The following is a 52,225-nucleotide window of genomic DNA, read 5'->3' as shown; positions in this document are numbered from 1 at the left end:
CAGAATGGAGAGAAAAAATATACAAGCTGGCAAAACCTTCTATGTGTCAGGCTCTGGCTTGGGCTGCTCTCTGGGCACTCTGCTGGGCACAAAGATAAAAATGACAAAGTTTCTGCCTTCCAGGAACTTAAAATATATGAGAGAAGAGAACCTCTCTAATGTATATATGTGTTTATCTGTGTGTGTGTGTGTGTGTGTGTGTGTGTGTGTGTGTGTGTGTGTTTATGGGTTTGGGTTTTTCTTACAAAAATAAATGTGAGGTGATTTGGACAGGAGAGGGCACCAGTAGCTGAGGGAACCAGGAAAAGATTGCTGTAAGGAGTGGTACCTCCACAGAATATAAGAATGCTTAAGAGATACAGGGGGGAGGCATGGGAAACGGGGCAGAGATTCAGAGATCGGGGAAGTGTTGTGTGCAAGGAACAGCAAGAACGCGGAGATGGCTGGGAGCTGTGTAGGATATTAAGTCAGAATTCTAAGAAAGGAGCAGGTTGTGAAGCCTGGTAAACAAAAATGGAAGATTGTGTATTTTATCCTCAGGATGATAGGGAGCCATTAGGAAGTTTTCTTTGTGGCTGTGACTTTTTTGAGTAAGGGTGTGCCATAGTTTTAGGAAAAGGGAGAATGGATTGGAATGGAGAGAGGTTGAAAGATCAATGAGAAGCTTAATCCGGTAATCATCATCAGAAGTCAGCAGGTAGGAGTGAGGGAGCACAGTGGACTTACCATTGACCTACCATTATATTGAGGCACACAGTCAGGGAAAGCCCCAAATGAAGAAATGTGGAAACATTCAGGGTATATAAGCAAGCAAGAGAGTCCCTCCCCTCAAAAAGCTTAATTCTAATGAAAGGCGACCAAAGTTAAAAGTAAGAGAAGGAGCAGTCTAGGAAATAACATCCTACTCCCTTTTCACCTCTAAATCTAACTCTAAATTCATGCTAATCCTGACCCTAACTCTCCTATCAAAACCCAGAAACCAAGAGTTCTTTTAGTTCGAGGTCATGATGATTAAAAGAATCTTCATTTTCACTTAGGCATAACCAGTCATCATACATTTACCCAAAAGTCACAAAACAGTTGTGGGAGCCAACATTTCCTGCTATCATTTCAGAGTACTCCTGTGGGTTCAGGAAAATTATTACTATAACCATCTTTAGACTAATTAAGTACCTTTTTCCATGAGCAGCTTTATCAGCAATCTCAGATAGGCAGGTCTTGTATTTGTTTTTATTTTTGCCTCTCTTTCAATTAGCAAAATTGTCCAAGGGAAACAGACCAAGAGGGATGATTTGACTTGCTCGATGTGGATAGAGTGTCAGGATTAGATCGAAATCTGTTCTTAAAAATTTACTAGTTGTGTGATCCTGGGCAAGTCACTTAACTCTATTTGCCTCAATTCCAAGGAAATGGCAAACCGTCATCAGTGCCAATAAAGCCCCAAATGGGTCATCTATACATATTTGTGTGTAGGTGATATTCTCTATGGAATGTTAGAACTGCAAAAGACTTTAAAGTTTTTCCAATTTTATTGATTAGGAAATGAGACTGAAAAGTGATTAAACCAAAATGTCGGAGCCAGAGCTAAGGCCCACAGTTATTGACCTTAAATCAAGCTCCTGCTCTTACCAATATGCCCTTCCACTGGTACTTTGCAGTGCCATACGATTGAGTACATAATTATAGACTCTCTTATGTTTCTTTTCAAGATTACTATCTTATCTCATTAACTTTAGTATACAATATTTGAAGGCAAGGACAAGGTCAGATGCTATATATGCCAAAAGAGCCTTGACCAAATAAAATCGTTTGCTTTGACTGTCTTGAAAATATGAGATAGAAAAAGTGGAAAATGATGAATGAACTTGAACATGAATCAAAGGTCTCTAAAACTTGGAGGAATTGGACAATATTTCATTATGTTGAGATATCTTTCTGTGAACCTAGAGACTAGCATAATAAGCCATGTGTTATCTTGTGTTTAATTAGAGGATCTTGTGGAAATATTTTTCATTGAAACCTACTCTTAAGAAATGTCTCAAATCAAAATCTTTATTTTTAGTTGCTCATTAGCTAGACCTAAGAATAAGCGGTTGTTCTCTGAAATAAGTCCAAAGAATGGGGGTTAAAAACCTGGGATGTGAACAGAGCATTGACCTAAATGTCAGGAAACCCAGTTTCTAGTCCTCTGCCATTAACTCCTTGTGAGACCTCGGGCCACATATATATCATACATACATGTTTATGTGTCTGTAATATTTACTGTAGGATGTTAGAACTGAAAAGAAATTTAGAATCTATCCCCATCCATCATTTAATAGATTTGGGAACAAGGCTGCAGAGAAAAGTGAATGATTGAAGGTAGAGCCAAAAACAGGGAATTTTTGTACCAGGTAGAGAAGAGGGTTATGGGGAGAGACAAATTTCTGGAGACAGAAACTCCTAGAATGTTTAGTACAAGGATGCGATTGGAGGTAGAACATACTTCAACTCACTATCTTAGAGCTTTCTGTTTTGACTAATGATCCTTGCTAAGGAGATGCTAAGCTCTGTTGTTTCTGTGAGCTAAAGGATTGCTTTCATAGCCCTCTGAATGTGGTACCCACTGATAGGGCCCCAGGACAAAGTCACCCTACCCAAATTGCTTTCTAGTACAAGATCATATTGCATATAGCAATCATATTGCTAGATACAGTCCTGGAACCCATATGTCTTGACTTCTAAGTCAATGATCTTTCCTCACAACACCTTTAAAGATGAAAGGAAATGTCTTGAAAACCTCCCATTTTTCTCCCTCTAAATGGAAATTTCCCTTCCTCAGAGGTAAGTTGAGTGGTTTGGAAATACCCGGACTTTTATTTCATCTCTCAATAAAGAGCATCATGGTCCCGAGATAGAAAGCCAGTTATAAAAACAGCTTCAAGTCATTCCTCTCCTACTGACTTACTACCTTCAACACATCATCTAACTTCTCAGTTGCCCCCCAGCAAACTCCCTAAGATTATAAATTAAATAGATCTGCCAGTCTGCATCGATGTGAGGAATCGTCACATTGCCTGACCCCATCCTTCATCCGCTGAGCACACTGGTAGAATTGCCCTTTCATGCTTCTTGAGCTTCCTCTTGGAAGCTTACTGGTTTGTTCAAGTCTGCTCTTATCCCTCTAACCTGATTTCATTGGGAACTAATATTACCAATAAGGAAGTGCTCCATTGGGATCCATACAATATCAAGACATCTGGAGGAAATTTCTCAACAAATTGAATGGACCCCTGATGGAGTAGTAGAGTTATGAGAGGACAAAAGGTTGGACAAAATGAAAAGACATGGATAGGATTCAATCTGCCCCACATGTGCAAGCACCTACAGAAACGAGATGATCGGATTCATTGAAGTCTTCCTGCAGAAATACCCTAAGAGAGCAGCTAGTCCCGCTCTTTGGGTTTACAAATGAAGAAACTGAAATAGAGACATAAAATTACTTATATACTTATATAGTCAGGACTAAAATCCTGGGCCCCTGACTTTCCAAGAAGGGCTTTTCATACAAGCAATTGCAATTCTGGACTCTTTTTTTTTTTTTAATCAAGGCAAAACAAAGACTATTTATTTGACCTCTAAATAGCAACTTCAACTAAGATCCCAAGACCCATAGCACTGCCTAATATATGATAGAAGGAAGGAGAAGGAGAAAAGGACTGAAAGACATAGGGATGCCAGTTTAACACAGGGAAACAAGATTATCTGGCAGGAAACCCAAAGTCAGGGATGTCCTTGGTGCTGTGGGCTTCCTGACTGCAAGTACACATCCTTGCATTCTTCAGCTATTCATAATACATTAATTCCCAAGCATCAAATTGGGAGCTATCAGATTTGGTCCATTCCCACCACATTAACCCAGCGATTTGAAAGGAGCTATAAATTCTTGGTTGGAATTGCTGCACTGGCGACTCAAGACCTTTAACTGATCCCTCTTCTCCCCACTCAACCCTCATACCAAGCATTTGCAGGCATTTGTTAACTAGTGCGTTGTCATGTTGAAGTAACAAGGTGCCATCAGATTATTCCTGTACAAGGGTCACCAAAATGAGGAAATTGCCTAGCAAAATGAGGAGGTTACCCACCAAAATAATGGGGTGCAGGTGATACCCTCAAAGTATATTACGGGATCATGCCATGATGAGTTGTCTCAAAGGAATTTGAAAATATAGATTTCCAAATCAAGGGGTAAAGATTTTATTACACTGCTAGAAATGAGCTAAATTTCAAGAGAAGTTAGCAAGGAAAATGGGGTTTTAATAATTAATAAGGGAAAAGATAAGTTACCTAGTGGAACTCACAATTAACCAGGAGAAACTTGCCAAGTAGGGGATTACAGGGCTAACCCTAAAAGGAGTTTAGGGTCCTAATAAGCATTAGCTATTGTAACACTTAACAAGCAGACTAACCCCCAAAAGGATGTGTGTGTGTGTGTGTGTGTGTGTGTGTGTGTGTGTGTAGTTAATTATAACAAGGAGCTGTAACAAATTATTGACTGAAGGACTAAATTCATAGAGAACTTAGTGAGAATCTACAGTATGAACAGTATGATCTTTTATAGGGGAAATATAAAGGACAGAGTTGACATCACAACTTGACTTTCCAATTGGATACTTACTGTATAGTGGCGTTTCCAGAGATTTCCATCAGGGGTGAGACTATAATCAAAAATCCACTTGAACAAAATGCCCATTTGAGGCTGAGATGATTCTCTCAGTCTTAACTACCAAGCCTTCCAATTCTGCTGCAGAGAGCCCAACTCTGTTGGGCTGGCCACATTTTATGAACATCAAATGGATACTAGCCAAAAAGATTATTTTATGGAGAACTCACACAAGGCAAGCGCTTACAACATAGTCAGAAAAAGTGATACGGAGACACTCTCAATGTCTTTCTTAAGAGCTTTAGAATCGATTGTATGACATGGGAGACCCTGACACAGAACCGCCCAGCATGGCGTGCCCTCCTCAGAGAAAGGGCTCTGCTCCAGGAGCAAAGCAGAATTGAATTAGCCCAAAAGAAACATGAGATGCATAAAACTAGAGAATCCATCCTAAATGTTCACAGGGACTATTTGGGTCCAACTTGAGGCAGAGCATTCCGAGTTGTTATTGGTCTGATCAGCCACAATCAAGATACATTCTAACTCAAATCTAAGAGAACAATGTCATTTTGGCAAAGTGATGACATTTTTTTTCTCTTTGAGAACAAAAGATGGCAACCAACCATCCTTAGGGAATAACTAGACTTCCAGATCATGTACAGTGATTCAAGCTCTGTCACTGCCTACCTAGCTACCCAAGATCTCATCAATGTCATCATGGGAAATGTGATTGTTGGCTCACTCTGGACTTGGTATGATGGGTTTTGGGACCAATAAAAGCTTATCTTTTTGGCTATCACCCTCTCCAAAACTTTCCATCTCTGAGAAACTGACAAGATTGGAACTATAGGATGAACTTTTCAAGTATAATCATATTATAATTAAGGATCAAGAAAGTAGAGTGATTTTGTCAGACTTCCATAACTATTTGGTTTAATAGATTCCCTCAATATCCTGTTAAATCTCACAATAATAATTTGCTCTTAAGGGAATTTGATGGTATTTGTCCACTGATGTTAATGGTGGACTATGTGTCTTTAAGAATTAAAGACAGAAGCTCCACTCATCTTGAAAAGGCATTTAGAATCTCAGAGCTCACCCCTATAGTACAAAATGGACAAAAGCAAATGGAATTAATCTTCCTTGCGTATAGAATACATACTGCCCTAGAAGTCTAGAACAATTTTTAACTTTAAAAGCCCTCTTTAAGACATTAAAACTTAAAACTTCACTAAGACTTTTGTGATAGCCTACATATAGTAAAATATGACATAGTTTCCATTTATATGTCATTTCGTTAACATTTTTATTATAAATGGAAATTCACAGAAAGAAACCAAGATGGTAGAATAAAAGTAGAAATCCAACTAAATAAAGACTTATTGAGCCCTGCTGGATACAGATAATACTCATGGGGGCAGCTAGGTGCCTCAGTGGAGCCAGGAGACCTGAATTAAAATTAAAATTGACACTAGCGGTGTGACCCTGAAAGCAAGCAAGTCGCTTAAACCTGAATGTCTTGCCCCTTTCTCCCCCCAAAAAAACAACCAACAAAAAGATAAACATGAAATGCAAGATCACATCGTGCTTATTATTTGTTGACCATAAAAAAAGTATTTGTGGAATAATATGTTGCTATGAGAACAATGACTGTGATGAATATAGAGAAATATGGGAAAATCAGAAATAACCTTTAAGAAAGAGAGTAGAAAAAAAAGAGAAAAAAGAATGAGAGTAGAACAAGGAAACGTTATATCCAACGTGATTGCAACAATATACATAGAAAGAACAGCACCAAAAAAATCAAAACAGAAAGCTGCAACATTGTTGTAACCAATCTTGGACCCTAACAACCTATATTGGAAGGCACTTCTCCCAATGTAGTGATGGGGGAGTAGGAGCATACAAGACTGAGAACAGTAAATAATAGCCTTTTAAAAATATGTTCAGGGGCAGCGAGGTGGTGCAGTGGATAGAGTACCAGCCCTGAAATCAGAACCACCCGAGTTCAAATATGACCTCAGACACTTAACACTTCCTAGCTGTGTGACCCTGGGCAAGTCACTTAACTCCAATTGCCTCAGGGAAAGAAAAGTTCATTAGTTTTACTCAGCTGGTTTTCCTCCTTTTTTACTTCTTTGTTATCACAAGATAACAAAGAATTGGTTCTTTGGTTGGGAAAACATGAGAAATACAATGGGAAATGTAGGCAAAATGAAACAAAAGCCTACTAAAAGTTTTTTTTTTTTAAGCATTTGTTTTGATGCCTCCCTTTAAAAATGTCCAATGACTCCTTATTGCCTCTCTATTGATTACAATGTGCACTGTACGGAACACTTATAATCATTATCTCATTTGATCTTCAAAATCTTGGGAGGTAAATGCTATTATCCCCATTTTTGTCAAGGAAACTGAGGCAAACAGGTTGAGTGACTCACCCACCACCACACAACAAGTAGGTGTGTGAGGACAGATCCATACTAAAAGCATACTAGCATACTAAAAGCCACAGAATTCCCCACTCAACTCTCCGGATAATCCTCAGTAGCCATAGCCATAGTAAAACCAAATATCACTAATATACCTCCCCCCCCCAAAAAAAAAAAATAAGCCTAAAATGGCTCAGGGATCTATTCACTGCAGCAGGAAGAAAGTTAAAAGGTAGGAGAGAAGGCACAGGGTCAGGCAGTAAAGTATTTATGTGTTTTGCTTTGAAGGAAGCAGAGATTGCCTAAGGGGGTGGTTCAGGACAGATTGTGTATCACAGATCTAGAGCATCACTGATGGCAAGACAGAGGAATAGTGAATGTCACGTATGGACAATAATGAACAAGCCAGTTTGACTGGATCGGATAGTGAGTGAGTGAGTGGAGGGGTGTACTACAAAATGGCTGGTTAGGGAAAGTAAGTTCTTGAAAGGTTTATAAATTGTGATGTTGAGATCAATATCGAGGCAACAGGGAATGCTGAGGATTTTTGAGTGGGAAGAGGGTATCAAATCAAATGCTTGAAGCTCACATTTTTAATCAGGATTTTGATCATGGAGACAACATGGTAAGTAATTACATGCATAATACATACAGTGTAAATAGAGGCAGTCTCCATGGGGAAGCACTAGCAGCCTGGGAAGTGAGAAAGACCTCTTGAAGAGTTGAGTTTGAAGGAAGCCCAGAGAGAGAGATAAGAAGGGAGAGCATTCCAGAGAAGAGGGATGGCCAATGATAAGCACAAAGTAAGGGTCATGTGAGAAGAACTGAATTGTAGAGTATATGGAGTGAATAAATTATAAGACAACTGGAAAAGTAGGAAGTCATCAGATTTTGATGACTTAAGAAATGGAAATTTTTCTTTTGAAAATGGTTTGTTGGGGAGTGAAGCCAAGATGGTGGAAAAGACACAGGTGATATTTTAAGCTCCTCTCATACCTTCACTACTAATTACTAAATTCAGCCTCAAAAATAGCATTGGACTGGTAAAATCCATGAATATTGGAAGTACAACAACTTACCAGCAGAAGATAATCTGGAAGATCGTTGGAAAAGGTTTGTCCTGAGCAGGGGGAGCAGACCAGCACAAGCAGGGAGGTAGGAGAGGCTAGCATACTGAGCTGACGGGGCGGGGGTGGTCTCCTTGGCTGGAAAGTTAACAGGGAGAACTCTCCCACAGGTTGGCCACTCTGCTTTGGTTGCAAAGCAGCAGACCAGCAGAGAAGTTAAAGCCAAAGGTAGAGGGTACTCCAAAAAAACGCCAGAACCTAACAGGAACTGGCTACACCCACCCAAACCTAGAAGTGATTAAGCACAGACCACAGCACAGCTGTGCAGCCCATTCTGAAGCACAGGACTTTTGCCCGGAGCAGTCACAGCAGGGGGGCTCAGCCTGGGGCCATCTCTAATCTACACAGTGAGGGGTGGGAGGGGCTCTGCCCAAGGTAGCCACAAATCTGCAAAGCAAGAAGGCTCTGCCTGGGGCAACAGAATTTCTGAAGTGTGACTGAACCCCCCAGGGCAGAGACACTTCGTGAATACTCCCAGAGCACTTCCATAGCTGGGCTGCCGTTAGCAGCTCGTTTGCAGGACAACTGCTGTCCATTAATCAATTCCTGCTCTGCAGAGGAAGCTGGTAACCCCCTTGCCCTGAAGGCAGACCCTAAGGGCTTTTTTAAAAAATGAGTAAGAATGCCAAGCCAACGCTAACCACCAGGCAGCTTCTATACAGAAAGAGAGCAGGGTTTCAACCCCAAGGAGACTAATAGACAGTCTCCATCATACAAGGTGCTCCTAGAAGAAATTATAAAAAAAAATCTTAAAAGGAAGCCAAAAGAAAAATGGGGAAAAGAAAGAGAAGCTATGCAAGAGAGTATTAAAAAAGCTTATAACTCAAAGAAAAATTTGATAAAGTGGAAAAAGAAAACAACTTCCTGAAATGTGAATTGGAAAAGGTAAAGAAATCCCAGGAAAGTAGGATTTGTGCATTGGAAAAAGAAAATAATTAAGTTTAAAAAAATAGTGAAACGGAAAAAATTCCATAGAGCAAAACAATTCATTAAAAAACTCAATTGGACATATAGAAAAAGAGAAGTTAAAAAAAAAAAAAAGCTAACGAAAACTGTTTAAGAAAGGGATAATTTGGAACAGAAGGCTTTGCAAGGGTCAATGCTGAAAAACTACCTATGCATAGGTTTTGTAAATAAAAAGTTTTAATAAAAAAAATTTTAAAAAGAAAGAAAATGGTTTGTTTATTATTTCTACCATGTTTAACATATATTGGACTATTTGTCATCTAAAGGAGGGAGTGGGGGAGATTGGAACACAAGGTTTTGCAAGGGCTAATGTTGAAGATTTGTCCACACATATGTTTTGAAAAATAAAAAAGCTTTAATAAAGAAAAAACAAATAAAAAGAAAATGGTTTGTTTTAAATAGGCACTGGGATTTATTATTTTATTATTCTGACAGTTAGAAATCGGTGGATAGAATGCTGAACTTGGAATCAGGAAAACCTGAATTTGAATCGTATCTCACATACTTATTAGGTGTGTGGCCCTGAGAAACTTACCTCTGCCTGCCTCAGTTTCTTCATCTGTAAAGTGGGGATAATAACAGCATTTCCACTTAGATTGCCATTAGAATCAAATGTAATAATGCATATAAAATGTTTTGAAAACATTGAAATAACATAGAAATTTTCAGTTTATTATTATTATTACTATGATTAAAGTGGGGGCAAAGTTACAGTGTTATACTTGTGCCTTAGGAAAATCATTTTGACCACATCATTCTCAGCCTGTACATATGCCATTGTTAAAAAAAAAAAGAAAAAAGAGTAACAACACAATTAACAAAAACAAAAAAACCTAAGAGCAATGTCTTCCCATCCCTTCCTATAGGATTATTACCTTGAGAAGACCACCATGTTTAAAGAATTAAGGTATCTTAAAGGGAAATTGGACATTTCTCATCTGCACCTAGAAAAAGGGAATATTCTATTCTTTTGCACACCCTATGTCCTGGAAATTTGAGATTAATCCAGCTTTTCCCTCTGACTCTTCTACCTAGGAAGAGGCTATGTATCCACAATGCCAGCCCATCTCTGTAGAGAACTTTTAAGAAAGCTGTTTGGCATCTTAGGAAAAACTTTCCCAAAGTTGATGATACGCTCTCCTACAGCTGGGAAAAAATCATGAGGAATTTGAATGAAGTACCAGGAAGGAAACAGAAATACGAACCAACCATTTCAAAAGTCAGAAAAGCAGTCAAATTAAACACAAGGACTTGGGGATTGGACTAAGTAATTGGGGATGCAGGGGAGGGGCAGGCAACAGCTGAGGGAAACTAGAAAGTGACCAGGTTAGCATATCAAAGAGGAACAATCAACCCCCTAATCAACAAACATTTGTTAAATGTTTCTAAGTGCCTAGGGCCCCTTCCCCTTTTAGTATCCCTCTTTCCCTTCAAAGCTCTATCTCAAAGGCTTTTCTTTACCTCCCTCCTCCATTTGATAGTGCTCACTCTTCAAAATAATATCTTATTTTTAATAGCCTTTTATTTACAAGTTATATGTATGGGTAATTTTACAGCATTGACAATTGCCAAACCTTTTGTTCTAATTTTCCCCTCCTTCTCCCCCACCCCCTCCCCCAGATGGCAGGATGACCAGTAGATGTTAAATAATAATATTTTATTTTGTACCTTTTTATATACCCTCAAGGTAACGTAAGCCCCTTGAGGGCAGCGATTTCATTTTTGTCTTTATACAGTAGGAGCTCATAAAGGTTTATTGATAAAAGAATTCATTTGCCAGCACAGAACTGGGAGGAACCTTGAACCTGGATTGGCTAGAGCTTGGATTCATGAACTGGGTTCAGATCCTGCCACTGACAATATTCACCTAACTTCTCTGAATCTTCTTTTCCCCTTCTGTAAAATGTAGCTAATTAAACATATAGGACCTTCCTCACGGACCAATTGTGATTATCAAATGAGGCAACATACAGGGACTTCTTTGAAAATTATAATGATCTATAGAGGATTACAGATTTAAGGGTATAAGTGATCATAGCCTATGAGGTTGGTTTTAAAAGCCCATTAGCAATAACCTGGAGGTCAGGGGGCACCAACTAATGAGATTTTCTAGCCCTTTTAAGGCAGTCCTTCAAAAAACTCCCTGACTTCCCTGTTCTGAGCTCTAGACTTTCCCTTCCCTTCTTTGAAATCTTCCCTTTTCCCGCTGTCCCGTGTGTCCTCTGACAAGTTTGGTGTCTTTCTCGAAGCTACAGATTGCTCAGGGACAAGCTTTGCTAGTTACTTTGGAAAGGTATCATCCTGTTCTCCCCCCCCCCCTCACCGCTCACCCCCTCCCCCTGGTACCACAATGGCTGGTGGTCTGAAAATTTGGTTCTGAAGTCCCAAACCACCTCTGAGGAAACAAAAGGAAAACACACTTAAAAATAAGAAGGCCAAGGTGGCTCCTGATATGAGATGGTGGCCTTTCCCAGCCTTTGTTCAGACAGCCTGGACTCATAGGTCTTGTATTCCAGGGCAAGCTGAGAAAAAGGAGCAGCCATATTTACCTACCCAGCATTCTCTGATGACCAGGACTATCTCCTTGGCTTTCACAATCTCTAGTCAATTTTAAAAGGGTCCTTAGGGCTCCCCTGTTAAAGCTCCCATTCTTCCTCAGGTCATCTCCTCCTAAAGTCTCTGTGCTTCCCTCACGTGGCTGAGTATTGCTAACCCCACCTGACTACTCTGTGCCCCATCTCACTAAGCCTCTGGGAGGAGAGACCTTAGATACATAACATTTGCCAGCCAATACTGACATAGCATTTTAAAGACTGGGGAAGTCTTTTCTCATTTCTTTCTCAAGATAAGCCTGGGAAGAGAGGAGGGGAAAAAGTGCTCCAATCTCAAGCATAAATAGAGCCAACGCCGGAGAACCTCAGTCTCTGATCAAGCCCAGTCGAATGAGAGGGCTTAATATTTCTGGTCCTGACAGCATAATGTATGTCCCTAATATTGTCTGAGAGCCAACTGCCCAGGCTGGCGTGGCGGGGAACGTGACTTATTCACAAACTATGATCTTCTGATGGCAAAGTTGATACTTAATAATGGGCTCTACTGTATTATTTAGTGTGGACTGCACAAGAGCTACCTGCCTCATATAAGCCAATTAGGAGAGTTTCCAAGGGCCTGGGTGCTCTGATCCATCATCTGTCAACCTCACCTCCATTTTGAAATCAGCTACATGACACTTGTCGGGATGCTAACTAATTAAGTCGCATCTCCATGCTTTCTGGCTTGGGCTGATGGCGGCTCTCTGGCCTGAGTCTTTTTGTTGTTGCTACATTTTAAGTTCCAAACTGTCTCCCTCTCTCCTTCCCCACGTTGAACTAGAGAAGGCCACCATGAGACACAAATACAGTATTCACACACACACACACACACACACACACACACACACACACACACATACTATGAACACTTCTTTTGATCAGTTCTTTATTTCTTTAACCTGGAAATGTCTGACTAAAAAGAAATGCACAAAAAAAGTTATCTTCAACAATTATGAAAATTCATTCAAGCTTCCAGACATAAACTAGAATAAGGAAAAATGATATTCTTAAGAAAGAATCTTGTAGGATAATAGACCCCAACTCTAGGGTTCAGGCTCTTGAACAGATCAGGCAGGACACCTGATGTAACCCTTCTTTTTGCTACCTTGAGAGGGGACATGAAGGGGAAAGGCACACATAATAAATACACAGGTTTCTGGGGGAGACGCCGAGGCTCACACAGCGAGTAAGCACTAAGTGTCGGAGGCAGGCTTCGAACTGCGATTCGTCTGACTCCAGGACCAGTGCTGTATCTACTGTGCCATCTAACTGCCCCTAAAACACAGCATCTTAAATAATTTTTAAGGAAAAGGAGGAAATGATCAAAATAACCCATTTCCGGGCCTTAAAAAATGTACTCCTTTGGGTTTAAATATATTTAATTGTTTCTTTATTTCCAAAATTCTGGGAGGAAACACCATGTACACAGATCACTTGAATAATGCAATTAGAAAAAAATTATATGACGTATAAAGGGTGCTTAATTTCTGTATTTACAGTGTGCTACGGAGAAGGTTAAAAGCTATTACAAAGTATACAAATGTTCTTATTGATGGTAACTACAAATCTAAAGATATTTTAGAGTTAAAAAACTTTGTCCAGAATCATATAGGTTATTTTTATATAACTTAGGAAAAAGGTATACAAATTCAGTGACTATATAGAGAGACTATATTAAAATCTTCAGTATACAATAGTGGAAGATCAGGGTGAGGCTCCATGATCCCAAATGAGGTGACATGAAATACAGGTTGGTTATTCTTCTTCCTCAGCCTCCTTTCCTCTAAAGTTTTTGGAGCTGGGAAATTGTTGGAAGAGCCTATTTAAGTGGCATGAGTATTGGAGGAGTGTTGGAGGGAACAAACATGGCTGGCGGAGAGGGAAGTGCGGATTGTTGTCCCTTAGAAGGACCCACAAAAGGCAAAGAGAGGACCCCGGGACTGCCAGAATACACAGGCTCCCTCACCCCACTCATGTGCATGAGCACGTACATCAGGAGGAGATTGGGGACCAAGGCTGGCTGGGTAGCCCAAACTCAATGACCTCTGGGAATGTGGACTCTGTCCAATCACAGGCTCACCAATGAGCCTCTTTTAAGAGGCAGGAATTTAAGGGTCTGGACAGAGCTCATCCCTGGCAGGTGGGGGGAAATTCCAGGTTCCAGATTGGTCTTTAGCAGGTCATCCTAAAGCTACAGGAGGACCAGGTGCTTTGTGTCCAGGCAGACTGCCACCCTTTGAGGATGCAGAAAACTCTAGCTACCAGCTCATGCCTTCAACATCCACATTTTGTCCAGGACATGGCCATCTGCCACTCAAGCCCCCCTCAGCAGGCCTGGCAGGTTTGGCTTCCTGTGAAAAGGGCACAGAGAGGCAAAGACCCAGAAAGAAAGGCTCCCAGCAAGCTCAGTCACTTCCAAATCCTTCAAGGACGATCTACACCCTAACAGGCAAGACACAGACCCCAAGGCACTCTGGGTCTCTTGGAAGGTCCAAAATGGGAAGGACCTTCGGTCTGATCCTGCGGCCAGCTCAGTGTATTCTGCTCCCCCCTGGGAGTGAGGGCGAACCGAGCTTCATGCCCTGACTCACAAGCCCCTAAATGCGCTGACAGGAAGTAAAGTTTAGCTCAGAATCTCGAGGTTCTCTCCTAGGGCCAGGATGAGAGGCCGGCAGGCCCCCAGGATGGAGGGTGGAGCTGCTCTCCCCTGCTCCTAAAGACTTCGCCATCTCCTGCCCAATCTCCCCATAGCACCAGAGGCGCTCCGGCCATCTGGGAATTGGCATCAGCTCTCAGCATTGCCCTCCATGAATCTGGATTTCTGGGCTCTCCCAGTTGGGGACGGCCCATGGCACAGCCTAAGCTGCTGTGCTAACTGTCCTGGGGACACTACGCCCTTAATTTCCCTCCAAGGGCAAGAGATCCAGAAGCACACGTGCAACTCTGTGCTTCTTCCCTAAATCACCTTCTCTCAGAAGCAGCTTTTCCATGTTCTGGAAATTGCCTGGCTCTGACCAGCTTGTGTAGACTGCCCAGGAGAAGCTGTGGAGACTATAAGAGGGGAAGATCGGGAAACGGGGGGCATGGGGACACATATTGAGCCACCTCTCTGGAACTGGTCTTTGGTACTGGGCCGCATGGCCAGGAGCCTGGAGGGCGGCCATCAGCCTGGAGGATGGCCATCAGCCCGAAGGGTGGCCCAGCCCTTCTTCCCTAGCCTTTCTAGAAGCCATCCCAGCACATGCTGCTGACCAGCAGCACTCCCTCCTGAGCAGGGAAAGGGGTTCACATAGCTTGCTGGAGCTCAAACTCAATCCTCAACCTTCCCCTTGCTGCAAGTCCCCAGGGATGGAGATGAGGCTTTGTAAGTCTGGGCTGGGGGGCCAAGTCATTAGCTGGCATCTTCTCCAGCCAGCTCTGCCCTGCCTGCCAGCCTTGTGGGGCCACAAAAGGACCAATTACCTACTTATAGTCAGGTCTTCTCAGAAACCAAACTCACTTATTTTTAAAAATAAGTCTAACTATATTTATTTAAGAAAAATAATTATTTCATTCTAAAAATGTTTCAAGTCCTGTAGCCCCAGTGTTTCTGGAGAGAGTAAGTAACTGGCCCAGTCAGGATTCATCTTGTACAGTCCCTGTGGTTCTTGTCCCAGGGCTCTTAGGTAGCCAGAAGTCATGTGAGGGATAACTGGGGCCCTGCAAAGGACGAGGGTTTGATCACAGTTTCTGCCAATGCTGAGCCAGCCCTATATGCCAATGCGTTGGATTCTGGGGTGGAGGATAGGAGTAGCAAATGTCCATGGTTCCATTTTTCCATTGAATAATTAATCATCTGCCTCTACCCTTCCCGCACTCGGGGGAGAGAGGACATAATAGAACAAGAAATAATCCATCTTTTCACTTCCCCTCTCATCCACTGACCTCTATAAGGACACTTTGCTGCTGGAGACCTTCAAGTCTGGACTTTTCTCCTCTTTCGTTATGGATCCAGTGTCATTAAAACTCCTAGAGGCCTTGGAGGGCACTTCCTTGACCTTTCCCCGCTTTCTCTTTAGTCCCCATTTCCAGGGCAGGAACACCACTTTGCAGCAAACACCGAAAAAGTAGCAGCAGCGGTGCCGGCAGCATTTTTCTCTGAGGAACATGATGATCTCGTCCCAGGGCTGTAGGGAGCGCATCCACAGGGGTAACACGTAGTGGGCCTCAAAGGTCCACAGGCACGTTATGATTAGCAGCACCAGGATGATGGGGGCCGTGACACCCACCAGCACAGTCCAACCTGCCAGCGAGAGGCCAAACACAACCAGGGGGAGGGCAATAAAGCAGACAATCATGTAGAACATGGCGAACCAACGGTAGGTGGCCGTGATATTCCCCAGGCCCCTGGCAAAACGGATCGGCAGGCGCATGAACGGGACTGGGTACCACAGAAGAACTCCAGACAAGTTGAAGAAGAAATGGCACAGGGCAATCTGAAATCAAACGGAGTAAACACGATGAAATCTCATGGAGACACACTGGGAGCCAATCGGGGAGAGGGAAGGGAAATCAGGAGGCAGGTGGTAGGGAGAAGGGATGGGAAAGATCAGAGGCACCACAGAAATCATCCATGACTATTTTCACTGTGGGCTTGTCGATTTAAGACCCAAGAGGGAGAGCAGCAGTCAGCTGGGCCAGTCTATTCAGCTTTACAAGAATATGACTGGCCGTTATGGGGGCTGTGACCCAGAGAGCATCAGACCCAGAGCCAGGGAGACTTGGGATGGAAGCCTCTCTCAGCCTCACTATGCTCCTCTGAAGTCAGCAATGGAGCCTTCATTCCCTGGTTTACTGTGGACATCCAATGAGATCATGGTGTCAAGAACTTTGTACCCTACAAGTAAGAGTGCGATTGGGGTCTTGTGGAAAGAACAAGCCATCTAAATGGGAGTCTGAAGCTACAAGCTAAGTCAACAGGAATTGATTAAGTGCCTCCTGGATGCAAAGCCCCATGCAAAGGGAAAGCTCCTGCCCACAATCTGCTTACATTCTCTCTTCTGAAGTCCTACCTCATGACCTTGATCTTCAGCAAAACCCTTGTCCTGTCTATAAAAGGAGGAATAGATGATCTCAAAGATCCTTCCAAACCTAAAATCCTATGAAATATTTTTAAGGCAGAATTTAACAATAAACTCTATTCAATACTTGTAAGTGCTATGGATGGATGACAGAAGGGGTCACTAAGAATACTTCTTGGTTCCAGACCTGTGGTTTTCTCATTGAAAAATCTCATGATGTGTGCATTCCCTCCATTATTGTTGCTATTATGGTATCTTTCTCTCACTGTGAACTATTTATGTGCAATAATCTATTTTCAGATACATAAGCAAAATTCATGGTCCATTCTGGACATACCTATTGTAAATTCCTTCATATCCATTTTGTTTATTTATTTATTTCTCATTAAATAACTTTCTATCCATTTCCAAACATATAGAATTCCTACTCGTCTTCTGTCCCCTTGGGAACTTTAGTGAGAATGTGAATGTGGTTGTCAATATTTTGTTTTGTTTTACTTGTACTTCTGCCCAGGTAGACACTTTCCAGAGCTGAAAGGGAATTATATATCCCTGGCAGTGTATACACACATGGAGTCTTACTTATATCAAAATTCTAGCAATTGCTAATAGCTATGTAATGTTCTGAGGAAAAAATTAATTTATTGCATCCATGGAAAAATAAGTAAATAAAATCCTATGAAAACGGGCCTTTTTGCAAAGGGCCATGAAGCAAGGACTAAAATGCAAGCAGGAGCTTAAGTCCCAGCTTACAAACTAAACCAAGTTGACAATTTAAGCCACTTTTGCTGAGTTCCAAAAGAGTGATTTCAAAAACAATTTAGATAATTAACACATTGCTCCAAATCGAATTAACTACCAGTGAGTTAAAAAGCAATGAATTTAATAAAAAAAAATATTGCATTTCAGAACCAATGAGACTTTTATTCTAATTATTTTCAAAATCAGTTTTGGAATTCATTCTTTTACAAAATGACTCTTCTCCTCCCCCTGCTTTCCCCCCACTCCTTTGTTACCTTTTTCCTACCCAGACATCCCCTGGCCAGCCTGCACACCAGCAGGTGCCACTGGCCTCCTTTGCCAGGAGAGGAGGGAAGAAGGGGAGACAGCTACCTGGTAAGGCAATATTCATCCTGGAGAATACTAAGGGCACCACCATCCTGCCATGTCTGGGCTGCAAAGCTCCACCTTGACCCCTCTCTCCCATTGGTTTACATGTGATCACTCCCCAAATCCTTCTGCAGGATCTCTTGTGTTCATCCCTTCCTATCCATTCCTAATGACATCACCAGATTTTCATTTTTTGTGACCTGCAAAATAATGCTGCTTTTCCTCTGGTAAATACAATTTGGGTGACAGTGAAAAAATCACTTAATCTCAAATTTTCTTATTTACAAAATGAGGGGAGGTTAGACAGGATCATTCCTAAAAGCTCTTCCATCTCCAGATGTCTGCATCCTCCATCAAATGCATCTTCCATGTACACTTTTCCTAAATATACCTCCATTGCTGTCCTACCTTTAAATCCAATACCTGTTGCCTTCCTAATGCATGAAGGATAAAACCAAATTCCCTGGTTCAGCTTTCAGGGCCCTCTAAAACCTGATCCTCCCCTGCCTTTTAAGCATCACCTCCAGCTGCTTCTAACAATCCCATCTTCATTCACATTATCACGTCCTTGCCATCATCAGCACTCCAGATTCACTGGAATCTTCATAGATGCTCCTTCATTTGCCATGTTCCTGGGACCTTGTTCCCCACTTCCTCCTCTCAGAATGCTTTTCCTCCAGCTTTCTGCCCAAATGGATCCTCAGAAACCCTCAAATCTTCTCTGCCCCCATGAAATCAAAGGTCGCCTCTATCTCCTGCACACAAAGCTTGGATCTATGCCAGTCACCTAGCAAGTAACAGCTGAGATTCAAACTCACATCTTCAAACAAAGTCAGACGTTATTTCCACCTTTTCTGACTCATAGGTGGGCAAAAGAAGGGAAGTTATCCATACCATTCTATGTGGGGAACAGCGGAAGAGTAGGAGATGGGCAATGAAACTTCTCTGTAGAGAGCCAGAACTTTGGAGAAGTATACTTGAAACAAGGTGTCAACTTGTAGAACTATAATAAGTACTAAGTACATGTACACTAGAGAATCATTATCTTAATCCCACTGAGTTAACACCTTGTTGTAGGATTAAATCAATCATACTGAACTAGAGAACTATTAATCACCATGCTAAACTAGACAGCCATTGTCTTATGGATTGCACTGAATTAGCACCTTGTTTTAAGTATACTGCTCCAAAATTCTAGCTCTCTACACTTTACCATCCTCATTTGTTTATTACAGACACAAGCTGAAGATCTCTGGTCATTACTTAGGAAATTCAGCTTCTGAGAACAATCACTAGGGACAGTTCTCTAGCCCCCAGGTCACTGTTCAGAGACAGCTGAGACCTCGACAGTAACCAACATCCCTTTGGGTTACAGAGAATCTTTCAAGAAAGAAACTGGGGTGCTTATTGGAAGGATGGGGTGGTAAGCTGAGGAAAGAGGAGAAGGTCCCAACTGGGCATTCTGACCTGGAGGGAATCTTCCAAAGTGCTTCCAGGGCTGGCCAGTGCAGCCAGGATGGCCGTAGTGGTGGTGCCGAGGTTGGCGCCCAGGGTCAGGGGATACGCTCTCTCCAGGCTGATCACGCCGATGCCTAAGGGGAAAAATGAATGAACGAGCATGGCAGAACCACATGCAAAAATGGAAGCAACAGCATGTGAATGGAGAGAAAAGGAAAAAACTCACCAACCAGAGGAGTGATTGTTGAGGTGAATACAGAGCTGCTCTGCACAATAAGGGTCAGCCCAGCTCCAACAAGGATGGCCAGGTAGCCTGCCAGCCAGGTAAAGGGGAAGGGGAAATCTGTGAGAAGAGGAGACGAAAAAGGCATCATTTGTGTAATTGTCCTGGTCAACAGGAGAATTTCTTGTCTCATGCAACAGATCACTCCAATATCCATCCAGAAACAGTCTTTTTATTACAAACCCATTCTAAAACTTCTAGCAGAAACAGTTCTCAAGCAGTCAGGAAGGAGGCTTCTGGGAGAGGAGTTCTCAGTCAATGTTCTAAAAATGACTAAAAATGGCCAGCTAGGTGGTACAGTGGATAGAGCTCTATTTTTCTATTGCACCACAGGGGTCATGTGTGTCAATGACTTGTCCGAGATTACACAGCTAATGAGTGTCTGACTAAGAACGATGGACTTGGGCATGAGAATGACCTCAGGAGGTCCGGTCCAATCCTCCTTGGCTCACGTAACCATGGAAAATCGTCGAACATCTTTCAAATGGGAATACTAGTGTTCAGGTGGCCGCCTCACAGGACTGAATGAGTTGATGTCTGTAAGGAATCTGCCAACTTTAGAGCTCTCTGGTTTACTAGAGGATAGGGAAAGGGACGTGTGCTGTGATTTCTTTGTGATAGGGTACTCTCAGGTGGGGAAACTCACCAGTGCAAGTTGGCAAATTCTCTGTCACGTGGTCCTAAAGAACTGTCTAGAATGCTTAAAAGATTAAGGGACTTGGTCACACAGTCAGTATGAGTCAAAAGTAGTACTTGAAGTCAAGATTTTCCTGCCTTGTAGGTCAGCTCTCTATCCACCATATCATGCTTCCTCTCTTCATTACTATTTTAGCCTCCTAAAGGAATTATCTTGCAAAGAGTCTCAGTGGGAGAAATATGGTAGAGGCTAATTCCTATTTTCCTCAGTCTCTCTGGACAGCTAAACCAAACCCTTCAGGTCAGCTCTTTCTTATTCAGGACATAGCATCACAGCCATGAGCCTTGTGTTGGGCTCAGGAACATTTCTAGCACAATAATACAAATTCAAAATAAAGGCAATGATATGTATTTCTAGCTGTCGATCAGAAGAAAATCCAAGCTGGGACGGAGTCATCTAGAGTTCTTGCCTCCAGATAGGTGGGCTCCATGTGGACCTCAGGGAGCGCCATGGAAGGAGAACGGCCCAGGCAGGATGAAGTGATTACCTGTATTGATAGTCCTCTTAATCACTGCAGCAACTCGTCCCTTGAGCATAGAGTTCAGGATCTTGACAATCAATATCAAACAGGTGCACAGGACCAGCAAGGAGAGGGAAAGAAGGATGAGTCCAATGCCTGAATCTGACAGGTGGACATTCACAAATAAGTGTTTACCTGCAGGAACAAGAACCACTACTTATCAAGAAAAGTTCAGACTCATGAGAACTTTCTTTGAAGTTGCCATTTTCTTTTCTAGAACTTAACTGTGTTTTTCTCCCTAAGCATTTCCTCATAACCCAATTATCTTTTTCTTCCTCCTCCTCCTCCTCCCCTGAACTGGGTACATGGTGTCATATAAAGCACTGTGCCTTATATAAAATGATTCTAATTCAGAAAAAGATGATAGATTAAAGAGAAATCTTACTAATGGAAGTAGTAAGAAATTAAATTCAAATAACATTTAACCCTGAAACTCTAATTTAGAGTAAGAGTTTCCCATCCTTTTGTAAGAAGGCAATTTTTATTCCCTAAAATGCCTTGAAAAGTGAGGGTGTGGGAGTTAACTGACAGCTAGGTTTCTGTATACTCATTATAACCTAGTGGAAAGAGCAGTGGATTGGAAGATTGAATTCTGGGTCGGAATCTTGTTTCTGCGCTCTGGTGTTATTTCTGTGCTCTGGTGTTATTTCTGTTGACAGGGGCAGGTTTCTTCCCCATCTGAATGTCAGGTTTCCTGCTCTGACATTTAATGATCTTTGCATCATAGATGGTATTTGCTCCTTCCCAGGAATATCCATTGCCTGAGTTTATATTATTTATTTGCCAGTTTAGTTTACTTGTATTGAAAATACAATATATAATAAGAGTGCTTTGTATACTGAACACAGATAATATACAAATAATAAAATGGTTTGCGAACTGAAAATGCTATGTAACAGAATAATAATAACAATCACCAACTTGTACTCACTATTCCAATATCTTATTTTCTTAGAAGACATAGGAGAACACTTTTGGGTATTCTCTACACAGTGTACAAAGGAACCCAATAATGCAATCAGGTATTTTAGGATTATGGTGAAAAGGGGAGGTTACAGGAGAGGAGAAAAAGAACAATCCTCCCCCCGAATAGAAGAAGACATGGGAAGAGACAATAAAAGAGGGGGAGCAAGAGGGAGGAGGAGGTGCAGACCCCATACCTTCTTAGGGAACTGCTAGATCATGAAAGTAGGATGTCTTTGCTTATCTGAAAGGTCCCAGCTGCATAATTTATCAGTCTGGTGCAGACTATCTTGCCACTTGTCTTATAGACGACTTAGCTTCAAGAGCCTACTAAGAGTTGACTTAAGGTTGAGAATTACAAATTATGTCAGTTCATTGGAGTAGAGGGGCTTTATCATTGGTTGATTCAGGGCCTCCTCTATACTTTGAGTCAAATGTTTCTTGAAAATATGATAATTCAAGTAAATAGGTTAACATTTATATAGTGCTTTGAGATCTACAAAGTACAGAAATACCCTTGATCACTGGAAGTCAAGATAGCAAAATGAAGCACAAAATCACCTTAACTCTCCCAAATTCTTCTCCAAACAACTATGAAATAACATCTCAAAATGAATTCTGGAATGGCAAAAAACAACAATTAAAAAGATGGGATGAAATAATTTTTCAGTCCAAGGCAACTTTGAAGGTCTCACTCAGGTAAAAGGGGAGCACAGGCCAGGGCAGGTCAAACAAGCCAGAAAGAGTTGCTGAGCCCCAACACAGGTCATTGACAGATGAGTGATTTGTCCACTATTCACATTGTGGGTCCTGTAACAGCACTAGGAGAATGCTCTGAAACTCCAGAGCAGCACTAGACAAACAAATAGAGTCTTCAAGCCCTGGCACAAGAAGCTTGGGACAGTGGTCTCTCCACCCCAGAAGCAGAGTCCAACCAATGAAATGGATTGGGGAAAAGTAAGTAAAAAACAAAATAATGAAGCTGACTATAAGACATCATAAAAATTGTCATGGTAACAGGGAACATTAAAACACACACAGAAGAGGACTACAAACAAAAGCTCAAAGAAAAATGTCAATTCATCTCATGTCCAAAAAGAACTTTCGCAAACACCCAAAAGAGGATTTTAAAAATCAATTAAGAGCAAGGGACTGGAACCTGAGAGGATGCCCATCAGTTGGGGAATGGCTGAATAAATTATGGTATGTGGATGTTATGGAATATTATTGTTCTGTAATAAATGATCAGCAGGATAGTTCCAGAAAGGCCTGGAAAGATTTACATGAACTGATGCTGTGTGAAGTGAGTAGAACCAAGGAAACATTGTTCATAGCAACAAGATTATATGATGATCAATTCTGATGGACGTGGCTCTTTTCAACAGCGAGGTGATTCACACCAGTTCCAATGGTCTTGTGATGAAGAGGACTTTCTGAACCCAGAGAGAGAACTGTGGGAGTGAATGTGGATCACAGAATAATATTTTCACTTTTTTGTTGTGTTCGCTTGCATTTTGTTTTCTTTCTCATTTTTTCCTTTTTGATCTGATTTTTCTTGTGCAGCATGATAAATCATAAAATTGAACAAGTCATCAATTCACTCCCTAAGAGGATCAGATAGTTTTATTCTACCAATAGGTAGTTAATTCTACCAAACATTTAAAGAACAGCTAATTCGAATATTATGTAAATTATCTGGAAAAATGGAAAATTCCATTTATTCTTTAAAACAATAAGCAGTATCTATCTAATGCCACCATCAAGAATTATCTGTAATGTAGATAAGCTAGAAGTTTTCACAATAAAATCAGGGTTAAAGCAAGGATACTCCATTATCAATACTATTATTCAACATTGTACTAGAAATAATAAGTGGGAGTCTACCTGCCAAGACAAGCCCAGGAACTATATGATGACAATTACAAAATTCAAAAACACAAAAAAGTATCAAGGGAATTAATGGGAAAAAAAATGCAAAGTCCCAGACCTAAAACTATTATAAAACAACAGTCTTCAAAACCATATGGTACTGGCTAAGAAATAGAGTGATGGATCACTGGAATAGGTTAGATACACATGACACAATAATTAATGATTATAGTAATCTAGTGTTTGATAAATCCCCAAACTCCAGCTTCTGGGATAAGAACTCCCTATTCCACAAAAATTTATGGGAAAACTGGAAAATAATATATCAGAAACTCAGCATAGACCTGTATCTTTCACTCCATACCAAAACAAGATCAAATGGGTGCATGTAATTTTTTCTCAATGGCACCTTTGCAAAAATTGAAAATATGTTGGACATTAAAAACCTCACAATGAAGTATAGAAAAGCAGAGATATTAAATGTCTTACACTCTCAGATATGATAAGTAAATTAGAAGAGTAAGGGATAGTTTACCTATCAGATTTTTGGAGAAGGGAAAAATTTATGGCCAAAGAAGCACTAGAGAACATTATAAAATGCCAAATGGACAACTTTGATTACATTAAATTAAAAAGGTTTTGCACAAACAAGACCAACATAGCCAAGATTAAAAAGGAAACAGAAAGCTGGAGAAAAAAAAATTTACAACCAGTGTTTCTGATAAATAACTCATTTCTAAAATATATAAAGAACTGAGTCAAATTGATACAAATGCAAGTCATTACCCAATTGAGAAATGGTCAAAGAATATAGCAGACAATTTTAGAATGAAGAAATTAAAATCATCTGTAGTCATAAAAAATGCTCTAAATCACTACTGATTAGGAAATGCAACTTAAAACTATTCTTCTAGGTACTTCTTCACACATTTCAGAAAGGGATGGATGCATGGATTGGTGAGCTGAGTCAATATAATTAAAATAACAATTCTACCTAAATTAATTTGTGCATTCAATGTCATACCAAACTGTGAAAAATTATTTTATAGAGCTAAGGAAAAAAAAAAAACAAAATTCATCTGGGGAAAAAAAGATAAAAAACATCAAGAGAATGGATTTAAAAATATATGAAGGAATATGGTCTATCAATACTAAATATTTACTATATTATATAGCACTAATCATCAAAGCAATCTGGTAATGGCTAATAAATACAATGGCAGATAAGTGGAATAAATTAGATACGTGATACACGATAATAAATGACCAGAGTAATCTAGTGTTTGAACAGCACTAGTTTTCATACAGGTCACAATCTATAAACCCCAGTTTCTGGACAAAAACTCATTATTTGAGAAAAACTGATGGAAAAACTGGGAAAATAGTATGGCAGAAACTAGGTATAAATCATTCTCTCACATCATAAACCAAGATATGGTTAAATAGGTACATGATTTAGACATCAAAGGTGATACCATAAGCAAATTAGGAGAGAAGGAATAGTTTACCTTTTCGATCTATGGAGAAAGGAAGAATTTCAGACCAACAAAAAATAGAGAAAATTAATGTCAAATGGATAAATTTGATTATATTAAATTTAAAAGGTTTTGCACGAGCAAAACTAATGCAACCAAAATTAGAAGAAAAATAGAAATGGGGGGGGAGAGAACATTTAAAGTAAAAATCTTTGAAACAGGTTTCATTTCCCAAATATATAAAAAACTTAGATGTATAAGGGAAGAATTTATGGCCAAAAAAGCACTAGAGAACATTATGAAATGCAAAACGGACAACTTTGATTGCATTAAATTAAAAGGTTTTACACAAACCAATGTAGCCAAGATTAAAAGGGAAGCAGAAAGCTGGAGAAAAAAAAATTTTATAGTGTTTCTGATAAATAACTCAAGTCCTAAAATATATAAAGAATTGATAAATGGTCAAAAGGATATGAACAGGCCACTTTTGGATAAAGAAATCAAAGCTACCTATAGTCATATGAAAAAATGCTCGAAATCACTATTGATTAGAACAATGCAAATTAAAACCATTCTTGAGGTGCCATCCCACATCTATTAAATTCCCTAATATGACAGAAAAGGAAAATTATTTTACTTTTAAAATTTATATTTATATATAAATTTGTATTTTATATATTATATTAGATATAATTATATAATTTTATATATAAATGTCTATTTATATTTATGCAAAAAACTGGGACACTAATACAGAATTCTGGGTCCAGAGCACCATCCACTGAGGAGAACATTGTTCAAATTGATGGAGCTATATTTGAGCCCCAATTCCTAAATTACTCCCTAGCAGTAAACTAGACATTTTAGTACATAGCAGAATATTTTAAAATTTAACTCTTGAACCTATAGAACCAGAATTTTATTGCTGGAAGAGACAAGAGAGGCCATCTCAAGCCCACTCATTTTACACATAAGAAAATCAAGACCCAGGAAGAGTTTAAGCGACTTGCCCACAGTCACATGTACATCAGGCAACAGAGTTCAAAATTCAATTCAGGTTCCTCTGACTTTTACAACTCAGGCTCTTTCCACTGTAATATGGAATCTGAAATTCAAATCTATCTTTTTCTATTTCTATCATGCACATGGACATGCTTACAGATCTTGCCTCTCAAAAAAAAAATCTTTTGAACCCTTAGGACCAAGACTCAGTTAGTCTTTAATAAATCTCCCTGATTTCCATGAAATGGAGTGTCCCAAAATATGCTTAACTAATTGATTAAACTTGGAATGAAGGAAATTTTACGGATTTTATCCTAGCAAGACCAAAGAGTTAATGAAACTCCCTAGAATATCCCCTATTCAGAGTCTAAAATAAATCCAGCAATGGAGAGCTAACTCCCTGGGAGAAGAAAAGCCAGTAAATGTCAGAATTTAATACTAGAAGGAACAGCACTAGTCTTCATACATGTCACTCAAGCTAGGAATAGTATCTAGGAGCCAGTGGGGTGTGACGCAAAGGACATCCTAGCAACTAATCTGCCATTAACTAGTGAGATGACAGCTTCTGTTCTCAGTATCTTCATGCCATTAAAAACAATGGAGGAGCTGCCCAAAGACTTTTTGTTTATGTGGGTTCTATTTAGAGATATTTATCACTTTCAAAATAAATTTGTAGACCCTCCAAAAGGATTTCAAAGACCCCCAGGACTTTCTGGACTGTATTCCCCATGTTTTATAAAATGGGGATAATAATATTTCCCTCGAGGCAGGTAAGTTAATACACCCAATGCCAGGAGCTAAAGTATTGGGTAGATGAATTCTCAGGGCCCTTTGAGCATCAGGATTATTGTCAGAAAGTCAGAACGATGTCCTGCATATATTTGGGATCCATATGAACAAAGATGGCCTGGGTCTCAGAGGCCATTGCCTAAATGACTCGAGTGTACATAAGAACTCCATGTGAAAGCTGACTTTTCCCTGCCTCCAACCTATTTTCCTAAGAGCTGTCTGACTTGTTTTAGACTTGGGTCAGAACTTCCAAATGCCTCAGAGGCCAGTCTGGACCAGTGTTACAGAGAAGACCAAACAAATGCAATGAGGATTTTTTTTTTTTTTGAGCTCTTTGCCCTGCCCTCCTATATCACCAGTACAGAAAGTGTTCATTTGCATCAAAGAGAAGATTAGTTATTCCTTAGAATAGTCCTAGCCACCTTCTCCTCCCCAAGGATACTACTTTCAATACTCCTTTTACAGAGTTGTCTTTTTGGTCTGGCAGTCAGTTGTCACATCAAGGACTATCTTGCTATCAATCACTGATGGAGGAGGAGGAGTAAACACAGAGAGTGAGCAGTCTGAGCTATGCTGATGACTGTTAAATCTTCCCGGGCCTCCTATAGTTCTGTTTCATGGGACTTATATACCTAAGATTTCTTTTGTCCAGCACTTGTCCTAGCAAAAAAGGAGCATGAAGTTAGAAATTCAGGAAAGATGAATTTCCAATCAATTTTCTACTCACATTTTTCAATGTTCTCTTTATATGTTATGTTGTGGAGTGTCCAGGTCAAGTTCCCTTCGGTCCAGCATAAAGTGGGAGAGGAACAATTTTCTCGGAAGGCTACAGTAATGTTGCTTAAAGACTACATGACACCACACAGAAGGAAAAAGAATACCTCTTAATAAGGGTGGTTTTCTATGTAAAGATACAATTTACAGCACTGAAGATATGTCCCCACTGGCCATTGCATCCCCACTTTTACCCTCTTCTTTACCTCACTTTCCCTTTACTCCAGGGCACTAAATTTATAGAACACCAATAGCATTTACAATCCCTCAACATCACAGGAGGAACAGAAGATTCTCAGTCCCCCACCTATATCCTTTGAATCATTTTCTGATACTTACCACATTTTTTGAAGTTTTACACCAAATCTTTACCAGGCTTTTGATTTTTGCTGCCTCATTTCCTGCGGCAATTTCAAATATGACTTTTTTATCCAGCTGAGAAAAACAACAGATATGAAAAAAAAAAAGAGTTAGCCTGTTCCTCAGCTATGATTTGTGACTGAAAAATTAATTACTCTCCTAGAAGCTCCAATATCTAAGAAAAAAAAAAAAACAGGTCTCATTTCCAGAAGATCACACTTACACAACGTGACCTTTCCTCATCTTAACCCGATAGACTCTTTTGCCCCATTCTAGAGGGCCCAGTGCATCACCAGCTTATCAGTGGGGATCTTTTATTCTGTCTTCGTCTCCTTTAGTACCTGGCCCATGGTAAGGATTTAATAAATGCTTTTTGGTTGATTGCTGCTGTCAGGAGGCATCCCTCGGAAAATAGCTTGACCTGATCTGAGGGTCTATCTACCAAAATATTGACCTACTGAAAGCCAATACTGTTGGGGCAAGATAAAAAAACAAAAACAAAAACAGAAGCATCAGGTACAAAATAGCAGACCAGTTGAGTCTCTCCTTTGGCCAGAATGGTGGTAACAAACAAAACTCGATGCTTGAAGCAACCTAGTGCTTGCTTCTTAGCTCCATTCACCTACACAATAAAATGAGAAAGACGCAAGGGTGAGAAGCACCCTATTAGGACCAATAGCTTAGGAAAGGAGACAACTGTTAATTCCCCTTCCAAGAGAACCAGGTGTATCACACTTATTGATTTTTTTACCCTCTTACTGGCTCAGACTTAAAATCAGGGAGTCTTGATGCCCACCTGGATGATGAGTTTTGTTAAGGGTTTGGTGAGGACTTTCAGCAGTTCCGGAGCATCTTCTCCACTGTTGATGTGAAAATAGTCAATAATGACACGAGTGATACTGAGGAGGTAGCCTGTGACCACCTCCATGGGCAGGAGCACCAGCACCGACAGCCAGTTAAAGAAGTCATGGACAGTAGCTCCTGCAAAAGCCCTGGAGTAAGGAGAAAACGCAAAGAGAAAAGGACAAGACAGTTACTCTAGAATGTCATATAGTTTTATAGAAAGAGTGACAGTAGAGGGTTCTCCGTCTAGAGTTAAGAAGATCTGAGTTTAAACATAGTCTTAGACACTACTGGTTCTGGGACCATCTCAAGTCAATAGACTTCAGGTTCCTCAGTTGAAAAAGATTAGAATAATAATCACAGCCTCAAAGGACTGTTGGGGGCTCTAATGAAATAACACTTGCAAATTAAGCACTATAGTAAGTGCTTAATAAATGTTTGTTACTTCTATTCTTTCATGATTATTTTGGTTTACATTTTGAAGTTTAATTCAGTTTCATGTTTCACCCAATACTATTATTTTAACTATTTTTTAAAAAAAGGTTTAATTTCCTAAGCAGAACCAGGAGATTATTATACCCTGCAACAAGATTATACGATGATCAACCCTGATGGATGTGGCTCTCTTCAACAATGGGATGATTCAAACCAGTTCTAATTGTTCAGTAAAGAAGAAAATCAGCTACACCCAGAGAGAGAACTATGGAAAATGAATGTGGACCACAACATAGAATTTCCACTCTTTCTATTATTGTTTGCATTTTTGTTTTCCTTCTCAGGTTTTTTTTCCCCTTTCTTTCTAGATCTGATTTTTCTTGTGTAGCAAGATAATTGTACAAATATGCTTACATATATTGTATTTAACATATACTTTAACATATTTAACATGTTGAACTACCTGCCATCTAGGGGAGGGGTGGGAGAAAGGAGGGGAAAAGTTGGAACAGAAGGTTTTGCAAGGACCAAAGTTGAAAAATTATCCATGCATATGTTTTGTAAATAAAAAGATATTATAATAATAAAAATAAATAAATAAAATAATAAAACTTTTATTTCCAAATTCTTTTTTCTCTTCCCTCTACCTCATGAATTGAGAAGAAATAATATTAACCATTATGCACATGAAGTCATGCAAAATATATTTCTACATTTGCCATATTGTGTAATAGCAACAAGAAGAAAAAAAGGAAATTGCTTCAATTTGCTCTTAGAATCCAACAGTGCTCGCTCTAAAGGTGAATTGCATTTTTCCATCATGAATCTTTTAGAATTGTTATTAATCATAATTTTGTGGTTGTTTTATTCCTTTCTTTTATAATAGCTTTTTATTTTTCAAAATACATGCAAAAATAGTTTTCAACATTCACCCTTGCAAAACCTTGTGTTCCAAATTTTTCTCCCTCCCTCCCTACTTAGCAAGTGATCCAGTATAGATTAAACATGTACAGTTCTTCTAAACAAATTTCCACATTTATCATGCTACAGAAGAAAAAAATCAGATCAAAAATGGGAAAAATGATAAATAAAAAAAAGAAGCCAGCAAATAGCAACAACAACAAAGATGAAAATATTATGTTCAATCCTCATAGGCTCATTTCCATCATAAGTTCTGTTACTATTGGCCCCAATCAATTGAAAAGAGCCAGGTCCATCAGCATTGATCATCACATAATCTTGTTGCTATGTACAATGTTTTCATGGTTCTAGTCACTTCACTTAACATCAGTTCATGTAAATCTCTCTAAGCCTTTCTAAACTCAGCCTGATGATCATCATGAATCACAAAATTGACCAGGATAACTAAGTCTTTCACATTTACTCATCATTACAATATTGTTGCTACTGTGTACATTTTGTTGACTCTTTTCACTTTATTTTATATCAATTCATGTCTTCCCAGATTTTTCTGAAATTGTCTCCTCCCTGATTTTTTATACTCCAATAGTATTCCATTATAATCATATGTCACAACTTGTTCAGCTATTTCCCAACTGATGGGCATCCCTTAAGTGTCCAATTATTGGAACAATAAAAAGAGCTACTATAAATATTTTTGTACATTATGAGTCTTTTTCCTTTTTTCTGTATTCTCTCTGAGATTTAGGTATATAGAAGCATTGTTGCTGGGTCAAAGGGTATGCAGTTTTTATAGTCCGTTTGGCACAGTTGCAAACTGTTCTCCAGAACGGTTGGATCAATTCACAATTCTACCAATGGCACATTAGGTTTTTTTTTAATTTTTATTTTCCCCAGGTACAGGTAAAAGCAATATTTGGGGGGAAGGGTTATGCATGTACATTATTTTGTTTTTACATATTTCCTTGTGAATCATATTGGGAGAGAAAGATCAGAGCAAAAGAGAAAAACAATGAGAGAGAAAAAAATGAAAAAGAAAAAAAAAGTGAATATAGCATGTGTTGATTTACATTCACTCTCCATAGTTCTTTTTCTAATTGTGGATAGCATTTTCCATCCAAACTTTATTGGGATCCTTGGAACACTAAAGCACTGATTAGAACCAAGTCTTTCATAGGTAATGTACAATGTTTTCCCGATTCTGCTTGTTTCAATCAGCATATCATATAAATCTTTCCAGGCCTTTCTAAAATCAGCCTCCATCCAATTTTTATAGAACAATAATATTCCATTACTTTCATATGCCATAACTTATTCAACTATTCCCCACTTGATAGGCATCTACTCAATTTTTCAATTCTTTACCACCACAAAAAGAGCTACTTTAGTGTTTTATGTACAAGTACTCTTCCTTTTTCTTTTATCTCTGGAGCTTAGGTCAAAGAGAATACACAATTTTTATAATCTTTGGGGTGTACTTATAAATTGCTCTTCAGAATACTTAGAGCAGTTCATAGCTGTACCATTAGTATCCCTGCTTTTCCAAATCCCTTTCAATAACTTCAATTTTACTTTTCTGTCATATGCATCTCTCCCATGAGTGAGAATTGTTTCCATTTGTATATCTCTAATCAATAATGACTTAAAACATTTTCATAAGACTATCGATAGCTTTCATAGGACTATTAGAAGCTGTTCTGAAATCTGCATGTTCATATCTTATGATCATTTATCATTTGGGGAATAACTCATTTTTATAAATGTGGCTCAGTGCACTATGTATTTGAGAAATGAAGTCTGTATCAAAGAAACTTTCTGTCAACAGTTTCCTGCTTTCCTTCTACTTTTGGTACTGTGGGGAAAAAAATCTAAAGTATTTATCATATGTTCCATGATCCTCATCTCATCTCTTTTTTGGCCATAAATTCTTCCCTTAGGCATAGATCTGACAAGGAAATTTTTATGTGCTCCCCTAATTTGCTTATGATATTACCTTTTATGTCTAAGTCATATACCCCCATTCTGACCTTAATTTGCTAGAAACTGTGAGTTTGTTGATCACTTTTGCCAATTTTACAAAATTATCCATCTTAAATTATCTTTCCTCAAACCTGTTTTTAGGACAAGTGTTTTTCCCTTGAGACATTTCACCTTTCCTTCTATTTTCTCATTCTTTTGTTTGTTTTACTGCTTTCTTATTTTTTCTTATTTATTTTTAATGCATAATGCTTTATGAATCATGTGAGGAGAGAAAAATTAGAACAAAAGGAGAAAACCTTGGGAGGGAAAAAAACCCAGAAAACAGACATGAACATAGCTTGTGTTGATTTGCATTCAATCTCCATACTTCTTTTTCTGGATGCAGATGGCATTTTCTATCCAAAGTCTATTAGGATTCTCTTGGATCACTGAACCACTAAGAAAGACCCAAGTCTTTCATAGTTGATCATCGCACTTTCTTTGCTGTTATTGTATACAATGTATTCCTGGTTCTGCTTGTTTCACTTAGCATCAGTACATGTAAATCTTTCTAGGTCTTTCTAAAATCAGCTTGTTCGTCATTTCTAAAGAACAATAATATTCCATTACCTTTATGTTCCATGTTTTATTATTTTCTTGATATTTGGTAAAGGCATCAGCTTCCATCTGATCCATTCTCATTTTTAAAAACTTATTTTTTTCAGTGAGGTTTTTATAACTTTTTTTTTACCAAACTATTCATTCTCTTTCCATATTTTCTTGTATTACTCTTCTTTTCATCTCCCAATTTTTACTGTGTCCCCTTTAATTGGTTTTTGAAATCATTTTTCACTTTTAAAAATTGCTTTAATGCGTCTATAAATTCTTGTTGGGCTTCTGTTTAATCTTCAATTTTTTAAGGCATTACTTGTAATTTTTTTCAAATGATTGCCTTCTTTTAAGTCTTTTGAGCTATCCTGACACAATAAAAGTTTTTTTTTATTAAATACACACAAACACATATGTATGTGTAATAGTAGAGTGTCCATCTTTTCTTTGTTTTCTTGTAGGTATACTTTTGTTCTCTGCATGCATTATTTTTAATTTATTCTTTTTTCCTCTCTCATCTCTCCCACTTCCCCCAAGCATAGTTATATTTATATAACGTATAGTTAAGCCCAGATATATTTAATAGATATATGCATACATACAGGAACACACCCACATCTCCAAACACACACATATATATTCACATTCATCCACAGATCCACACACTTATACACATATCTATATTCACACATACATAGAGCAACATGCATGCATATCTACATATATGCTCAGAAACACATATATATATATATATATATACACACACACACACACACACACACACACACACACACATACAGGCATTTAACCATACATAAACATGCATCTAAAACAATATTAATATAGCTGACATATATTGTAGATTTCTCTCTCACTTGAATCTGTAAATCTGACTTTGTCTAAGATCAATGATTATTAGCCATACTTTTATTTTCTAATAAAGTCTATTTGTTGTAATATTTGTATATATCTCTTCTTTCTCCAGCTGTTCTACTTTAATTCTGCTCCTTACCTTGCCTTTCTATAACTTTGCCTCCCCCACCCATAGCCCCTTCCTTGTCTTTTTACCCCACCCCTTTTCCCCCATCCCTCCTTCCCTCTTATTTTATAAATTTTGGAAGGTGCTATACTTGATATATATGTAGTATTGCCTGTTTAAACCATTCCCGATTTGAGTATGTTCACCCTAAAATGTGTATTAGTTCTGCTTATGGGAGATATCTGAAGAGCTTGAAATTTACAGACCTACTCTGCCATCTTCCCAGAGTCCTCCCCTATAACATTGGTTTTTAATAGTCACATTTTTAGTTGTTATTTGCTTATTTTTTCATCCTGCTTCTTGACCTTGAGCCTTAGAATTAGGCTCTGCTGACTACAATGGGAGAGGGATGGCAAGGTGTCTGGACAGAGGGACTTCTAAAGCTCTCTCGGGTTTATAAGTTTTTCAGTGTTTCCAAAGTGCTATAATGGAGAGAAATCTAGTCATGTCTCCTGGTCTGCATTCTGGTCCCAGGTATAGTGACTGAGATTATTCCTTTCTGTCCTTGAATTGAAACCTGGAATTGGGTAATGGGAGACAGAACTCCCAATGGAGCTAGATGCTGTGTCCAGTGCTAGTAAAGGGGTCCCCTAGACTCTCTTTCTGATCAGATGCTCATTCCATTTACCATGCCTGGGTTATGACAGCTCCTAGTATTGCTATCACCTAGAAGACCTACAGTCAGTGATGCTTCATTCTCCCAGCCAACTCCCACCACAGTGTCGTAGACCTCTGGTTGTCTCTTTTTTTCAAGCTTTCCTAGCCTGGAATAATGACTCATTATGATGTCAGTCCAACATCTTAACTATACCTCCATTTCATTATCTGCCATGTTTTATTATTTTCTTGATATTTGATAGAAGCATTAACTTCCATTTGGTTTTGATAAAATGTGGGAGCTATATGGAAGTGACATACTAAAAAGAGGCATCTCATAGAAATTCTCTCTATTCCAATTAATTCCAATTAATAGACCCACAATGTGAGTTTATTGCAGGGGTGAGAAATGTCCAGTCCAGGGGTAACATAAGACTTGGGAAATTATTTGGTCTGGCCCTGGCAAAGCAAATGCAAGCAGATGATGAGCTGAAAACTAGGTGCAATACCCTCCCACTGCTTGAGTTTTTAAGTTGATAATTTTACATGGGTTGTGAATGATGTAGATATCTAGACTCTGTCTCAATGTCATTCCTAATTACAATTGTTGGTTGTTCTTTGTTCTCAAAAAAGACCATGATATCAGGGGGATGATGCCATGGCATGCAAGTGAATTGGATTGAAGTGAGGAAGGGCCATACAAGATCACCTGCCTCACTTTCCCCTCCAGAGCCTGGGTCCTGTGGTCAGATATAGATCAGGATGACTGGAGATGGTCCAGGATGCCTTTTTAAGCCATTTTAAGCTAAGGTCTTCAACAGGTCTCAGTTTAACTAAGGTCAATTCCTGATTCTAAAGATGAAAGGCAAAAATGATGTGATCATTACTTCTTACAAGTTTTCTAACTTATTCTGATCATCTTATATGAATCAGCACCACCTGAAAACCAGTTCAGAAAATTAAATATTGATGATATTCCCTTCACAAGGGAAACAAAGATTCCCTTTGTTATTCAGCACTATTACCACCCCCAATGACCTGTTACCTATTCCCAGACTAGACCAGAGTCCTAGAATGTTTTGCTTTTTATGAGTCTAGAAGAATGAAATGTTAAAAGAGAATGAATTATACTAAAAATAAAACCATCGTCAACTGATAATGATTTATGATTAAGCTGAGTCAATCTGCACTTGAACAAGGTCCATTGGAAGAGGGAAAAGGGATCTGTGGAGCCATGTGAAGATTCTCTACTTTAAATCAAAGATGGTTATGACAGTGATGGAGAGAACATGGCTAGCAAACAAATGAGACAAGCTTCCTACCTTCGAAAATTATCTCTGTCTCCAGCCTGCATGAGGGCCACCATTGTATTGGTGACTGAAGTCCCAATATTGGCTCCCATGATAATTGGAATTGCTGCTCTTACTGACAACACTGTCAAACAGAAAAAAAAAGGTAAATGAGGAAGAAAAAATAGGGAAATTCACAGGAAAAAATGCTTAAACAAGTCAAAGAGTATATATATATATTTAAAAATTTGGGAAGGTTATGGAGTCAATCAGGACCAAGAATAGGAATACTTTCTACAAGACCCCCAACCAGTCAATTATCCAGTCTTTATCTGAAGATCTCCTGTGTGCAAGGAACAACACTACAGCTGAGACCAAGTGCCCCAAACTATAACCATGGCAGAGCAACTGGGGCTTTTCCCATAACAAGAAAATTAGGCCACTGTCGGCAATGCTTGGGGTGAAGCAACAGCTCTATACCCAGATTGCCTCTTCCTATTTCAGCAACTTAGAATTCTGTGTTCCAGGGGAATTATTCATCGTCTTCTCTCCTGCATAGACATACTCCAGAGAAGCTTGCTTTCTGACCCCACATCTGTCCACATCTGTCCCTTGAATTAGAGGGAAAATTGGCATGTGTCCATCCAAAAAAAAAAAAAAAAAAAAACTGGGGGCAGAGGATGAACCAGTCCTGGGATCTGGAGAGATCTGCTCCAAATCAAACCCATTTGAAAAATAAAGAAGCAATTTAAAAGGATCTTGTCTGAATTATCTCTGATAGAAAAAGAAATGCACTCAAACTGTACATCCAAGACATTGACTTAGACTCATCTGGGTTAAATATCAGACTGGGGGGAAAAAAGAAGAGAAAGGAGTCTTCACTGAGCTGCCTTCTCTCAAAACAGAGCTGCTCTAAGATTAGAACTCTTCAATTCCAGCAAGGAGAATTAAAGATTTCAGCCAAGGACATGCAGCCCTACTGTGCTAGGGCCAAATTTTCTAACTCTACTACGAGAATAAGTACAGGACATAGGATGGGTTTCAGAGACAGATTCAACCTGATGGAACCATGAAAAATCAGGAAGACAAAGATTAAAGGCCAGAGCAGGGTCTGAATAATGGCATGCATCTATAATTTGGAATGAAATCCTTTGAATGCACTCATGCTTGCCTAACTAACAAGTCTGGAGGATGGAGGAGTCAGGGCTAACTCACGTGAAGAGGACACCATGCTGACAATGATGGATGTAGAAGTACTGGAACTTTGCACCATGACCGTTACCAGGACACCGATCATCAGGCCAGCAATGGGGTTGTAAATTATTGAACCACCATAGAAAAGCATCCCAGCAGCTTTCCCTACAAAGATACAGAAGCTATTTATTTTTAAAAACACAATAAATAATATAAATTATAAAATAAATAAATAAGCATTGGTGCTGGGGAGGGGAGATGAGGGAAAGTATGAATCAAGAGACATCCATGTTTCTGGAATGGAGGAAAAGGTGAAATCTCTCATAATTTAAAAGAAGGGAGATTCCTTGTTGATTGGCTCTATGCTGAACCAGATCAATTAAAAGAAAAAAAGCTACCCATAAACCTCTGACCCTTTCTGATGTTGCTTCTCATACCTCCAACCAACTGGAAAGCGCTGCTGAGAATGTCCAAGGAACATACAAATAGGTAGAGTAATAGCAGTAGTAAAATCAATTTTAAGATCCCTTTACAGATAGAATTTATTTTCTCTGTAGCTTCTGTCTCTGGGGAAAAAAGATTGGGAAGGGGAAAAAGCATTTATTGAATACCTACTGTGTTATTAAACAGCAGTCCCTGGGCTAAGCATTATACAAATATTGCCTCATTTATTGTAGGTATGTGTGTATGGCTTCCCCTTAGGCAGGTATACACACACACACACACACACACACACACACACACTCATACTCATACACTCACATACACAGAGGATCTGGCATCTTGTGCAATCATGTCCTATCTCTTTCTAGCCAGGAGAAGGCAGGCTGGGGTTGTCAGCTTGAAGGATGCATGAGAAAATGCATTTGAAGAAGCAGCCATTAACTTGAAGTGGTCTCCAGATTTGCCCCACCCTTTTCTTTAAAAAAAGTCACATTGGTAGAGAAGCTTTTTGGTACCAAAAAAATTGAGGTCTGGAGGAGATGAAGAGCCATAAGCAAACCAGGCTGACCCATTGGCTTGCTAAGTGGAGCAGATAATAGGACCAGTCAGTTCCAGGTAGAGGGGTCCCAGATAATGACCAGCCCGAGCACTTAGTGCTCTCCAGAGGGCATTAGGGCTCATTTGGGGTCTTGGGCTTCACAGTAAAAATGACCGTTTTGCTTTTGTAAAGATTCTTTTGGCCCCAAATCTTCCTAATGAGGCTGGCCAGCCCTAGGAGGATTAGCCCTTAGGGGCTGTTAGTCCCGCCCCAGCCCCTCCCACAGCCCAGCCCACCTCATGGAGATTCAGAGCACCTGCCCCTTCTCACTGGCCCCAGGCTCCATGCTGGATGGCCCCTTTCATCCAGTATCCACCTTTCTGCCTTCCTTCCTTGTCCATAAGCCACACTTGCCTTCCACAGACCCAGTTCAGCAGCCAGGGGAGATAATCATTCATTCATTTATTTAACCAATAACCACTTTTTTACGAGCCAGCTGGGCAGAAAGCACTGTCCCAGGGGCTGGAGACCTGTAGAGACAAGCCAGATGTGTTCCTTGCCCTCACACGTTGTGATCTAACGGGATGAAAAATATGCCCAAATGGGAAACACTGTGCAGGAACATGAGAGGAAGAGAATGGAAGGAAAGAAGGAAGAAGTACCAGGAGAGCCACAATGCCCAGAGTGCTTTGAAACTGGCAGAACATTTCACATCTTTCATCTCATTTCATCCTCACATGAACCTTGTGAGACAAGTACTGCTATTATTCATTTTACAGCTAAGGAAACTGAGGCTGCAAGCCCCTGATTGACTGAACTAGGAAGTGTCTGAGGTCTATTCAAATTCAGTTATTTATGATTCCAGGTCCAGCATTCTATCCAGTGTAGCAGCTAGAGTGCCCCTTGTATTGTGCATGGAGGGGAGGAGTGAAGGTGCTTGTGCATCTCCTTCCCCACTTCAGATATGATGATCCCCAGAAATTCATGAGCTCATCCCAGAGTGCAAGACGGAGCTCTTGGGTTCTGACCATTTGCCAGAAGGTCGGCCCATCTGACACTCCCACGCTATGCATTTGCCCACTGTCTTGCCTCTTCCCTCCTGACTTTGTGGAGCTGCCACGGTCCCCAGCATAAGATTCATCTCACTCTCATTTGCTTTGGAGCACCCTGAGCACACAGTCATAAACACAGATACACTTAATCAATCATATTTGATGTTGGTGATGGTGATAATGAAATTCATCTTTAAGCCAGCACAATTTGGAAGTATGCCCCAAAGGCTATAAAACTGGCCATATACCATGACTAGGTCTGTATCTCAAAGAGATCACTAAAAAGGGAAAAGGAGCCACATGTACAAAAATAGTAATAGCAGTTCTTTTTGTAGTGGGACAGAATTGGAAAATGAAGGGATGCACATCACCTGGGGAATGGCTAAACAAATTGTGATATATGGATGGAATGGAATATGATTTTGCTATGAGAAATGATGAGCAGACAGGTTTCAGAAAAACCTGGAAAGAAATATATGAACTGATGCTGAGTGAAGTAAACAAAACAAGGAGATCATTGTGCAGAGTAATAGCAACATTGCGTGATGATCAGCTGTGATTGACTTAGCTCTTCTCAGTTTAACAGTCCCAGACAATTCCAAAAGAGTCCCAATGGAAAATTCTACCCATGTCCAGGAAAGAACTGTGGAGCCTGAACACAGATTGAAGCATAATATTTTCTTTTTTGTTGTTTTTTTCCCTTGTATTTTTCTTTTTTGTTCTGATTTTTCTTTCATAACATGACAAATATATTTAACATGATTGTACATGTATAATTTAGATCAGACTGCTTGCTGTCTTGGGAAATGGGAAGGAAAGTGGGGGGAAAATATGGAACACAAAATCTTATCAAAGTGAATGTTGAAAATTATATTTACATGCAATCGGAAAGTGATACACTCTTAAGTGGAGTGGAAAAGGGAAAAAAACCCAAATCCTTTTCCCTTAAAAAAAAAAAAATCTTTGGGATACAGAGCTAGTAATGGTATTGTTGGATCAAATTATATGCACAGTTTTATAGCCCTTTGGGCATAGTTCCAAATTGTTCTCCAGAATAGTTTGATTAGTTTACAACTCCACCAACAATGCATTAGTGCCAATGGAGTGTTACCAGACCTCAAAAATGGGTGGTGAAGGGTAGGAGGAGAGGCATTAAGGAAAAAACGCATGGCAACACCTATATAAGCTGATGCAATGTGAAATGAGAAGAACTAAGAGATGGTTGTATATAGTAACAGCAATATTGTAATGATGATCCATGACTTGGCTACTCTGATGATTACAATGATCCAAGATAACTCAAAGGAGTAATGATGAAAAAATGTAGTCCACCTCCAAAGAAAGAATTGATGAACTCTGAGTGCAACTTGAAGTATAATTTTTTTCACTTTATTTGTCTTGGGTTTTTTGGAAATATGGATAATATGGAAATGTGTTTTGCATGATTTCACAAGTATATTTGATATCATATTACTTGCCTTCCCAGTGGGTCAGGAAGGGAACATAAAGGAAGAAGAAAATCTGGAAATTAACATTTAAAAGGAGTGCTGTAAAAATAAATAATAAATTTTAAAAGGGAGCAGGAAGGGAAGAAGCAGGATAATGTAACATAGAGAAGGCTCACTTTGCTAGCACTAAAATCTTGGTTCAAATTCTGCTTTTCCACATTTTCCTCTGAGTATCCCAGATATCTCTCTAAAATAATAAGTTATAGATGAATTGTTAATTCATATTAAGAGAGCAAATTTCTATACCAAGAGTTTGCTCTGCCTCTGAAATCAGATTTGAACCAAAAATAAAAACATTAACATCATTTTAAAATAAGTTAATGAGACAGAAATACTATATCTTTGGTTTCTGTTAAGAACAACTCTTTTACATAGACTATTATAATGTTTTCAAGTCTTCCATCACATACTAGTTAATTACACTGTAAAACAGTATGAACTATCTGTAAGAATGAAATTACATGGGATTTGGATAAAGGAGGAAGAATCCAATGGTTCTCATTGATCATTGTCCCAAAGAATGGAAAACTAGAGACAAATGGAAAAAAGGAAATGGAAAACTATGAAGAATGTTACTTCAGAGTTTTAGACCAAGGCAAAAATTGAATTCAAGATCAACAATTATCCTCAATGAGAGATAGAAGAAGAAAGAAAGGTCTTACCTAAGAAACTCCTCCAGTCCTGCAATAGTACCAGGCTATCAAACTCTGTATACCCTTTGAAACAGCAGTGTTTCTACTGGGCTTATATCCCAAAGAGATCTTAAAGGAGAGAATGGGAGCCACATGTGCAAAAATGTTTGTGGCAGCCCTCTTTGTAGTGGCCAGAAACTGGAAACTGAGTGGATGCCCATCAGTTGGAGAATGGCTGAATAAGTTATGGTGTATGAATGTTATGGAACATTATTGTTCTATAACAAATGATCAGCAGGATGATTTCAGAAAGGCCTGGAGAGACTTACATGAACTGATGTTAAGTTAAATTAACAGAACTAGGAGACTGTTGTACATGGCAACAAGATTATACAATGATCAACTGATGGATTTGGCTCTTTCAATAATGAGATGATTCAGGCCAGTTCCAATGATCTTGTGATGAAGAGAGCCATCTACACCCAAATTGTGGGAACTAAGTGTGCATCACAAAATGGCATTTTCACTCTTTTTGTTGTTGTTTGCTTGCATTTTATTTTCTTTTGCATTTTTTTCCTTTTTGATTTTTCTTGTGCAGCAAGATAATTGTATTAATATGTATGTCTATATTGGATTTAACATATATTTTTACCATGTTTAACATATATTGTTTTACTTGTCATCTAAGTGGAGGGAGAGGGGGAATTGGAACACAAGGTATTGCAGGGTTCAGTGTTGAAAAAATTATCCATGCATATGTTTTAAAAATAAAAATCTTTAATATATATTTTAAAACTTTTTTCTTGTGGGTTTTAAAATCTGTTTTCTTTTGCAACATGGCTAATTTGGAAATATGTTTTGGTGACTGTACACAGTGCAAAAAGAGCAGAGACTAACAAAATAGAAACCCATCTGAAAGATATTCCCAAATGAAAACTCCCAAGACTATTGTGCTTAAATTCCCAAACTTCCAGGGACCATAGTTAGGATCACACAAGATTTAGTAGCTATTACATTAAAGGAGCAAAGGGCTTAGAATATGATATTCTGGAAGACAAAAGACCTGAGATTCCAACTAAGAATAATCTATGCAGAGATACTGAGTGTAATACTTCAAGGGAAAAATAGATATTTAATAAAATAAAAGACTTGAAAATATTTCTGATGAGGCCAGAGCTAATTTTTTTAATTGACCTTTTTTGAGATATGATAATTTGTTGATACAGATTTATAATAAGTGAGACATAATATTTCTGTATTTGTTTCTTATCTAATAGAGCACATCTAGATGTTCTTTCTTTTTAATAGTTTTTTTTCTGGTTATACAGTATATTAATTTTTAAATATACATTTCTCTATGAATTGTGTTAGGAGAGGAAAAAAACAGAAAAAAAGTGAACATAGCATGTATTGATTTATATTCAATCTCCATAGTTCTTTTTCTGGATGTAGATGGTGTTTTCTAGCCAAAGTTTATTGGGATTGTCTTGGGAAAAAAATTGACTTTCAAATACAAGACTTAGGAGACACATAAAAAGGTAAACATAAAAGAGAAATCATAAGGGACTCAAAAAGGTTAATCTATATACATTTCTATAGGGAAAGGTGATACATATGTCATCTAAGAATTTTATTATTATTAGGGCAGTTCGAAGAATTCTGCACGAAAGGAAGACAGAGTTCAGTCTATTATGTTGACATGGTATTAAAAAAAAAAAAGGATAGGCAAGAAAGTGGAATACGTTGGGAGAAAGGGAAAGGAAGAGCAAGAATGGGGGGAATTACCTCACATCAGAGAGACAGTCAAGGAAGAGTTTTCACAATGAAGAGAAAATAGTGAGAGAGCACAGGCAATGCTTGAAACTCACATTTAAATTATTTTAAAAGGGAAACACACACACACACACACAATTGGCAATAGACATCTATCTTACCCAACAAGAAAGTAGGAGGGAAAGGAAGAAAGGAAAGAGGAAGGTGATAAAAAGGAAGACAGATAAAAGTAGTGGTCTGAAGCAAAACAGACTTTAGAAAAGGGAGAGAATAAAAAGAAAGAGAGAAGGATAAACAGAAGAATATAGAATAGAAAGAAAAGCAGTCAGCTGTCATAACTGTGAGTGTGAATGGGATGAACTCACCCATAAATCAGAGGTGAATATCAGAATGAAAACTAGAAATCAGAACCCATCAATGAGTAGTATACAGGAAACACTCAAAACAGGAAGACAGTGTTAAAATATGGGTTTGAACTGAATCTATTATGTTTCAGTTGAAGTAAAAATGGCAGGGATAGCGATCATGATCTCAGCCAATGCCAAAGCCAAACCAGATATATTAAAAAGGGATAAGCAGCTACATTTTGCTTTTTTTTAAAGGAACCATAGACAATAAAGTATAAATTTATGTGCATCAAATGGCATAGCATCCAAATTCTTAAAGAAAAAGTTAAATGAATTACAGGAAGAAATAGAAAAACTATACTATACCTCTACTTTCCTGCCTCTGAGCTGAATAAATCTAAATATGAAATTAAATAATAAAAAAGTCAAGGAAATAAATTAGAATCCTAAAAAAGCTAAATATGATAAGAACTCAGGAGAAAACAGAATGGGACTGGACAGGGATAAGCCTTTTTTGTCAGCTAGACAAAAATTTACCATGTATTGGGGCATAATGTAGAAAAGCAGAAAAAATAATGCACCCTTTTCGGACCATAATGCAATAAAACTTACATTTAATATAGGGCCATGGAAGTACAGATTACAAACTAATAGAAAACTAAATAATCTACTTCTAATGAATGAATAAAACAACAAATCACAGAAATAACCAATAATTTCATTAAAGAGTGACAATCATCATTTCCTGGTTTTCTCCAGCTTTACTCAAATAGCATATGTGAAAGAATGAAGGTAGCAGATGGTGGGAATGGTCCAAGGCAGGTGCTTGGCTGATCATGAGAGGAGAGGATAGTTGAGAGTTTTCAAGTTCAAATTCAAGTTTAGTTCATCAGAGGCCAAGATGGAGAAGGAAGTAGAGTGTAGCTAGTGCATGAGTGATCACCTAGGAAAGAACTGAGGGGTGGGGAGTTTAATGAGGGTTGTGATGGGTTTGATTTCAAGGCAAAGGGAGAGGTAGAATGATGGCGTTGCAGAGTTCTTGAATGTGGAAGTGTTTTATTTGTGGATGATGGCAAGATCAAAGATATGACCTTCACATGTGGTAGAGTAACAGATCATTTGAAATGAGTAAACTGAGGAAATCTATGAGGTTAGGGTGTTGGAGAGACTATCATCATGTATGTTGAAATCCCTTAATATGAGGGTAGGAGTTGGGGAGAGGACAAAGCCTGTGAGCCAGACCCTGAACACATTAAGGAAACAAGGGACTCCTAGAGGTCTGTGGAGAACAGCTACTGAATTTTGGATGGAGTGGTAGATATGGACCAAATAAACCTCAGAGAAGTTATTGAGTGACCGAGAAAGAGAACCTGGAAATGACAATGGAAAGCAAGGAGTATTCTGACTTTCCCACCTTAATTAGTGAATGGGTTGAATGAGTGAACATGCAACCAGTGATGAAAGAAAGGCCAGGGAAGCTTTGTCATCAAGGGGAAAAGAGGTAGATCTCGCAATGGGAAAGGGAAAAATTTAAGGTGAAATTAAGTTTGTTACTTAGGGAGCTAGCATTCCAGAAGGCACAGTAGAAGGAGTGGGTAGCTTTAGAGTGGGACTTTGAGCTTCTGGTGAAGGGAAGTATAATGGAGGGAAGGGGAAAATGGAGAACTGAGTAAGTTTTCATTGTTCATAGAAGGATAGAATCAGGGTACAATTTCTTCAAGACTTTAGACAGTTTCAGAGTGAATGATCTGGCACATACACAGCAGGAACTTAATAAATGGTCTTTGGATTGGCTGTGCCCATAAAAGTTAAGAAAACTCTTCTTCCTTCTCTAAAGATTTTGTCTATCTCCCCAGGCTCTATCCTTAGATTGAGGTCTCCCATCAACCCAGGCGAAAGCCCTTGGGAGCAGCAGCATCCATCCCTTTCCATCTGTTGTGGTTCATCTTCCACCATATGCTTATGTCTTTATATTGGCATGATGGTGTTTCTGAGTGGCTCACTCAGTCTTTAGCTCCAGAGGTGGATTTAGACAAATTTCCACCTGGGAGCTTAGGCTGCCTTCTGCTGAATCTTGTGTTTACACTTTGAAGCATCAGTGAAGCTCTAGGCTTTTCATCAGCAATGTTTGGAACTCTTCCCTTTCAATAAATATCCCAAGTTTTCAAAAGAAAAAACAAGAGAGAGTGACAACAACAAAACAACATTCCAAAATTTGTGGGATGCAGCCAAAGCAGTACTTAGGGGAAAATTTATCTCTCTAAATGCATGTGTTAATTTTTTTAAAAAGAGCAGATCAATGAATTGGGCATAGTTAAAACTACTAGGAAAAAGAATACATTCCATATACCCAATTAAGAAGTGAAATGGAAATCCTGAAAATCAAAGAAAAGATTAATAAAACTGAAAGTTTTAAAAATAAAATATAAAACTAGGAACTGATTTTATGGAAAAACAATAAAATTGATTAACCACTGGGTAATTTGATTTTTTTTAAGAGAATCAGATTACTAGTATCAGAAATGAAAAGGGTAAATGCATGACCAATAATTACTAGTCACTTTGCCCAATTATAAACTAGTAAAACTAATGATCTACGTGAAATGAATAAATAATTACCAAAAAATGCACATCAGCTGAATTTTATACCAATATGGAATACAGGAAGTTCAGATACACAACAATAGCACCAACAAAAAAAATCATTTATTCTAAAGCTATTTTTAAATATACATATTTCTATCTTCTATGTGTGGCCTCTTAGGGTAAAATTTTAAACTTTCACTTTACTTTGCAAACCTCACATATGCAACCTATTATCAAGTCATTCCTTTTCTTTCTGGATTCACTTTTTTCCCCTTACATTCCCAATCCCAAATTCATAATTAAATCACTAATCCTGATCTTGGTCATTGTTTTACTGGATTTCTTTCATCTCTTTCTCATTGCCTTCTAAATTTAAATGTCTCATTCCACTATCAAACCCTTTTATATTAATCACCAGCTTAGCAAATGTCTTTTTGCTCAGTGTTGGCTCTTGCTCTGATGGTTCTCTATTCCTTTTCAAGATTAATCTCTACTTTAAACTTATCAATTATAGGCTACTTATAAACAAGTGATAAGTAGGACACCTGGCATCTTCAGAACAAAAGGTAAATGAAGGATGTTGCCACCAAACCAATCAATACCCTTTTCCAGGCCAATGTTCAGAAACCCTTCACTCAATCCAACAGACTTTTGTGGAATCCAACTGCTTTAGAACCTCCAGTTTCTAAATATATCCCACTTCCATCTAGCTCCAACAGATAACTAAAATCCCAGTTACCCGGAGATTGCTGAGCTAGTTTTAAGGTAGCACAAGCTGCTCAGGATTGTCATCTAACAGCACGAGGATGAGTGCAGGGGATACAGGGATGAGGGAATCTCAAACTCTACAACTGCTTCAGGACAGAATTATCTTCCCTTCAAGAAGAGACAAGAGTTCAAAGATGGAGCTATGAGGTGTGGCTGGGATGGGAAAGGAGGAAAGTTTTGGTATTAGTGTTAGAAGTTATTAATGGCCAATTTAGATCGCTAAAAATCCTAGAAAAGAAGTAACAGTATGTGCTGTCTCATTCCTAACTTTTTTTAAGGCAAACTAATGATCTTGCTCCTAAACTCTTTAAATAGATAATTGTCATCTTTGTTTATCTTCTAATAGTTCTCCTCTTTTCTTAGTTTTTAATATTTTCTATCTCCAGGACCTAAGGCACTTAGTTGGTGAGTTTTAGATAAATGATGACTGATTGATTCAGAGGCTAGCAAATTGCCTCCACTATGGAGTAGAATACTCTTTGGTATGGTCAGAAGTGTCAGAAGAATAGGGTAAACATTTTCAGTGCTATGAGATCTGCCTTTAATAAATCCTGATTTTTCTGACATGTTCGCCTCCCTCAGGATTTCTCACATTCTTGTCTCCCTTCCCTTCCCAAGGCACAGAGTTGTCTTCATTCTTAAAATGGCCAGGTGAGTCCCAAGTCAGGAAGACAGTAATCCACACTTTCCCCTAGCCTACTCCCTTTTTATGACACTTTATAACTTGAAACTTCTTCCATAGACAGTGAAAAGAGGACCAGAAAGAAAGAAGCAGCAGTGTGGAGACAATGGAAAGAACACACCTGCGGAAGACAGGCGATCCTAATTCAAATCTTCCCTCTTATGTTGATCATCAGGCTCATCTTGAGAGAATCACTTAATCACGATCAGTATCAGGCTTGTCAACTGTAAAAGGAGGGGATTAGGCTTGACTTCTGGGATTTTTACCAGCTCTTAACTCAGAACTGATTTGCAGTTCCAGAGAAAAGTTCTGCCAATAAAGGAGATGAGCAAGATTTGTCGGTGGATTTTAAATTTTTTATTTAATATTTATTTTCCCTGTTACATATAAAAACAATTTTTAACCCTACTAACCTCACTCCTGAAGCTTGGAGCTTCTACACCCTTCTGACATCCAAAGGGATCAACCCTTCCCATGTGCATATTCCCCCACAAAAACTGCCTCCCCACAAGCCTGACTCCTGGCCCACATCACTGCCCCATAGCTACTGAAAAGTGACAGCTCTATGACTCTCCATTCTTCAATTCAGAAAAGCCCCTCCTTCCAGGGAGAGCAAGAAGCCAACCATCAGTTTCCCCCCAAGCACTCTGAGCCCTCCTCCTTTTCTGGTGAATAACCCTTTGAGATCCTTGTGAGTGTGGGCACCATCTGTCTTAATGGGCAGCAGAGAGAAGAATTATATGGATGCCTATTAATCTGTACTTCTTTAATCTCAAGACCTAAAAACAAAAAGCTGAAATCTAGTGATTAAAAAAGGAGGTAAGTAGGTGACGCAGTTGATTGAAAACTGGGCCTAGATAGGAAGCCAACTTCCCGAATTCTAATGTAGCTCAGACACTAGCTTTGTGACCCTGGGCAAGTCACTTAATTCTGTTTGCCTCAGTTTCCTCATCGGTAAATTGAGTTGGAAAGGGAAATAGTACACCACCCTGCAGTATTTTTTTTTTTTACCACAAAACCCATAAATGGGGTGAAAGAAGGGTCAGATATGACAGAAAACGACTGGGCTAAAATTTTTAAGCCTTCCTTTGTGCTCCCCAGAAATGCGAGGATACCCCCTACATCCTCCATCTTCAGTATCTTTCCAAGAGATAGAGCTTAATAAAGAAAAAAAAAAACTTTGGGATGACTGTTAAAGAAAAGCCTTGTCCTACACTCCCAGGTCTCCCGTAGTAATCGGTCCTTTCCTTTCTCGCTGCCAAAGGCCAGCAGGTATGGCCGAGGCTGGCCGGGGTCAGCGGAAGGAGAGCGCCAAATGCGGCCCGCTGGGGCCCGGGCGGCCCAGCCCAAGCGGCCCAGCCCAAGCGGCCCAGCCCAAGCTTACCTGCGGGCGGCGGGATCTCTGTCCACGGTGCTTAAAGCGGTCCCGATGTGCGCTGGGAAGGGAGAGGGCTTCCCCGGCTGGACGGCGCAGAAAAGGGACGGGCGGGCAGCGGGGGCCGGCAGCCCAGGCAAGGGGCCCACGGGCTCTCACGCTCTCGTTCTCGGACACCAGGGTCCCTTCTCTTTCCAATCCTTAGCCCGACCAGAGGAGCCGTGAGCCCGATTCAGGCCACTGAGAGCTGTGGAGACCTCGGTGCCCTTCGGGGCCTCCCGAGTCTCCATGGAGGCCCAGGAACGTTCCTTGGGAAGAAGGGAAGGCGACTCCAAAGGAGTTTTTCTGTTCTGGCTTAATCCACTTGGAGGGACACTTTTTATAACCCGATTCGAAAAGGAATGGGTGAGAAGGCTGACTAATTGGGGCCCTCTGGACAAAAGCCAAGTTTCTGAAGCACTTTACAGACATGTAGGATCTCATTTGATTCTCACAATCTCAAGTGATAGTTGCTCTTATTATGTCCACTTTACACATGAAAAAACTGAGGCTGAAATAGGTTAAGTGACCAACCTAGGGTCATATATCTAAGTAAGTATCTAAGACAGGATTTGAACTCAGGAATTCCTGAATTCAAGTCTAGCACCCAGCTGTTGTATCTATTGGAAAGATTAGAATATAGAGGAAAATGTAGCAAAATAAAATGAATTTTCTTTTTCTGGCTGAGACAATTGGGGTTAATTGACTTGCTCAGAGTCACACAGCTAGGAAGTATTAAGTGTCTGAGGCCAGATTTGAATTCAGATCCTCCTGACTTCAGGGCTGATGCTCTATCTACTCCGCCACCTAACTGACCCTTAAAAATGAATTTTCTAACAATTAAAGGTATACACAAATAAAATGGCATGCTTTATAAAATAGTGAGTTTCCCATTATCACAAGTATTCAATCAAAGGCTCAAAAAGCAACTTTCAAAGATGTTAAAGAAGGGATACTTTTCTGGAGGAAGAAGGATGTTCTTAATTTTATTTTATTTTTGTCATAGACACTTTTAATATAGTTTTAAAATTAATTTATGTAATATTTTTTATTTTTCCCCAATTACATTTAAAACAATTTTTACATTTGTTTTTAAAACTTTGAATTCTAGATTCTCTCCTTTATCCTTATCCCTGACCCCCATTAAGAAAGTATAAGAAATTATGCAAAACATTTCCATAAAAGTCATGTTGTGAAAGAAAAACATACATCTCTCCCCCATCTTGAAAAAAAAGCTCAACAAAAATAAAGTTTGAGAGAGAGAGAGAGAGAGAGAGGAAAGAGAGAGAGAGAGAGAGAGAGAGAGAGAGAGAGAGAGAGAGAGAGAGAGAGAGAGAGAATGCTTCAATCGCTATTCAGACATAATCAGTTCTTTTTCTGGGAACAGATATATGTTTTCAACATAAATCCTTTAGAGTAGTTGTGGATCATTTGTATGGCTGGGAATAGCAAAGTCATTCACATCTGATCATCCTACAAGTTTGCTATTACTTCAGTGCATTTCACTTTGCTTGAGTGTGTGGAGGACTTTCCAGGGTTTTTTGAAAGCATCCCACTCATCATTTTTCATAGAGCAATAATATTCTATCATAATCACATATCACAATTTATTCAACCATTCCCCAATTGATGGGCATCCCCTCAGTTTCGAGTTTTTTGCTCTGAGAAAAGAGCTGCTCAAAATATTTTTGTAGGACCTATGGGTCCTTTTGCTTTCTTAAAAAATTTCTTCCAGGATTCATACCTAGTAGTGGTATTGTTAGGTCAAAGGATATATACATGATTTTATAGCCCTTTGGGGATAGTTCACATTTTTAAAAAGGGGATTCTTGTAGGGACTAGATGACTTATAATCTTTCTTCCAGCTCTGAAATTCTGTGATTCTAGTAGTAATGTAAACCTGCTTTGTCTGATGACTCAGTTACTTACAGGGCTCACAGTAGGTTAGCACAAGGTAAGTGCTTGACAAATATTCATTGAATGAATAAAGGAAGAAAGGATCCATTCATACCTTGGATCTCTTCAGATTTAGCACCGGCTTCAACAAAGAAATGAAAGTGTTCTCACAGGTTTATATGTTACCTTTAATTGATTTCAATTCAACAAAGAGTTACTAAGCACCAACTATATGCAAAGCCCTCCATTAGACGCTGGGGAAATGAAAGTAAAATGAAAAATGAAAGTAACTGAAAGTAAAATGAAATGAAAGTAAAAAAGGCCTTCCCTCAATGAGCTTACATTCTATTGAAATTCTGCTAAGAATTTTGACTAAAAAAAAAAAAAAAAACAAGCTTTTCTATTCTTTCACTGAAACTAGTTTCATGTTTCGCCACTGATTTTTCTCCAGTGGTTCTTACTCTGGGTCTGTGAATTTTAAAAACAAAATAAATTATTGGATCACCACATTTCAATGTAATTGATTTCTTTTGTAATTGTATGTGTTCTATCTTATATATTACAAATAATATTCTGAGAAAGGATCCATAGACTGCCAAAAAGGTCCATAAAACACATAAAGATTAAGAATCGCTGCTCTAGGGGGAAGCAAAATGGCAAAGTTTATAGAGTACTAGACCTGCAATCAAGAGAACGTGAGTTCAAATTTTATCTCAGATAATTCCTAAAATGCTGGGGTGGGGGGGGTGGGGGAGAGAAGGAGAGACAGAAGAGGAAACCAAGTGTGTGTCTGAGAAGTATGACAGGGACCATGCTGAGGAAGCCAAGGGCAAAGCCCCTATTGCCCCCAAAATACCCAAAACAAACCAAAAAAAATCACAATTCTAGGTAGAATATTATTGGACAAAGGCATTAGACTAGAAGGCAGAAGAACAGAATTCCATTTTAGCTCTGCTACATACCATGGGACCTCACGCAGTTTTTTCATCTGTGATGCTGAGTTCCTTCATCTATAAAATCAGAGGACTGGACAAGATCTATGAAGCCCCTCCCTCCCTTCCTCCCTTCCTCCCTTCCTCCCTCCCTCCCTTCTTCCTTCCTTCCTTCCTTCCTTCCTTCCTTCCTTCCTTCCTTCCTTCCTTCCTTCCTTCCATCTCTCTCTCTCTTTCTTTTTTCTTTCTTTTAGGAGTAGACTGGATCATCTGTAAAGCCCCTTCCTTCCTTCTGTCTCTCTGTCTCTCCCTTTCTTTCTTTTTTCTTTCTGTCTTTCAACAAAATTCATAAAATAATGTGTATTTAAAATAAAGAAACTTTTAAAAGTAATGATATGTCTGAGTTTAATCACTCCAGCTTTATCTATCTGTTAGCTGAAATGGAGATGTTTGAATTAGGTAGTTGCATTCCTGTTCATTTATAATAAAGACTAAGTCCTCTTCAAAATAATAAACAAAATAAAGGAATATATTATATCATCTCTGAAGTTTCTTTTTTTCTTTCTTTCCTTCCTTCCTTCCTTCCTTCCTTCCTTCCTTCCTTCCTTCCTTCCTTCCTCTAAATGTCAATCTCTGTGCACATTTAAAACTA

General features: G+C 39.0%; 1 protein-coding gene and 1 long non-coding RNA gene across 2 annotated transcripts; one reads left to right on the top strand and one right to left on the bottom strand.

Moving 5' to 3' along the window:
• Positions 1-13,128: 13,128 nt before the first annotated feature.
• LOC100928317 (sodium-dependent phosphate transport protein 2B-like) lies at positions 13,129-46,503 on the bottom strand. The gene is made up of 11 exons (XM_031941864.1): positions 46,427-46,503; positions 37,439-37,567; positions 37,023-37,166; positions 35,841-35,952; positions 28,912-29,107; positions 28,095-28,190; positions 27,709-27,829; positions 20,851-21,018; positions 19,610-19,726; positions 19,393-19,517; positions 13,129-16,230 (listed from the first exon to the last, which is right to left on the bottom strand). The coding sequence occupies exons 1-11, from the start codon at positions 46,431-46,433 to the stop codon at positions 15,682-15,684; spliced, it is 1,764 nt and encodes a 587-aa protein (XP_031797724.1). The 5' UTR covers positions 46,434-46,503; the 3' UTR covers positions 13,129-15,681.
• Positions 46,504-46,551: 48 nt separating this feature from the next.
• On the top strand, positions 46,552-47,665 carry LOC100928577. Its single transcript, XR_001121301.2, has 2 exons — positions 46,552-46,796; positions 47,392-47,665. It is a non-coding gene; the product is annotated as an uncharacterized LOC100928577 (long non-coding RNA).
• Positions 47,666-52,225: the final 4,560 nt, after the last annotated feature.

The sequence above is a fragment of the Sarcophilus harrisii genome, chromosome 6 (assembly GCF_902635505.1).
Source record: "Sarcophilus harrisii chromosome 6, mSarHar1.11, whole genome shotgun sequence".
Classification (NCBI taxonomy): domain Eukaryota; kingdom Metazoa; phylum Chordata; class Mammalia; order Dasyuromorphia; family Dasyuridae; genus Sarcophilus; species Sarcophilus harrisii.
This window is presented reverse-complemented; position numbering and strand designations above follow the sequence as displayed.

Coding starts and splice junctions, on each gene's coding strand:
- LOC100928317 (XM_031941864.1), bottom strand. Junction 28,191..28,911: donor TAACAAAACTCATCATCCAG/GTGGGCATCAAG, acceptor TGTTTTTCTCAG/CTGGATAAAAAAGTCATATT. Junction 27,830..28,094: donor GTAAAACTTCAAAAAATGTG/GTAAGTATCAGA, acceptor GGTGTCATGTAG/TCTTTAAGCAACATTACTGT.